Source organism: Myodes glareolus, chromosome 23 (genome assembly GCF_982192425.1).
Source record: "Myodes glareolus chromosome 23, mMyoGla1.1, whole genome shotgun sequence".
In the NCBI taxonomy this organism is placed as follows: Eukaryota; Metazoa; Chordata; class Mammalia; order Rodentia; family Cricetidae; genus Myodes; species Myodes glareolus.
In genome coordinates, this window is record NC_142048.1 from 50057460 (window position 1) to 50129548 (window position 72089).

Sequence of the window (72089 nt, forward strand, 5' to 3'; positions counted from 1 at the left end):
TGTGGAATGGGAGTGTTTGACTCTTAAATGAAACGGATTTAAGCAAAACCCTGGCTCCAGAGAGTGCCGGTTTCAAAGAAGAGCACAGATTTCAGATACAGTGTTATAAAAGAAGCCCAAGTGCTCCTGCTGGCCTAGTTATTATGCCTCATCTCTCTTACGTCTGCCTTAATATTTTTTTACAAAAATAATCAATAATCTAATAACCTGTATTGTAGAGGTTAAACAGATTTAATTTTAAAAAAACAAATAAAACAAAAATAACACCACATATTAATTTTTAATTATTACAAAGTCAGATTTGTGTGACTTCATAGGAAACATGATCATTTGAAAGTTAAGATGTTAGGTAGCATTCTCAAAATACATAACGTATGCAGTATATTTGTATTCGTTTATATTTATTGATTACTAAGTGCTTTTTATCTATTCCAATTAGAGGTTTGCACAACAACCCAATAAAGTCGCTGCTCTTATTGGCCAATACTCTGTGACTTTGTAAAGGAACTTCGAAGGGGTTAATTGCCTGACTCAGGTTAATTGTCTAAAGATTAGGCAACAGATCTGTGACCTGATCCCTTGTCCTTAACCACTACCCTATCTTCCACCTTAACGTCTGCATTTCAGAGTGCTAGCTGCTGTTACTTATTGAGATTATTTCCAAGCTGCTACAGCCCCTTTGGATGTCAGTGTGACAATTTCTCAGAAAATTGGGAAACAACCCTCCTTAAGACCCAGCAATACCACTTTTGGGTATATATCCAAAGAATGCTCAACCGTGCCACAAGGACATGTGCTCAACTATGTTCATAGCAGCTTTGTTTGTCATAGCCAGAACCTGGAAACAACCTAAATGCCCCTCAACTGAAAAATGGATAAGGAAAATGTGATATATTTACACAATGGAGTACTACACAGCAGGAAAAAAATGACGACATCTTGAATTTTGCAGGAAAATTAATGGAGCTAGAAAATACTATTTTGAGTAAGGTAACCCAGACCCAGAAAGACAATTATCACATGTACTCACTCATAAGTGGTTTTTAAACATAAAGCAAAGAAAATCAGCCTACAAATCACAATCCCAGAGAACTTAGATAACAATGAGGACATTAAAAGAGACTTACATAGATAGAATCTACATGGGAAGTGGAAAAAGAAAAGATCTCCTGAGTACATTGGGAGCATGGGGACCTTGAGGGAAGGGTTGCAGGGGGAGGGAGAGGCAAGGAGGGAAACAGAGAAAAATGTAGAACTCAGTAAAAATCAATAAAAAAGAGCATTTGGTGTTTTTGCATAGGACCCAGGTTCTGTTCCAGAACAACATGGCAGCTCATAGCTCTCTGTAACTCAAGTTCTAGAGTATTTGACTGTCTATTCAGGTTTCCACAGGCAACAGAAACACACGCACATGCACACACACACACAAACACACACACACACATGCCGGCAAGTTACTTATACTTCTAAAATAAAAATAAGCAGATATTTTTCTTTCAAAAAGTAAGATGAATGTGCCAACCCCTCCCTCAATGAGCATTTGCCCACATACACATGCACACACTACTTAGGTGTGTGCATTTCTGCCATCAATCCATGAGAAAATGTGAACAAGTATGATACTGAAATATCGATTTGGTCCTGATAGATAGGGACCAGGAAATATGAGGAAATCATCATAGTGCATGTACGAACCTGCAAAAAGACTGAAAAAAAAACTCCAGCAGTCTGTAAACTCATAAAATAAAGATCTGTTTTTCCTCCAGGACTCAACAAACCCAGAAGAAGCTAAGTGGCCACACTGACTTCACAGACGGAGGATTCCGCTCTCTACCTCTCTGGTGTCGAATTGAGCAGAAGTCTTCCTTCAAGTGAGAGAGCTGCTGCTGCCAGGACGTGGGAAGAGACAGAGGAGAGAATGTGAAATAACAGGAAAATGAAAACTATGGTGCACACCAAAACTGACTTTCTTACCCAACAAGGATATTCTTCCCAAGGTGACACTTTAACGGTTTGAAGACCTCTGGGACTTCAATGACCAGTTCTGTGCTGAACACTGGCAGGAAGAATGGAATGTAAAAACAAATATAAGTCATTCATATGAGTGTGGTGGTCTTTTGGGTATGCAAATTTAGTAAGGGCTACCGAGGCCAACTCTGTAAAGATCAGAAAGATCGTGAGGGAATGTCTGAAATATAAGATGTGCTTTTTGACCGATAAATTTTAGTCTATAAAGGTATTGAGAAGGTCGGTCCCATTAGGCAATATGACATATATATATATATATGTTTAAATATATGCATGTAAATAGTATTCTTTCCTCTTTTCTAGTTATTGTACATAGTTGTAATAAAGACATTTTAATAATTGAACAGTATTTATCATCATGTAAATATGAGCTAGCACTAATAACACTGGGACACCATATGCTGACTGAAATTAGTAGAATGTCCTGTATCATTTGGCATACACATAGTGAGGAGAAATGAGTAAAAACACTGTTCAGAACAGTGTTCATATATGATCTGCAGTGGCTTCATAACATAGAAGCCCTTCTTGGGATGGGGAAGAAGCACACCAACCTCTCTACATTTTGAACGTTGTTTCTTGGTAAGTTCACATTTTCTAAACGTTTAAAAAAAAATGCCAAATCTGAGACACGAGCCACAGCACATCATTTGATGACTCCCAAAACGTGAAGAGATTTTTTTTTTATCATAACACTTTTCCTTTAAAATACGCTTAGGAATTTCACCAGAATGTAGAGCAATATACTGAGTAGACACTTACAGAACAAAATGACTTAGGTATAAGGAGAAAATTTTGTCTGTCTATGTGAACTTCAACTCAGTGTAAGAATGCACTCAAATATGGGGATGGTTAGAATAGGGGCACTAAAGTTAAAGACACATCTGAATGCACCCCAAGTCCTGCAGATTATCAACGCTCCTCAAGTGCGTTATTTCATCCACAGTGTTGACCTTGCTGCTGGCTGTAATGTTGCCAACAAAGCATGCCCACGCTGTCTCAAACACCTTCACTGACTGTTTACTCTCCGTCCTGCCTCCAAATTCCACTCTTGATTCTCTCTGTGTGTCTCCAGCCTCAGGAAAGCCCAGGATATGCCACTGTAGAAGCTGATCCTGTATAATACAAGAACGCATCAGTGGGATATACACCAAGGGTGGCAAAAACTCTGTGTTCTGCTGCAGCTGAGCCTGGAGACCTGAAACCACATGAACAGGTCCAAACGAGGCCCCCGATTACCACTGCGTGTGTGTTTCTCCTTGACTTTCAATAAATTGCTTGCAATATTCTCCCTGTGTGTTTGCATTCTTTCAGAACTTCTTATAAGGTTCAGTCAGGACTCTGGATATCAAGTACCTGAATCTTCAAGGAAATTTTTGCAAATAAACAAATAGTTTAGTTTTCACTTACAAAATACTGCTTCCAAATGCTAACAATATTAACGACAACCCCATGGTGCAGACACAAAGTGCTCAAAATTGAAAGCTCGGAGTACTGATGGTCCTGCCACATTTCTCTCTTGACTTTTGACTCTGCCTTTAGGTAGATTCACAACTACCACCTTCAGCTTCAGGATTATACAGTTGTAATATCTTAACTTTCATATAGTCTCTGTTGCCTTAAAAAGTGTTGAAGTTTCAATAAGCAGGCCTGGATTATACCTCTACCTTCTAAGCCCTGAGTTGTTTACAGCTCCAGAGAGACAAATTTTACCAATATTAGAAAAGGTTAGTACAGAAGCCGAATGGGTAGGAAGTAAAGCAAGGCATCCCACGCTATGATGTGCACATTACCTGCAGCACCTGTGTTGTGGATGACAGGATGTATTTTGTATGCAGGAAACTGATCTTCACATACAGAAAGTGCGTGTGCCCGATGACACCAGTATGCTCTTCAATGTACCCTCAAGCGAATTGCCTGATAGCTTTGCTAGGCTTATTGCAGCCTGGAAGGGATCCCAAGGAAAGGGTTGCTACAGGATGCTAAGACTCAGACCCCAGAATACTGCACACTCCTTAAGGGAGCTATGTGTGATATCTTAGGAAAAGAGCAGTAGTGACCCTTTAGATTGCAGACTCCAGCAACACAGACAACGTGGGTCCGCAGCAGACATTCGATAAAGAAGGAGGCATGCTGGGAGAATAAAATACCCCATTGCTCTTTAACAATTAGCACATGTACTCATTCATAGGTGATTTTTAAACATAAAGCAAAGAAAACCAGCCCACAAATTACAATCCCAGAGAACCTAGACAACAATGAGGACCCTAAAAGAGACATACATGGATCTAATCTACATGGGTAGTAGAAAAAGACAAGATCTCCTGAGTAAATTGGGAGCATGGGGGACCTTGGGAGAGGGTTGAAAGGGAGGGAAGAAGCAGGGAGGGGAGCAGAGAAAAATATAGAACTCAATAAAAATAAATAAAAAAAGAAGAAGAAAAGATGCTAGAAGCATCTCACTTGGTAGTTGCCATAACAATCTATGTTGGGCCATGACAGATACCAACTGCACCAAATGAATTGATGGAGAAAGTGTAACTCTAGCCAGTACAGCTCTTTTTGCCTCAAATATCACAGCATATTGACTAGTGGTTGCAAACACAATATGCAGTTACCAAAGTCCCACAAGACATTTCTGTCTTACATAAGTCACTTGTGTCCTGGGCAAAATAAAATTAGTGTTTAATAAAATGTGTGTCATCCTTTTGAAATGTAATTATCTAAGGACATATGTGCTCTGTCTTCAGGTACAGATAGCATAACTCCAGTAAGAGTCAATCAGTAAACACGTTGCCTGCATATGGATAATAGTTTCTTATCAGGGGTATGCTTTGCCAACCTTTCCCAACATGTTCTAACTGACCATTTCACTCCCATACTCATTCCCTCTCCCATGTAGAAGCTGTGCAGTCTGGCACAATCTCGCTTGATCACCTTTGCTTTGTTCCTAGTAAATTTGGTGTCCTGTAAGAAATCACTGTCCAGATACAGCTCTGAATTTTTATCTAGCAGTTTTTTTGCTTTCAGGTCTTATGTCTATGTCTTTAATCCATTTTATAGAAGGTCAAGATCCAATTGAGCATCAGATCATTGGGTAGTATTCTTAATTCTTAATTGTCACTCATAATTTTATAGAGGTTGAAAGAATAAACATTCCTCTTTCTTGGACCTATACTTCACCTAGAATCACAAGAGCTCATTTCATCCATAGTTTGAAAATGTCAATGTGGTCAGCCCATGTGCTGTAACAGAACCAACCCTAACAAGTCTTGATAACAAACACTTGCAAGATCCAGGTCTGACCCCAGAGTGGACAGCTTCAGAGGACGCCAGAATCCATCTTCAGAGAGGTAGAGGCATTGCGTCCTTGAAGTTAAAGCATGAGAGTGCTGCTTCTTTTTTTCAATTTTAACATTAAAAAGTAAACACTCGTTCAAGGGGAAGTACGAAATCCAAGTAACAGGAAACAATAGCAGAGTCCTCATCCGCACCAGCTGAGACCTAAGGCAGTCACCAGACACACAGGTGGAGGCGTTTGTCATGGAAGCCGTGAGAGCAAGAACATCAGGAGAACCTTAAGGACAGATCTGTTTCCTTATCACTGCAGACCCTGTCCAACTGCAGGACTTATCTTAGACCCTTCTCTTCACATACTCCCCCCACCACATTTGGTTCTTGTTATTCTTCATCCGCTAGGAAATCCACGGTCATGAGGACGCTCACTCTACTTATGGTCTTCTTCCTATTGGCCATCCAGATCCAGGCAGAACCTCACCAAAGAAGAGCTGAGGCAGTTCTAGACCAGGTGCAGCTGGGAGAGGATGACCAGGATACATCCATATTGGAGGGAATGAAAGTACTGCTCTTCAAGATACAAATAAATGATATCAGCATGTTAGGGATTGGAGCAGAGAAGAAGTATGGAGATGAATTCTGATATCAGGTTAGCCAGGGAGCTTAATTACTTCTTTATTTTTCTCTTTCAACAGCAAAAGCTGACTAAATCAAATTCTTTGTGCAATTTTTTTCAAGATATATTTGCGACTATCACTGGGTTAGTGCATAGATAGATTAGTAGCTGCTTTTCTTTCTAGATCTAAATGACTAGAGTTCATCATAGGGAGAATATTTTATTGTGTCCAGTATATTTTAGTATCTGGAAGTATGTGCGTAGGTATTTAGGTGATGGAAGGATGTACTAAAATGTGTTATGATAGAAGCATAAAAATAAAAACAAACAAAATTAAGACTAGTTGTTACTGGCCTTTAGTTTTGTGCAAGTTCAATATTTGACATGTATATTTATTCATACTGGTTGTGATTTCTCAGGCTGTTGCCAGTAATGATGAATATGGGGAACCCATTTCACCTAGCACATGTCTTACCCAGGATCTCTTCCATCCTGCTGACTCGGGCATTGAGTGTTTTCTGTGATCTCTGTATCCCCAGATGTGAGGTCAGTCTTGACCTGCTTTGCAAAAAAAGGGGCTGTGGTTTTTGAGAATGCCTCATTGGGGCCTGCAGGTGCCATAGCATCATCGACGGACTCAGCTGTGACTGATCACTACGGACAAAAAGAATAGGTTGGTCCATATGAGATGAGAACCTGAAGGATACTATTTGTCCCATGCTGTGTCTTTGAGTTTCTTCCTCCTTTATATCTAAATAAAGCCCTTGTAGCCTGTTCTGTGTGTGTGTGTGTGTGTGTGTGTGTGTGTGTGTGTGTGTGTGTATATGTGTGCTTGTGGCTATCTGCTGTCTTCAAGAAAGGCTCTGAGAATCAAGTACCAGATTGCTATAAGGAAATTCCTGACTGCAGTTTGTAGGAACATCAATGTTATCACACAGGCTTCTGATGAGTAATAAGAATGTTCAATGTGTTTGTAATCATTCTCACCTCTTAACTCTGCCTCATTTAGATGAAAACCACATTCAAAGCCATTGGCAATGGGGGAGGCAGGAAACATCATGATTATCTTCAAGTGTCCATAGTCCCAATGACCTGACTTCTCAAAGACGCCAGCATCCTCATTCTGAATGTTAGGATTTGACTAAACAGGCCGAGATCTGTCCATAAAACCCTAGATTTGTATCAGCTCCACAGACACAATTTTAAGTAGCATTAAGAAAGGTTAGCACTTGCTACTATCCACAGCCCCTGAGAGGTGAGGTAATTAGGAGCTCATGGATTTCCCTGGGAGGGGGAATTAAAGAGATCTCCTGGGTAAACTGGGAGTGAGTAGGAATGGGAGCACACATGAGGCATCAGGGGCAGGAGAGAAGGAGAAAATATTGAGATAGATATCTTGATCGGAAGGGGGCATTTTTGGGACCGGGTAGAAACGTGGTGCAAGGGAAATACCCACATCTACAAGGATGGGCCTAGCTGACTCATAGCAATAGGAGATAGGTGGTCTGAACTGGTTATCTGTGTAATCAGATTGGTGACGACCCTAATGGTAATCAGAGAGCCTTCATGCAGTAGCTGATCAGAGCTGATGAAGAACTAATGTGTTAATGTTGAGTTCGGCAGACTTATGTTTGACGCCTACTGCTCTGAGAGGCCTCTAAAGACTTTCTGGGAAAACAAGAGCCTTTAGGACAGCTGTGCCACCTGCTGGCCATTGCCATACCATCCGTCCTCTTCTCTGTGGGAGCTGGTCCTCCTTCACCAGAAGAGTGTGGATCCTTGGTCAGTGTCTCATGTAAAAAGACATTTCAATATGGAAGCACCCTGGAGCAGCTGAGCATAGACAGGCAGACCTGGGATTCAATAGACTGCATGTCAGTGCACACTTCTAGATGAATGGCTATTGAACTGGCTTAGCTGTGGGTGTACGGGTGGGGCTGAAGAGTCAAGCACACATCAGAGATAAGACCTCAGATCAGAAACAAGTCATCCTAGAGGCTCCTCTTCAACCTGGTAACTTATGAAGGAAAAGGGAGTTGAGTTGCTTATCTTGTTTGTATTTGGTCACTAAAAGTTGGATCACAGAAAACGGGATTCTTCAAAAGGTTAGATTTTAGGGTCTGCATATGTGTAAGGGGAAGGCTTGGAAATGTGGATGGGAACCACACAAAGCTCCCTTGTTCCCATGAACCCTTTGATGATCCTCTGATCTGGGATTTCTGCTTACACAACATGTTGCATCTATTTGATGGCTGACAATGGTTATTTGATGAGCAATGAAAAAATAATGATAAACTTTACTGATCTCCAGCAGCTTAAATATTTATCAGTTGTCATGTTATTGCTCTCTGTTGCAACCTATTGTTTTTAGGACAGGCCAGAAACATTTTAATCCTCAAAATACATCCCACAGTTCCATTAATATATATCCATGCAATTTAAAGGTACTCATCCAAGAATGGCTAAAGGGTCCCTAAATATCTTGACTCTGCAGCAATGTCAGCGATGGCCTTTGAGGATAGCTTCTATACCCAGTGGAGAAGCTCCAGTCCTGACTCCTCGTGACCCAGGTATCTAGTGTTTTCTCAAAACAAGTCTCTTTCAAGCACAACCGAGGTCAGGCCTGGTGGCACAGGCTGTGACTCCAGCACCAGGGTGAAGCAGGCAGGAAGACAGCGATGCCCATGCCAGACTGGGCTGTCTGGTAAGACCCTGTCTCACATGAGCAAACATGCCCACCGCAGGGGCTGTGATCACTCTACTGACTTTCCTGAACGTGTCCTTCACAGCTAAACACACGGATTCTGATGAGGAACACGTGTTTCCTTTGTTCACTGCTAATCGTAAGACATGAGCACTCGCCCGTCTTCTCTGGGCTTCAATATTCAGGTGTCAACTCACTGACTCTGGCTCACTATGTGTTGAATTTAATATTTGGCATGAGGGAGAATTCTACTGCATTTTTTTTTTACTGATTTTGACTCTAGTTGCTCTGACAACTTTTGATTAATGCAGCTTCCCCAGGCCACACTTAAATGACAGTTGTGTGCTACAATCTGCAACCTTATACAGTTATTACAGTTCATCTTTTCATGAGGTCAACTCACCAGAGTCAGGGACTCTGTTTTGAAGGATTAGGCCAGGAAGCAAAGCATGCTAGCATTATTGTTTTATGAATAAAGTGACTGTTTTTTGCTGTAATATTTTTTGCTATATCTGACTCCCTTTCTATTACAAATTTGGGATTTATATTAAACAATTCAGCACTATTTGAGTTCTGTGTGAAGACGGTCACACAGTCAAAAAACCTGCTTCCCACTACTAGGTCTTTGCTGCTTTTTCCTATGTAAACGTAGAGTTCTGCCTTTTTCCAATTATCTTTTTTTGACAGACATTTGGTCAGCATTTAGGTTTCAGCCAAAAGCATTTCATTTGAGACATTCCTAGATATCCAAAAACATAAGATTACTACATGCTCAAAGCTGTTAATTCATAGCAGCTCACATAGATTTAAAAAAACAAGCACGCATTGGTCTTATCTCACTTAAAGATAAGAAAAATGATGACCTAAAACTAACCTTGTTTAAAAGATTTCTAACTCCTCGCCGCACCTTCACCCCAATTTACTGATGACTTTAGTCCAGGAGACATACTGCTTGTGCCTTACTCTCAGGAAAAAATAATTAACCATCGACTCTACACAGAGGAAGACAAACCTTCACTGGTGTCTCTGATAAGCAACAAACTTACCATCTTGCTTACAACCTCCGTTAATTAACTTTCCTGGGATTTAACTTTCTCATTGAATGTTAATTGAATTAAAAGTAAATTGAAAATTCAAACGCTGGAGGCCATTGCATTTAAGAGATGCTCTACCTCTAAAGACTTGGTTCTAAGATTTTCCTCCAACATACAAAGCTTAAGTTATAGACAGACATAAATAATTTCTGAATCAAAATAGGTCAGGGTTGCTAAATAGATCACATTTTACTATAGGGGATAATTTTGAATCTGAGGCTGGGATGATAATATATTCAATGTGTGCATGGAGGGCCAGGAGTACCCAGAAGTGAAGGCTGTTGAATAAAGTCTTGTGTATTGACTTCTGTTGACAGAGTTGTAAATACAGCTGGATCTAAGGAAGTCACGTGTCACAGCCATTTGATTCAACACAAAACTTCTCAATATTCTTTGCCATCCATGTCTGACCCAGCACTCAGTGCCTCATGTTCTCTGTTCACTAGGTCGAGGAACCAGAGCTGCTCCTGTCGAACCCGCTGTGCTCGTTCTGAACGTGTAAAAGGCACCTGTTCATGAACACCTAGAACATTCCTTCTCTGCTGCCGCTGAGCATCAGGGGCAGAGCTAAAACAAGGATACCATACTCTTTAAGAACCAGGAACCAAATATTAATGTCCTTGTACTTGTTCTTGATTTTCTTTATTTGAAATAAATTCACTGCAACCAGTTCTCTGTGTTAGTCTTCTTGGGTACCTGCTACTAGACTCAATAAGAGTTTTTTGGGAAATCAGTACTAGAATATTTAATGACATCCCTTTAAACAAAATCCTGCCAATCAATGCTAGAAATTCAGGATATAACACAAGTTTGAGAAGTAAAGTGTTGGGGAAATTTAAGAGCACTTCTAATAATTGTGTGTGTGTGTGTGTGTGTGTGAGAGAGAGAGAGAGAGAGAGAGAGAGAGAGTGAGAGAGAGAGAGAGAGATATTGTGAGTGTATGTGTTTGTGTTTCTTGTCTCCAAACTCTACCTTCCCTTACATTTTTGTCATTCACAAAGTCAGCCCACCACATTTAAGCAGTCGTAGCTTCTCATTTCTCAGGAACACCACCAAGTATTTCCCTAAAAGGATATCTTTTTTTTAAAACAAAGACCCCCATGAAAACATCTGTCTTTCAAAACTTGAGATTATATTTGGTCCATTTAAGACAGCATGAGCAATCATACTGTTAAAGATCCTCAAAAAGAAGGCAAACAAAAAATATAACACAAATAAATCTCTACATAAATGTGTGCATATAGGTTTGATGAATTTTTCTCTGTTGAGCTCACAATTCTTGCTCTAAGAGTCAAAAACCATCTAACAAAAACTCCAACACCAGGCATGGAAAGCCCTCTTTTGAGTTGGTGATCATTGTTGTCCAAGAGACTACTAAAACAGCGCCATCTACTGCTAAGTTCCAAGTTCCTTGGTTGCCCTCTAGAGGTGGAAGTGTTACTGAAGACACCCTATGCTTCAGACTCATGGTTCAGAAGTACCTGATCTAGATAGAACTGACCTGAAAGTCTCCTTCTTGGGACCAGCTTTCATGGTGCCTTCTGGTACCATGTAAACTTCTAGAGGAGGGAAACATCCAACAGTCCTACCCAGCTAGAATATCTATGAACCACAACAACAACCCTCAGGGTACTGCAGTGGCATGCATACCTTTGCAATAACCAACAGCTCTGTAATTAATTACACTTGAGGACTTCTCAACAAGACAGAAATAACGTCTGGTACTAGAAACCTAGTCAATTATCCAGGGATAGAGAAGCCATGGATCTTAGAGGAAAACCTATAACGAGTATTTTACTAAGCCAGTACAATCCCTAACTGCACATTAAATTTCTGTCTTTATACCCACAGATATTTGTAGGCCTTACCCCTCATCAAGGAAAGAACTTTTGCAACCAAGGGAGACTATTATAGAAAACCACAACTAATAAAAATGTCGAGTTCAGTCCCAATGGATACATCTATAAAACAACTGCCTCACCTAAGGCTCAAGTGCAGAAAGACTGGAAGAGACAGATGATCAGGAAGTTTGCTATATATATATTGTGTCTCCAAAGAATGTCAGAAGTTACACCATTACAGTCTCTTCAAAATGAGTTCCTAAGCATGAGATGAACAATAACAATAGATATGCTGAAGTGGATGGGGGAAAGACCAGGAGGCCTCAGTCCTGCACAAAAACTACAGGTAACTAAAAATACATAGTGGTAGAAATAGTCTTCACCAGGAGAGCACACCAATTACTTATCCAGTACTGAATGATCATCACTGAAAACATCATGCAAGTCACACACTCACAGAAAAAGGTATATTTATGTATTTATGAATAAATATGCATGAACATATGTGTATGTGATAACAATTAACAAAAATGGAGGCCATAAATTTGATAGAGAGAATGAAGGGTAATATTGGAATGTTTGGAGGGAGAAAAGGAAGGAAAGCATGATGTAATTGTATTTTAATCTCGAAAAAATAAAAGAAAGACATTTGAAGTGATTATTTAAGAGATGATAGTTGTGTGAATTGTGCTGGTTGTAGTGACCCATTCACAGTGTATACATGTACCAAGTCATCACATTGTATACATTGCATATCATTTTTATTAATTGTATGTCAAAAAAGCTGGGGGAAAAACAAATTAAGGAGTATGTTATATGATACGTGCATTGATATTTTTCCATGTAAAGTAAAAAATGTTCAACATAAGATATATCAAAATCAATTTGGCATTGAATAACCTAGGTGCTGATTAAATGTATAAATATTCAATTAGCAAAAATATGACATGACAATAAAGGAGAATGAAATGGATCATTAATAACAGTATAAAGAATATGACAAAAGTCAAAAGACTTCCTACCCTAAGGTATAAATATCATAGGCTATATTTATATGATATGTATTGTATATGTATATATGTATGCATACTTCATAAGCAACATCCTCTAAAACTCAGTTTCACATAGGTACAATTTGTTTTCAACAGCCTTGTGTGAGAAAGAAGCAGCGTAGGAATGTGCTATTTCTGAAGAGGTAACGGCTTATTTTGTTCCCGTATGTTCTTCTATCTGCACTTCCCCGACTGCATACTTTCTGGTAATGAATTAAGCAAATTTTATAAACATGGTGTAATGACTATGTAGGATCTTTGCATATAGTAGCTCTTAAGAGAAGCTCAGCACAAGACGTTCTGTGGGTCTCCCACCTCCCCTGGTGAAAATTCATGTTGTAGACTGGATCCTGCTCTAGCTTCACTCTGACCAAATCTGTCCCTCGTCTCTTCTTGAGCTCAATTCACCAGGACCATCTTACTCTCACCATAATGGTCCCAAGGAAGGGATTCACAAAGAATCTTCTTTCATGAAAGTGATAATACCCCATAATCACTCTAAGAACTGACTGCAATCCATAGATGTTCAGATCTGGTTCAGGGTTCATACTTTCTGAGAACAGCAGCCTCCAACTTCAGAACACAACCTCCACCCCCTGTTCTATGAGCTTACTAGCTTGGAAAATGTCTGCTTCTTTTCTTCCCTGACCATAGAAAGGTAAATACTCAAGCAGATGGGGAACAGAAGAAAATAGCAAGGCCCTTTCATCATTATCAGCTGGTAGGGAGGGCTATCACTGAGCACACAGACCAACATCATGACGGCAGATGTGAGAACAGAGGAACATCAAAGGGATCTTGAGGGCCACAGTCTCTGTCCTCTCTAACTACAGGGCCTGTCTCGGAACCTTCTCATGGCAGCCCTATAAATGCAGGCGGGCTCCTCATTCCCTACACACTGGTATCCTGCTCCCTCTTCCTCCAGGTGACTCTCAGTCATGAAGACATTTGCCCTCCTCTCTCTCCTTGCCCTGCTGGCCTTCCAGGCCTGGGCTGATCCTCTCCCAGAAGCAGATGAGGAGAGTGAAACTGACGAGCAGCCAGGGGTAGAGGACCAGGATGTGTCCATCTCCTTTGGCGACCCAGAAGGCTCTGCTCTTCAAGATGGAGGTGAGTGCTGGTGCCCAGTATGATAGTGAGTTGGAGTCTCTTGAGAGGGTTCAAGATGTGCCCTGGAATCCTGTCCACTGCTGTGTGATTCAGGTCGGGTTCTCTGTTGGTCTTCTAGGATCTTCACTGTCTTATTTTCAGAAGTAAAAGTGAGTCAAAAGAGTGTAACTCATTTTCTTTCTTTTATTTTTTTTATATAAACTTTATTTGTGGAATTGTTTTAAAAGTATAGAACATATTGAGTAGCATGTTGTCTATCCAATTGATAACTTTGTTATTTAAAGAAAAATCTGCTTTTCTTAAAAGAAAAGATTTAGGAACCAAATGCCAGTGTATGAATGTGTTGGGTTAGGAAGACATTAAAAGTTGAAGGCCTGAAAAATGGGTGTTGAGTCATGCATGTGATCAACACTTGCTAAATGTATTTTTTCCCAGTGTTTGGAGTTGATCATAGTGCTGGGTGTGATGTCACCAATACAAACAGACCTGCTCTGTACCGTGTATCATGCATCTTCATAGTGTTGTACACTATTGCACACTGCTGGCTACCGTATTTAATGCCTGGTGTTCTTTGTTTCCTCAGCCTCAAGAAAGTTCCCATTTTGCGCCTGTAGAAAGCTATGCAGACCACGTGAACGTGTCCGTGCAAACTGCAAAGGCAATAAACTACTCTGCTGCAGATGAGACGAGAGACAAGATCACCACGTGCTCTGAGACCTCATGATCTGTCATTGCCCTTGTACTCAGCCCCAATTGTTTTCTTCTCAAATAAAATTTCTTGCATACAAACAACCTGGTTTTATGTTTCTTTGATGCTTTCTATGTTATTTAGCCAGGACACTTCCAAGCTATGTAGCTTCTCTGAGAAGTTAATTTCCTATTTCCTTGCCTCCCATTGCACTTTCAGTTCAACAAATGGACGACCATCCATTTCCATTGTTATCGTAAGTATTTTCTATCCATTCTCCTAGAATTAGAAGGCCTGGAAGATATGCCTACATAGTTTTCAGTGTTGTTTTTGAAAATTGAAGTTGTTCCCTCCCTAATGTCTAATAAATACTTTATGTTTTTAATACACAGCTTATTTGTCATTTGAGACCTTTTAATTCTCCTTAAAGGGAATTTCTTGCTCAGCCTCTCTGTGAGTAGCAGGGACTGAGTGTCTGCGAGGGGGTAAAGAAATTGGTCTCAAGTAAGTGCATCAGTCAACTGTAGGCTCAGAGGTAATGGCTTGTTGGACAAGGATGGGCTTTTGAACTTCCACTGCATATGCAGTACTGAACCATGAAATGGGTCACAGTTTTGAGAGCTGTTTTTTCTTACAACTCTTGGCATCAGAGCCTTTGATGGACAATTGTTCCTGTCCTTGTTTGTGACATAGACCAGTGTGGAAAATGAATAGAACTCCATCCATCCATACACCATTTCCTAGACAGACCATGTCCATTTACTAAATAATGGTCGTATATGTAAATTATGACTTGCGATGCCTGGTAGTTAGCTTGTCTTCAATATTTATAGATAAAAGAGTAAGGCTTCTCATTGTACCAAAGGTAGGGATGTGGAAAGCACAAACCTATATGAGGTGATCAGTGAACTGTTGGGTTCTGGGCACAGAACACAAATGTTCCCAACATTGAGAATAGCTAGTTCTGTAACATGCTGAACTATTAATAGAGAATTTAGGGTAGTCGTTAAATACAGGGGCTATGCGACAGCCACGTTACTTAATCTTCAGTGACTTCCAGTGAGAGGTGTAAACTCTCCAACTTGCTGTCAAGACTCAGATATGAAACTGCTTAATGAAATCCTTTCCTTGGCAGGGTCACAACAGACCTATACATAGTAAGCCTTCACTCTGGACACACACTTAGCTTTTGCTCTCTAGTTCTTTAGGTAACTCTCACCGACTTCACTGCCATTCCCCTGATAGTCCCTTGGGGCCCAGAACGAACCTCTCTGAGAAAACCTGAGGAATCTCTATGCCAGGAACATCTTGGCTGGAGAACCATGACATAATCAAGGAGCAGGTGAATGGCCAAAACCGTATAGAACAGATAGGGATACTAGAGAGTAGGATCTAGATACAGACTGCATAAATAGTTCTGTAAAGGTTATATCTATATATCAATATCACCTACACATATATCTATAAATCTGTATCATCTATGTTTATATAGCTATATTATCTATGCCTATATCTGTATATCTTTGTATTTCTTTAGCTTATTTTACCTTATCCATATGTTCAAGCATGAGAACCAAATAAGTATACGAGAGTTTTCTTCTGCCATAAACTTCTGATAAGTTTGAAATTTGCTAAGTATAAGTTAGAAAAAGTAAGCTATGAGTAATTAATATTATATTTGAGTATCAAGTTTTATAACACAGTCTATTTCTCTCTACTTAAGAGAAAATATTATAAAAATTGGAAATGTGTGAGTATGAATAAGTATACGGGCTGGGAGGCTCCAGAAACATACAAGGAAAGGCAGTAAGAAAACCTCTCACATTCTGGAAGGAACAACAGCTCTTATGGATATCGATTCCTACCATCAGAGTTGTTCAAGAAGTTGTTCAAGAAGAATGGAATGTAAAAACACAATATAAGTCATTCATATGAGTGTGGTGGTCTTTTGGGTATGCAAATTTAGTAAGGGCTACTGAGGCCAACTCTGTAAAGATCAGAAAGATCGTGAGGGATATGTCTGAAATATAAGATGTGCTTTTTGACCGATAAATTTAAGTCTATAAAGGTATTGAGAAGGTTGGTCCCATTAGGCAATATGACATATATATGTTTAAATATATGCATGTAAATAGTATTCTTTCCCCTTTGCTAGTTATTGTACATAGCTGTAATAAAGACATTTTAATAATTGAACAGTATTTATCATCATGTAAATATGAGCTAGCACTAATAACACTGGGACGCCATATGCTGACTGAAATTAGTAGAATGTACTGTATCATTTGGCATACACATAGTGAGGAGAAATGAGTAAAAACACTGTTCAGAACAGTGTTCATATATGATCTGCAGTGGCTTCATAACATAGAAGCCCTTCTTGGGATGGGGAAGAAGCACACCAACCTCTCTACATTTTGAATGTTGTTTCTTGGTAAGTTCACATTTTCTAAACGTTTAAAAAAAAATGCCAAATCTGAGACACGAGCCACAGCACATCATTTGATGACTCCCAAAACGTGAAGAGATTTTTTTTTTATCATAACACTTTCCCTTTAAAATACGCTTAGGAATTTCACCAGAATATAGAGCAATATACTGAGTAGACACTTACAGAAAAAAATGACTTAGGTATAAGGATAAAATTTTGTTTGTCTATGTGAACTTCAACTCAGTGTAAGAATGCACTCAAATATGGGGATGGTTAGAATAGGGGCACTAAAGTTAAAGACACATCTGAATGTACCCCAAGTCCTGCAGATTATCAACGCTCCTCAAGTGCGTTATTTCATCCACAGTGTTGACCATGCTGCTGGCTGTAATGTTGCCAACAAAGCATGCCCACGCTGTCTCAAACACCTTCACTGACTGTTTATTCTCCGTTCTGCCTCCAAATTCCACTCTTGATTCTCTCTGTGTGTCTCCAGCCTCAGGAAAGCCCAGGATATGCCACTGTAGAACCTGATCCTGTATAATACAAGAGCGCATCAGTGGGATATACACCAAGGGTGGCAAAAACTCTGTGTTCTGCTGCAGCTGAGCCTGGAGACCTGAAACCACATGAACAGGTCCAAACGAGGCCCCCGATTACCACTGCATGTGTGTTTCTCCTTGACTTCCAATAAATTGCTTGCAATATTCTCCCTGTGTGTTTGCATTCTTTCAGAACTTCTTATAAGGTTCAGTCAGGACTCTGGATATCAAGTACCTGAATCTTCAAGGAAATTTTTGCAAATAAACAAATAGTTTAGTTTTCACTTACAAAATACTGCTTCCAAATACTAACAATATTAACGACAACCCCATGGTGCAGACACAAAGTGCTCAAAATTGAAAGCTCGGAGTACTGATGGTCCTGCCACATTTCTCTCTTGACTTTTGACTCTGCCTTTAGGTAGATTCACAGCTACCACCTTCAGCTTCAGGATTATACAGTTGTAATATCTTAACTTTCATATAGTCTCTGTTGCCTTAAAAAGTGTTGAAGTTTCAATAAGCAGGCCTGGATTATACCTCTACCTTCTAAGCCCTGAGTTGTTTACAGCTCCAGAGAGACAAATTTTACCAATATTAGAAAAGGTTAGTACAGAAGCCGAATGGGTAGGAAGTAAAGCAAGGCATCCCACACTATGATGTGCACATTATCTGCAGCACCTGTGTTGTGGATGACAGGATGTATTTTGTATGCAGGAAACTGATCTTCACATACAGAAAGTGCATTGCCCAATGACACTAGTATACTCTTCAATGTACCCTCAAGTGAATTGCCTGATAGCTTTGCTGGCTTATTGCAGCCTGGAAGTGATCACAAGGAAAGGGTTGCTACAGGATGCTAAGACTCAGACCCCAGAATACTGAACACTCCTTAAGGGAGCTATGTGTGATATCTTAGGAAGAGAGCGATGGTAACCCCTTAGATTGCAGACCCCAGCAACACATACAACGTGGGTCCGCAACAGACATTTGATAAAGAAGGAGGCATGCTGGGAGAATAGAATATCCCACCACTCTTTAAGAAGAAAGGATGCTAGAAGCATCTCACTTGATAGTTGTCATAACAATCTGTGTTGGGCCATGACAGATACCAACTGCACCAAATGAATTGATGGAGAAAGTGTAATTCTAGCCAGTACAGCTCTTTTTGCCCCAAATATCACAGCATATTGACTAGTGGTTGCAAACACAATATGCAGTTACCAAAGTCCCACAAGACATTTCTGTCTTACATAAGTCACTTGTGTCCTGGGCAAAATAAAATTAGTGTTTAATAAAATGTGTGTCATCCTTTTGAAATGTAATTATCTAAGGACATATGTGCTCTGTCTTCAGGTACAGATAGCATAACTCCAGTAAGAGTCAATCAGCAAACACGTTGCCTGCATATGGATAATAGTTTCTTATCAGGTGCATGCTTTGTCAACCTTTCCCAAGATGTTATAACTGGCCATTTCACTCCCATACTCATTCCCTCTCCCATGTAGAAGCTGTGCAGTCTGGCACAATCTCGCTTGATCACCTTTGCTTTGTTCCTAGTAAATTTGGTGTCCTGTAAGAAATCACTATCCAGATACAGCTCTGAATTTTTATCTAGCAGTTTTTTTTTGCTTTCAGGTCTTATGTCTATGTCTTTAATCCATTTTATCGAAGGTCAAGATCCAACTGAGCATCAGATCATTGGGTAGTATTCTTAATTCTTAATTGTCACTCATAATTTTATAGAGGTTGAAAGAATAAACATTCCTCTTTCTTGGACCTATACTTCACCTAGAATCACAAGAGCTCATTTCATCCATAGTTTGAAAATGTCAATGTGGTCAGCCCATGTGCTGTAACAGAACCAACCCTAACAAGTCTTGATAACAAACACTTGCAAGATCCAGGTCTGACCCCAGAGTGGACAGCTTCAGAGGACGCCGGAATCCATCTTCAGAGAGGTAGAGGCATTGCGTCCTTGAAGTTAAAGCATGAGAGTGCTGCTTCTTTCTTTCAATTTTAACATTAAAAAGTAAACACTCGTTCAAGGGGAAGTACGAAATCCAAGTAACAGGAAACAATAGCAGAGTCCTCATCCGCACCAGCTGAGACCTAAGGCAGTCACCAGACACACAGGTGGAGGCGTTTGTCATGGAAGCCGTGAGAGCAAGAACATCAGGAGAACCTTAAGGACAGATCTGTTTCCTTATCACTGCAGACCCTGTCCAACTGCAGGACTTATCTTAGACCCTTCTCTTCACATACTCCCCCCACCACATTTGGTTCTTGTTATTCTTCATCCACTAGGAAATCCACGGTCATGAGGACGCTCACTCTACTCATGGTCTTCTTCCTATTGGCCATCCAGATCCAGGCAGAACCTCACCAAAGAAGAGCTGAGGCAGTTCTAGACCAGGTGCAGCTGGGAGAGGATGACCAGGATACATCCATATTGGAGGGAATGAAAGTACTGCTCTTCAAGATACAAATAAATGATGTCAGCATGTTAGGGATTGGAGCAGAGAAGAAGTATGGAGATGAATTCTGATATCAGGTTAGCCAGGGAGCTTAATTACTTCTTTATTTTTCTCTTTCAACAGCAAAAGCTGACTAAATCAAATTCTTTGTGCAATTTTTTTCAAGATATATTTGCGACTATCACTGGGTTAGTACATAGATAGATTAGTAGCTGCTTTTCTTTCTAGACCTAAATGGCTAGAGTTCATCATAGGGAGAATATTTTATTGTGTCCAGTATATTTTAGTATCTGGAAGTATGTGCGTAGGTATTTAGGTGATGGAAGGATGTACTAAAATGTGTTATGATAGAAGCATAAAAATAAAAACAAACAAAATTAAGACTAGTTGTTACTGGCCTTTAGTTTTGTGCAAGTTCAATATTTGACATGTATATTTATTCATACTGGTTGTGATTTCTCAGGCTGTTGCCAGTAATGATGAATATGGGGAACCCACTTCACCTAGCACATGTCTTACCCAGGATCTCTTCCATCCTGCTGACTCGGGCATTGAGTGTTTTCTGTGATCTCTGTATCCCCAGATGTGAGGTCAGTCTTGACCTGCTTTGCAAAAAAAAGGGGCTGTGGTTTTTGAGAATGCCTCATTGGGGCCTGCAGGTGCCATAGCATCATCGACGGACTCAGCTGTGACTGATCACTACGGACAAAAAGAATAGGTTGGTCCATATGAGATGAGAACCTGAAGGATACTATTTGTCCCATGCTGTGTCTTTGAGTTTCTTCCTCCTTTATATCTAAATAAAGCCCTTGTAGCCTGTTCTGTGTGTGTGTGTGTGTGTGTGTGTGTGTGTGTGCATGTGTGTGCTTGTGGCTATCTGTTGTCTTCAAGAAAGGCTCTGAGAATCAAGTACCAGATTGCTATAAGGAAATTCCTGACTGCAGTTTGTAGGAACATCAGTGTTATCACACAGGCTTCTGATGAGTAATAAGAACGTTCAATGTGTTTGTAATCATTTTCACCTCTTAACTCTGCCTCATTTAGATGAAAACCACATTCAAAGCCATTGGCAATGGGGGAGGCAGGAAACATCATGATTATCTTCAAGTGTCCATAGTCCCAATGACCTGACTTCTCAAAGACGCCAGCATCCTCATTCTGAATGTTAGGATTTGACTAAACAGGCCGAGATCTGTCCATAAAACCCTAGATTTGTATCAGCTCCACAGACACAATTTTAAGTAGCATTAAGAAAGGTTAGCACTTGCTACTATCCACAGCCCCTGAGAGGTGAGGTAATTAGGAACTCATGGTTTTCCCTGGGAGGGGGAATTAAAGAGATCTCCTGGGTAAACTGGGAGTGAGTAGGAATGGGAGCACACATGAGGCATCAGGGGCAGGAGAGAAGGAGAAAATATTGAGATAGATATCTTGATGGGAAGGGGGCATTTTTGGGACCGGGTAGAAACGTGGTGCAAGGGAAATACCCACATCTACAAGGATGGGCCTAGCTGACTCGTAGCAATAGGGGATAGGTGGTCTGAACTGGTTGTCTGTGTAATCAGATTGGTGACGACCCTAATGGTAATCAGAGAGCCTTCATGCAGTAGCTGATCAGAGCTGATGAAGAACTAATGTGTTAATGTTGAGTTCGGCAGACTTATGTTTGACGCCTACTGCTCTGAGAGGCCTCTAAAGACTTTCTGGGAAAACAAGAGCCTTTAGGACAGCTGTGCCACCTGCTGGCCATTGCCATACTATCCATCCTCTTCTCTGTGGGAGCTGGTCCTCCTTCACTAGAAGAGTGTGGATCCTTGGTCCGTGTCTCATGTAGAAAGACATTTCAATATGGAAGCACCCTGGAGCAGCTGAGCGTAGACAGACAGACCTGGGATTCAATAGACTGCATGTCAGTGCACACTTCTAGATGAATGGCTATTGAACTGGCTTAGCTGTGGGTGTACGGGTGGGGCTGAAGAGTCAAGCACACATCAGAGATAAGACCTCAGATCAGAAACAAGTCATCCTAGAGGCTCCTCTTCAACCTGGTAACTTATGAAGGAAAAGGGAGTTGAGTTGCTTATCTTGTTTGTATTTGGTCACTAAAAGTTGGATCACAGAAAACGGGATTCTTCAAAAGGTTAGATTTTAGGGTCTGCATATGTGTAAGGGGAAGGCTTGGAAATGTGGATGGGAACCACACAAAGCTCCCTTGTTCCCATGAACCCTTTGATGATCCTCTGATCTGGGATTTCTGCTTACACAACATGTTGCATCTATTTGATGGCTGACAATGGTTATTTGATGAGCAATGAAAAAATAATGATAAACTTTACTGATCTCCAGCAGCTTAAATATTTATCAGTTGTCATGTTATTGCTCTCTGTTGCAGCCTATCGCTTTTAGGACAAGCCAGAAACATTTTAATCCTCAAAATACATCCCACAGTTCCATTAATATATATCCATGCAATTTAAAGGTACTCATCCAAGAATGGCTAAAGGGTCCCTAAATATCTTGACTCTGCAGCAATGTCAGCGATGGCCTTTGAGGATAGCTTCTATACCCAGTGGAGAAGCTCCAGTCCTGACTCCTCGTGACCCAGGTATCTAGTGTTTTCTCAAAACAAGTCTCTTTCAAGCACAACCGAGGTCAGGCCTGGTGGCACAGGCTGTGACTCCAGCACCAGGGTGAAGCAGGCAGGAAGACAGCGATGCCCATGCCAGACCGGGCTGTCTAGTAAGACCCTGTCTCACATGAGCAAACATGCCCACCGCAGGGGCTGTGATCACTCTACTGACTTTCCTGAACGTGTCCTTCACAGCTAAACACACGGATTCTGATGAGGAACACGTGTTTCCTTTGTTCACTGCTAATCGTAAGACATGAGCACTCGCCCGTCTTCTCTGGGCTTCAATATTCAGGTGTCAGCTCACTGACTCTGGTTCACTATGTGTTGAATTTAATATTTGGCATGAGGGAGAATTCTACTGATTTTTTTTTTACTGATTTTGACTCTAGTTGCTCTGACAACTTTTGATTAATGCAGCTTCCCCAGGCCGCACTTAAATGACAGTTGTGTGCTACAATCTGCAACCTTATACAGTTATTACAGTTCATCTTTTCATGAGGTCAACTCACCAGAGTCAAGGACTCTGTTTTGAAGGATTAGGCCAGGAAGAAAAGCATTCTAGCCTTATTGTTTTATGAATAAAGTAGCTGTTTCTTGCTGTAATATTTTTTGCTATATCTGACTCCCGTTCTATTACAAATATGGGATTTATCTTACACAATTCAGCACTATTTGAGCTCTGTGTGAACACGGTCACACAGTCAAAAAACCTGCTTCCCACTACTAGGTTTTTGCTGCTTTTTCCTATGTAAACGTAGAGTTCTGCCTTTTTCCAATTATCTTTTTTTTGACAGGCATTTGGTCAGCATTTAGGCTTCAGCCAAAAGCATTTCATTTGAGACATTCCTAGATATCCAAAAACATAAGATTACTACATGCTCAAAGCTGTTAATTCATAGCAGCTCACATAGATTAAAAAAAAAAAGCACGCATTGGTCTTACCTCACTTAAAGATAAGAAAAATGATGACCTAAAACTAACCTTGTTTAAAAGATTTCTAACTCCTTGCCACACCTTCACCTCAATTTACTGATGACTTTAGTCCAGGAGACATACTGCTTGTGCCTTACTCTCAGGAAAAAATAATTAACCATCGACTCTACACAGAGGAAGACAAACCTTCACTGGTGTCTCTGATAAGCAACAAACTTACCAGCTTGCTACCATTGAAGCTTATTAACATTTGACAAAAATGCTAATAGATCCAGGGCCATAGGCTTCACCTGTCTGTTTATGTAGGCTGCCTGATTACCTATGGCTGCAATTTCATGGGTCCTTATAGCTGGGCAAGAACAAAGAGAAGTGGCAACAGGCAGAAGTGAAAACAGAAGCAAAAGTGTCCCAGAAATTAGGAGAGATAGGAAAATGACAAAGAAGGAAAGAAATATAGCAAAGAACTAAAACTGAAATTTGGATTGAGAGAGAGAATTAGAGCCGAGACAGTTAGGACAGAAGAATTAGAATAGAGGACAAGGAAGAGAGAACAATAAAGAGACATGGATAGAAAGAACATGTTATGAGTAGACTTCTAAACTGTCAGATTTTAGTTCCTTTTGCTTGCTGTATCTTTATTTTGAATCCTGAGAGAAAATCTTAAACACTGGACCTTTAAGGTTCTCATTAGTGGTGTCCTTGAAGAATGTCAGTTATTGGTGTGTAAAAGAAAATGCCGTAATAAGACCCATCACTTTGTATGCTTACTAATATAAAACAGAGCACCATAAGTCCATTCCCTTCAAAGGCCTGGACTTGTTAAGCTGCAGTATCCACAGCATACACTAGTGCTTTAGAAGGGCTTTGAAAACAGGCCCCTGTGTCTAGATCAAGTCTATGTTTTCCATTCTGGGTTTCTAACAACCATATGTAACTTTGAGAATGCATAGGGAGCTCCACAAGGAGAGTCCCAGGAAAGGATGGTTTCACTTGCCAAATTCTTTCAGAAGTTTGTAAAAGAATCAATACCATTTTCCCCCAAATTGTTCGAAAATATTGAAAAGACAGGATAATTTTGTGGCTTTCTTTCCCCTTTCCCAATATTAGTGAGAAAATATTGACTCAAACATTAGGAAATGATAACGATATCCTTCCCATCATGCTGTTCTGCAAGCAGACACTAAACACAGAACCATTGCTGGAAGCTGTGAGAACAGAGAAACATCAATGGGATTTGAGGGGGAAGCTCCCTCTTTCCTATCAGTGCTACCTTTCCCTATCAGCAAACCCTATCACTGCGCTTTCTCCTAACAGAACTATAAACACAGGACGAATCCTCATGCCACACACACTTGGTTCTGGTTCATCCATCCTCCAGGTGACTCTCAGCCATGAAGACGCTAGTGGTTTTACTAAGCCAGCACATACCTAACTGCACTCTAAATATCTGTCTTTATACCCACAGATATTTGTAGGCCTTACCCCTCATCAAGGAAAGAACTTTTGCAAGGGAGACTATTATAGAAAACCACAACTAATAAAAATGTCGAGTTCAGTCCCAATGGATACATCTGTAAAACAACTGCCTCACCTAAGGCTCAAGTGCAGGAAGACTGGGAGAGACAGATGATCAGGAAGTTTGCTATATATATCGTGCCTCCAAAGAATGTCAGAAGTTACACCCTTAAAGTCTCTCCAAAATGATTTCCTAAGCATGAGATGAAGAAGAACAATAACAATAGATATACTGAAGTGGATGGGGAAAATCCAGGAGGCCTCAGCCCTGCACAAAAGCTACAGGCAACTAAAAATACATAGTGGTAGAAATAGTCTTCACCAGGAAAGCACACCAATTACTTATCCAGTACTGAATGATCATCACTGAAAACATCATACAAGTCACACACTCACAGAAAAAGTGTATTTATGTATTTATGAATATATATGCTTGAACATATGTGTATGTGATAATGATGAACAAAAAAATGGAGGCCATAAATTTGATAGAGAGATGAGGGGTCTTATTGGAAGGTTTGGAGGGAGAAAAAGAAGGAAAACATGATGTAATTATATTTTATTCTCAAAAAAATAAAAGAAAGACATTTGAAGTGATTATTTAAGAGTTGATAGTTGTGTAAATTGTGCTGGTTGTAGTGACCTGTTCACAGTGTAAACATGTACCAAGTCATCACACTGTATATATTATATATCACTTTTATCAATTATATATCAAAAAAGCTAGGGGAAAAATAAATTAAGGAGTATGTTATATGATACATGCATTGATATTTTTCCATGTAAAATATAAAATATTCAGCATAAGATATATCAAAATCAATTTGGCATTGAGTAATCTATGGTGCTGATTAAATGTATAAATATTCAATTGTCAAAAAATCACATGACAATAAAGGAGAATGAAATGGGTCATTAATAATAGTATAATGAATATGACAAAAGTCATAAGACTTCCTGCCCTATGGTATAAATATCATAGGCTATATTTATATGTTAGGTATCATATATGTATATATACATGAATTCTTCATAAGCAACATCCTCTAAAACTCAATTTCACATAGGTACAATTTGTTTTCAACAGCCTTGTGTGAGAAAGAAGCAGCATAGGAATGTGCTATTTCTGAAGAGGTAATGGCTTGTTTTGTTCCCATATGTTCTTCAATCTGCACTTCCTCGACTGCATACTTTCTGGTAATGAATTAAGCAAATTTTATAAACATGGTGTAATGACTATGTAGGATCTTTGCATATAGTAGCTCTTAAGAGAAGCTCAGCACAAGACGTTCTGTGGGTCTCCCACCTCCCCTGGTGAAAATTCATGTTGTAGACTGGATCCTGCTCTAGCTTCACTCTGACCAAATCTGTCCCTCGTCTCTTCTTGAGCTCAATTCACCAGGACCATCTTACTCTCACCATAATGGTCCCAAGGAAGGGATTCACAAAGAATCTTCTTTCATGAAAGTGATAATACCCCATAATCACTCAAAGAACTGACTGCAATCTTATGTGGTCAGGTCTGGTCCAGAGTTCATACTTTCTGAGAACAGCAGGCTCCAACTTCAGAACACAACCCCCATCCCCCTGTTCTATGAGCCTACTAGCTTGGAAAATGTCTGCTTCTTTTCTTCCCTGACCATGGAAAGGTAAATACTCAAGCAGATGGGGAACAGTAGAAAATAGCAAGGCCCTTTCATCATTATCAGCTGGTTGGGAGGGCTATCACTGAGCACACAGACCAACATCATGACGGCAGATGTGAGAACAGAGGAACATCAAAGGGATCTTGAGGGCCACAGTCTCTGTCCTCTCTAACTACAGGGCTTGTCTCGGAACCTTCTATGACAGCCCTATAAATGCAGGTGGGCTCCTCACTCCCCACACACTGGTATCCTGCTCCCCCTTCCTCCAGGTGACTCTCAGTCATGAAGACACTTGCCCTCCTCTCTCTCCTTGCCCTACTGGCCTTCCAGGCCCAGGCTGATCCTCTCCCAGAAGCAGCTGAGGAGACTAAAACTGATGAGCAGCCAGGGGTAGAGGACGAGGATGTGTCCATCTCCCTAGGGGATCCAGAAGACTCTGCTCTTCAAGATGGAGGTGAGTGCTGGTGACCAGGATGATAGTGGATTGGAGTCTCTTGAGAGGGTTCAAGATGTGCCCTGGAATCCTGTCCACTGCTGTGTGATTCAGGTCGGGTTCTCTGTTGGTCCTCTAGGATCTTCACTGTCTTATTTTCAGAAGTAAAAGTGAGTCAAAAGAGTGTAACTCATTTTCTTTCTTTTATGTTTTTTATATAAACTTTATTTGTGGAATTGTTTTAAAAGTATAGAACATATTGAGTAGCGTGTTGTCTATCCAATTGATAACTTTGTTATTTAAAGAAAAATCTGTTTTTCTTAAAAGGAAAGATTTAGGAACCAAATGCCAGTGTATGAATGTGTTGGGTTAGGAAGACATTAAAAGTTGAAGGCCTGAAAAATGGGTGTTGAGTCATGCATGTGATCAACACTTGCTAAATGTATTTTTTCCCAGTGTTTGGAGTTGATCATAGTGCTGGGTGTGATGTCACCAATACAAACAAACCTGCTCTGTACCATGTATCATGCATCTTCATAGTGTTGTACACTATTGCACACTGCTGGCTACCATACTTAATGCCTGGTGTTCTTTGTTTCCTCAGCCTCAAGAAAGTCCCCATTTTGCGCCTGTAGAAGGCTATGCAGACCACATGAACGTGTCCATGCAAAGTGCCTAGGCAATAAACTACTCTGCTGCAGATGAGATGAGAAACAAGATCACCACGTGCTCTGAGACCTCATGATCTGTCATTGCCCTTGTACTCAGCCCCAATTGTTTTCTTCTCAAATAAAATTTCTTGCATACAAACAACCTGGTTTTATGTTTCTTTGATGCTTTCTATGTTATTTAGCCAGGACACTTCCAAGCTATGTAGCTTCTCTGAGAAGTTAATTTCCTATTTCCTTGCCTCCCATTGAACTTTCAGTTCAACAAATGGACGACCATCCATTTCCATTGTTATTGTAAGTATTTTCTATCCATTCTCCTAGAATTAGAAGGCCTGGAAGATATGCATACATAGTTTTCAGTGTTGTTTTTGAAAATTGAAGTTGTTCCCTCCCTAATGTCTAATAAATACTTTATGTTTTTAATACACAGCTTATTTGTCATTTGAGACCTTTTAATTCTCCTTAAAGGGAATTTCTTGCTCAGCCTCTCTGTGAGTAGCAGGGACTGAGTGTCTGCGAGGGGGTAAAGAAATTGGTCTCAAGTAAGTGCATCAGTCAACTGTAGGCTCAGAGGTAATGGCTTGTTGGACAAGGATGGGCTTTTGAACTTCCACTGCATATGCAGTACTGAACCATGAAATGGGTCACAGTTTTGAGAGCTGTTTTTTCTTACAACTCTTGGCATCAGAGCCTTTGATGGACAATTGTTCCTGTCCTTGTTTGTGACATAGACCAGTGTGGAAAATGAATAGAACTCCATCCATCCATACACCATTTCCTAGACAGACCATGTCCATTTACTAAATAATGGTCGTATATGTAAATTATGACTTGCGATGCCTGGTAGTTAGCTTGTCTTCAATATTTATAGATAAAAGAGTAAGGCTTCTCATTGTACCAAAGGTAGGGATGTGGAAAGCACAAACCTATATGAGGTGATCAGTGAACTGTTGGGTTCTGGGCACAGAACACAAATGTTCCCAACATTGAGAATAGCTAGTTCTGTAACATGCTGAACTATTAATAGAGAATTTAGGGTAGTCGTTAAATACAGGGGCTATGCGACAGCCACGTTACTTAATCTTCAGTGACTTCCAGTGAGAGGTGTAAACTCTCCAACTTGCTGTCAAGACTCAGATATGAAACTGCTTAATGAAATCCTTTCCTTGGCGGGGTCACAACAGACCTATACATAGTCAGCCTTCACTCTGGACACACACTTAACTTTTGCTCTCTAGTTCTTTAGGTAACTCTCACCGACTTCACTGCCATTCCCCTGATAGTCCCTTGGGGCCCAGAACGGACCTCTCTGAGAAAACCTGAGGAATCTCTATGCCAGGAACATCTTGGCTGGAGAACCATGACATAATCAAGGAGCAGGTGAATGGCCAAAACCGTATAGAACAGATAGGGATACTAGAGAGTAGGGTCTAGATACAGACTGCATAAATAATTCTGTAAAGGTTATATCTATATATCAATATCACCTACACATATATCTATAAATCTGTATCATCTATGTCTATATAGCTATATTATCTATGCCTATATCTGTATATCTTTGTATTTCTTTAGCTTATTTTACCTTATCCATATGTTCAAGCATGAGAACCAAATAAGTATATGAGAGTTTTCTTCTGCCATAAACTTCTGATATGTTTGAAATTTGCTAAGTATAAGTTAGAAAAAGTAAACTATGAGTAATTAATATTATATTTGAGTATCAAGTTTTATTACACAGTCTATTTCTCTCTACTTATTAGAAAAGATTATAAAAATTGGAAATGTGTGACTGTGGATAAGTATATATGGGCCGGGAAGCTCCAGAAACACATACAAGGAAAGGCAGTAAGAAAACCTCTCACATTCTGGAAGGAACAACAGCTTGTATGGATGTCGATTCCTGCCATCAGAGTTGTTCAAGTTACTTGCATAACAAACCCATCCAACTCAGCATGGGACTTCTCTAAGATTCCTCACTATTGTATAGTAGACCTGTCTAATGTTCTCCATGTCTTAGGTCCTACACTGAAATATCTTTCCTCTACTTTTTATTCAAAACTGGGTGTTTTGGTGTATCCTGGAATTAGTTCTGTAGAATGGACTGGCCTCAAACTCAGAGATCCACCTGCCTCTGACTCACAAATGCTCGGATTAAAAGCATGTGCCACCACTCCCTGCCTAAGGAACATTGCTTCACAAAGAGAAACCCACCAGAAGAAAACAGACCTGTATGGGTCACAGGATGATACTCGTCTTTATATTGTGTAATGAAAGCAGAAAAATAGCAAATTACTAATTTGTTTTGTTATATTACAGGGGAATTGTTAACAGTGTCTTCTATTTACTTTCATCTCCAATTCCTCTCTAGAAAATTCTTACTATTTCATTGATATTTACTTCCTACTTCTTTATTGATATTTACTTCTTTCTATTTCATTGGTATTTATTTCTTGTTATTTCATTGATGTTTGGTTTGTGTCTTTGTAAAGACTCTTGGGTTCAAGCATCAGAATCTTATTTCAAAGTCTTTTTAGAAAAAAATCCTGGCTCCAAGTGTTATAGACTCAGAAAACACTGATAGACCATAGATGCAGTTTAAATTGAAATTGCTAAATTTTTCTTTGAAGCTGCAGCTGCCCTCAGTTCTCAAGATTAAATTTGGAACTGAGACTCAGATAATGAGGGAGGGCTGCTTTTAAAGGCAAAGACCACAATGTTCTTGTGGAGTGAGTTTTCTCAGGTGTGAGAGAACTTCTTGGGTCTCTTCATTCCTAGGAGTCCTGGTATTGTCTTTGCAGCCTCAGAATGGAGTTTCTCTACCCATCACATTCCCCACTGGCTCTCAATCATATGAATAAAATCATTGATTCATGTTGAGGAACAGACTAAGGACAAATACTGAACCTATAGAGCTAATATTCTATCAGATTTGATTTTATTATGAGATGACAATAATAAGAGAGAGAAGATAAACATCTGCTTTACCCAGGTTAAATCTGGCAACCATGGAGGAAACCATTCACTCAGATCCTAGCCTCCATCTTGAGAAGTCCCATTCCAAGGACTTTTTTTTTTCAATATGTACTTGTGAAACTGTAAGCATCTGGAGGCCAGCATGGGTCCTGGTGTGTCAACAGGCACCACAGGTAGCCATCTGTCATTTTGTCAGAGAAAAGGAAAGTGGCTACTCTTAACAGAAATGAACTAGTTTACTTTGAACCTAACATTTCAGCCTTTTGTTGATAATTGGGTGTGATGCCATCTCTTTAGTAGACTTATTTTCTGCTGAAAGGAGGATATCATTGTCAGGGACAAAGAAGATTGGAATGCTGATCAAGGCTAGGAAGGGCTTTAGGCAATGGGGGGGCTGGACATACAAATAGAATATAAGGCATTGATCTATGAAATTAGCAATGAATGGCTCACTATCTTGGAAAGACACTTGAGGTATCCATAATGTTCGCCATATTGGCTTCGTGATGGTCAGCAGCAAGATCAACTCTCACAAGTGTACTAGGGATGGTACCAGTGGAACCTATATGATTTTGTGTGTATCACTAGGAGAGTGTAGCAAAATACCCAGTATTTCTGCTTCTAGATATGCAGTCAAAACAATTGTTTCTTTTAGGCTACATGGTATATTTATATTTATTTTTATTATAAGTATATCAATATACTGATACACATAGATGTTTTCCAACTTATTAGAAAAACACAGAAATAACTAATACTTTTTTATTTAAAAGTTTTTTTTCATTTTACATATCAACAACAGTTGTTTCTTGCCCCTTTCTTCTGTCTCCCCCCACATCACCTCCATCCCACCCTCCATCCACACCTTACAAAGGGTAAGGCCTCCCATGAGGCATTAATAAAGTCTACCATACAGGTTGAGGCACCAGTGGGACCACAGACTGCCCAAGTCACACAACTGTCATCCACATTTAGAGGTCTTAGTTTGGTCCTATGCAGTTTCCCCAGCTGTCAGTTGAGAGTCAATGAGCTCCCACTAACTTGGGTCTGCTGTCTCTGTGAGTTTGCCCATCTTAATCCTGACCCCTTTGCTCATATAATCCCTCCTACCTCTCTTCAGCTAGACTGGAGTGTGGCCCAGTGCTTCGCTATGGATTTCTGCATCTGTTTCCATTAGGTGCTGGATGAAGGTTCTATGATGACAATTAGGGTAGTCATCAATCTATTACAGAGAAAGGCCAGTTCAGGAACCCTCTCCACTTTTGCTTGGAGTCTTAGCTGGGGTCATCCTTGCAGATTCATGGGAATTTCCCTATAAGGTTTCTCCATAATGGCTCCCTCTATCAAGAGATCCCTTTCCTTGCTCTCTATCTCTGTCCCTTTCCCAACTTGACCTTCCTGCCCCCTCATGTTCTCCTTCCACACCCCCTCCCACTACACTCACTATTTCCTCAGAAGATCTTATCGATTTCCCCTTCCTAGGGAGATCCATGCATGTCCCTGCTAGGTTCCTCCTTGTTACCTAGCTTCTCTGGGGTTGTGGACTATAGCCTGGTCCCTTGCTATTTATCTAATATCCTCTTACGAGTGAGTACATATCGAGTTTATCTTCTGGGTCTGGGATTCCTCACTTGGGATGGTTTTTCCAAGTTCCATCTATTTACTTGCTAATTTAAAAATGTCACCTTTTCGCCATTGAATAAAACTCCACTTTGTAAATATACCACATTTTCTTCATCCACTTTTTGGTTGAGGGGCATCTCAGTTGTTTCCAGGTTGTGGCTACTCTGAATAATGCTGCTATGAAGATAGCTGAGCACATGTCCTTGTGGTGTGACTCTGCATCCTTTGGGTATATACTCAAGAATGGTATTGCTGGGTCTTGAGGTTGGATGATTCCCAAATTTCTGAGAAACCACCATACTCATTTCCAAAGTGATGATACAAGTTTGCACTCCCACAAGCAATGGAGGAGTATTCCCCTTACTCCACATCCTCTCCAGCATAAGCTGTCATCAGTGTTTTGCTCTTATTCATTCTGACAGGTGCAAGGAGATATATCAGATTCATTTGGATTTGCATTTCCCTGATGATTAAGAATAATGAGCAATTCCTTAAATGTCTTTCAGTCAGTCATTCGAGATTTGTCTCTTGAGAGTTCTCTGTTTTGATCTGTACCTAGAGGAAGAATTGAGGGAGAAAGTAAGAGGTATTCAAAATGCTTGGTCACTGTCTCCATCCCATTCTAGATGGTTCTAGTAGGTGGCTCTGGGGAAGCCATTGTCACAGTCATTGCCTGTGGAAGCAGTGTTTTCCAGAGATGACTGCTCTTGTATCAGGTGAGGAGAAGCCTCAACTTGAGGCTATCTGACTATGAGACCATTGTTCTTCAAATCCAAGGTGACATTGATTTATAGCAATGACTAGAAGCTTCCATGGGCTTTGCTGGCTGTAAAATCTGAGAGTAAAACCCTTTTCTTACCCTTGGTTAAAGAGTTGTAAATAGGGAAGTTTGCCCACTTTAGATGAATATTCCTTAAATGATGGATGTGCCTGTGTACTGAGTTGAGTGGGAATCTGGCTCAAAGTAAGAAAGATAAATGCAAAAGGAAGACAGAGATCCCCGGTGTCATCTTGCTTTTAGCACCCCATCAAGTATCTGCAGGCCCAAGTGAAGAATGCGTGTCTTTCAGCCAAAGTTTTTCATCTCAGTCATGCAACCCTTTCCTGGGTCTCCAGCCTGCCAGCCTCCTGCTGTAGATCTTACACTTTTCATGTTCCCACAGTCTTATGACCTAATTCCCCCAATAAAGGAATTGGTTCTGTTTCTCTGGCTAATACTCATCTAGCCCTAAGCAAATAACGTGAGGACCCAGTATGGGGCTCGCCCACAGACTGTCTGACTCTGTAGAGCAAAATCCCAAGCTTCCCACATCTTTTCCTTTTCCAGAGATTTAATCAGTCTGTAGTTGAGGTTAGTGAAAAACAACACTGTAGTGTGAATTCTAATTAGTCTTAACAATAAAGACCTGAAGTCAGATGTAGGCATAAATGCTGAAAGACCAGCGAGTCAAAGGAGCAAACCACACTCACTTCTTACCTCTCCAACTCTTCAGCCTGAAAAGAGGTGGAGCTCCTGTCTCCTCCTGCCTTATATTCCTATCTCTGCCTGGCCATATCACTTCCTGTCTCAACCTCCCTACCCCTGGAATTAAAGGCATGAGATCCCACATGTTGGAAACAAAGGTGTAAACTCTGTTTATCTTTTAGACTGGTGACATCTCACTTAGACCAGTGTGGTTTGAACTCCTGACCTTCCTGCTTCCTCCTCCCAAGCGCTGGGATTAAAAGTTCTGCCTGGCCTCTAGGTTAACCTGTGCTGTCTCTGTACTGTGATCTTCAGGCAAGCTATATTTGTTAGAGCACAAACAAAGTATCACCACACAATACGGATCACACAGGCCTGTATTTCACTTACATAGTGACAAGCCGGGCCAAAGAATGGGCAAAAGTTGATGTGCACATGATAAATATTCAAGTCCACGTCCCGGGTATCAAGAAGGTGGGCTGTAGTTGGGAGCAGAGAGATGGAAGATTCTTGGGAGGCATTTAATTGTGATAATTGAAGACTGACTTGGGACGAGACCCTGCTAACATTTCTGAAGAATCCTAGAATGAAGGGGTGAGTGTCAGAATGTCCCTGAAGCCTTGACTGCCTGTGACTGGGTGGCCATCCCAAGATGCCCTCCATTACAACAATTTTCCCATGTGGAGTGGACACACATCTCTTTCTATAGCACTTACCTCCCATTCGAGATTGGAGGATGAAATCAATACAACGATGGATGAAACTTAGACGGGGCGTGGCTCTACCATGCTCAGTGTTGCTTCATCGTTATTCTTACTGGAAGGAGATGAGGCACCAGCAAGAAATAGAGAGGTGAGCAAGGAAAGGTTGAGAATTGAGAAGTAAAGGATGTTAGTGAAATGGATACCCGTTTCCCAGAAGCCCAGGTCACTGCCTTGATTAATTGGGCTTCTACTTTAAAATAATGAGAAAATGCAAGTCCCTGTGGTCTTCAAGATGGAATAAAATGATGAGTCATAACCAGGAATGTGAGCACAACTCTAGGTGAGTTAAAAGGGTAAAGGTAATGTTTATTTAAGCATAGTGAAGTCAAATATATGTCAAATGGATGTAGGTGGGAGGGTATTAGCTGTATTACACAAGCTTCAAGAAAAGCTTGGCCGAATTTTACCTGATCAAATTGTGCATCAAATTCAATGATTCCCGGACAGGAATCTCAAAGGGTATCTAGGTATTAGAGAGAAGCATAAAAGAGGAGCACCTTTTGTGTTAATCAAAAGGGATGGGGTGAGTTTGAAGAATAAAGAGGAAGAAGACCTTAGAGGCTATGCTTTGTTCTACCAGTAGGAGGCAGCACAATACATCAGTGTGTTCATTGGGGGAGCCAGGACTGACTCTTGAAATGGCTTTTCTATTTATTATCCAAGTCTTTTATCCAAATGCCACAGATTTCACTGAAGACCAGATACTTTTAGAGAAAACAGTGGGATTCAAGTCTCAAGAGAACCACTTGGCCTTGGGAGTACCCTCTAGTCCTTGATGCTATCAGCCCCCACCTGCATCCCACCTCTGCTCTACTGCTGTATTCTGTGAACAGTGCTGCTCACTTCTTCCAGGCAGATGGCTTATTTTCCTTTACTTTTTTATTCCCCTCCGTTTATTTGCTAAGACATACATTTTATCTAAATACACACAAATACTCTGTTTTATTGTTCCATTCAATAAACATAAGATTATAGTTCAATAAATATGGTCAAAAATATAGCAGAAAGACAAAATAATATCTGTGCATATTTCTATTTTTTTCCTTTTTGAACTTTTATTCATTATTAGTGCTGGAGGGGGGAAAACATGGAGGTCAAGGGACAACTTTGTGGAGTCAGCTTTCACCTTCCATTTTGTGTACTTTTGGGAACTCCAACCTGAATCACTAGGATTGCTTGGTAAGGACCTCTTCCTACTCTAAACAGAGAATCACAATACTGTCTTCTTCCTGGCTTAATTGCAACTAAACAGTTCCCATCACTGCTCAAACACTTCTGACAAGATTTATCTCTTGACAAATCACTCAGTAGAGTTATCTTACTATCTTTGTATTGGGTTAAAAATAAATATACAAATCTTACTTCACTGACTCATTGTTAAATTATTCAGTGTTTGGGAGCTGTTTGATAAACCTTAAAATTATAAACTGGTTCTTTCAAAAATAGATTCTTACATTGTAAATGCCGTTTGACAAACTAGCTCCAGTACCATACCACCTATGGCCTATAAACAGCTTGTGCTGTGTGTGACTCACAAGGTGAATTCAACAGCTCTGCAATTAGTCATGATAAACTCACACATTACACAGACAAGAGGCAAAGAGTTCACAAGTCAGCTGTGGCCCACATCCCAACGCTAGGTGTCATTGCTTCCAAGGATGACCCCTGAGGGTCTAGTCATTGAACAGGCTCTCCTGTGATACCCCATGTGAACCACTTTCTCCTTCAACTTGGGTTTATAACAGTAAGCCTGAGCGGCTATAACAAAACACACTTTTACAATGAGTGTCTTAACAGGATCTATTCCTCACAGTTCTGGAGGCGGAGGACGTCTAAGATCCAAGGAACTTTCCAGGTTGATTCCCCCAAAAGGGCTGACTCCTGACTTGAAATTGGAATCTACATCTTATATTCTCATTTGGTAAAAGAGGGAGTCAGATCTTTTGTGTCTTTTCCTTCATTATGGTGCTCTACCATCAGGACCCCCTCTAGTCCTAATCACCTCCTGAAGATCCCACTTCCAATACCATCACATTTGTAGTGAGAGCTTCAACATTTGAAGTGAAGAAAAGACAACCCATCCACAGCAGCATCCCTCAAGATCTCTTCACAGGAACCTAGAGGGATCGGGAAAAGCACCGTCTGCAGACAGACATTGAAAGCATCTGGAGAAGAGGCAGCCAATGAAGTTCATCTTGCGGGCAATGCTGTTGTTCTATCAAAAGGATAGGAACTCCCCCAGAATTCACAGCACAGAGAAGAGCGCCTCCTCTGCCTATTATCGCTTTTGACTCAGGAGGTATCCTGGGATGGAGTCTTTTCTCTCCTCCCATCTGAGCCAAAGTTGTATTGCAAACACATGGAGGCTCCATTTTAGAAGTTGAAGCTTCTCTCGGAATTTCCAATAATTGCTATTTCCTGTCACACCTCATTTAGAAAATAAAGATTAGTGGTCCTCAAACATTCTTAGTTTATTTATTGATATGCCCTAGATATCCAGAGTCCTTGTCGCCCAGCTTTGTGGTCCCTCAGAAAGGGAAATGAGAGAAAAGGATTTTACTCATAGATTTATCAGAATCTCCACACCAGGAAAGAACCTACCAAGCTTTTTGGCAACTCTGTGGCTGCAGACAGTGAGTTTCCTTCTTGATCATGTTCCATTCCAGAGTAGAACCCAGGTTAACCTCCTCCTGAGCAGTCAGCACTCTCAGTGGGTGACTTCTATGTTGCCCTGACATCACTCAGACAGCAGGCAGAGATGGAGGCACTGATCCCAAAGAATGCATTCACTGTAACAAGACTTGTAGTGGAAGAAATGTCCCATTGTCACTCACATGTCACCCATGAGAACTAACTGCACAGACAATGTGGAAACTGTGTGGCAAAGAAAACATGCTTGGTGCTAAAGAAGAGGAAGCCTGGCTGTAGGACCAGGATCTATCCCTGGTGCTTGAGCCCTTTCCCTATGGTGGGATGCCATGCTCAGCCTCAATGCAGGGGGAGAGGCTTGCTCCTGCCCCAACATCATGTGCCAGACTTTATGGGAACCCTTACCTGTTGGGAGAAGTGGACGGTGGAGTAGATGGGGGAAGGGGTTGGGAGGAAGGGCTAGGGGGCAAAACTGTGGAAGGAATGCAAAATGAAACTTAAAAATTAAAATTAAAAAAGGAAGTAGGTTACTGAGCAACCAGTTTCCTCTAACTTTTTGATCACCAATTATCTTTCTTTTGACAAAGGTTATGCTCGCCCCTTTTCCTAGGGAGAAAATCTAAGTCTCATCTACCTCTGTGTCTTGGGGATGCCCACTTACCTTCATTACATCTGCAGGCATCTGATTGTGGTCCCAGGATGTAGAACTGAAAGACAATAGATGCGGGAGAATGGACTAGCTGGATTTATAGATTGTCCTGCAAGCACAGCTCCTGATGGGATGTCCTTACTCTGATAGGTCTGACTGCCATTCCATCCTCTAACTTAATAATGAGGGATGCAATAATCACTAACACTTAGGTCACGCTTGGGTGTGCCAGGTTTCAGTTGGCACATTATTGATCTATTCCCCAGGTACAATGCAGGCTCTGGGAGTATTTCGTCTTATAGATTAAAAAAAAAAAAAAAAGAGCCAGACCCATACAATCAGTGGGTAAATTGTCCGTACTTTCCTCTTGAAAGTAGGACTGGGGCTTGGAATTCACCCCATATGCTTCCAAGGCCAGTTTGCCATGAAATGCAGCCTTGTTAGGGATAATCTGCTCTGGATTTTAAGGACCCCCAGAACTGAATGAAGGATGAAGTATGTTTCTCAGACACACGTCCCTCCCCCACAAACAGAAAACACATGCATGAAGTCACCTTTCCGGGTCATATTTTAATAGCAGCCAGCAGGTCTTGACAAGCTGGTTAGGGAGTGTGCTGAACTGACTCTCTTCACTCCTGAGCCCTGCCATGCCTCTCTCTCCAGTCTGTGTCAGATACAGGACAAGACTCTGCATCTCTAGCCGCTGGAAAGTGAGCTCCAAGGGGAGGGGGGGCATTTGACCAGCTATTTGATGCCACACTAGCATGGGCCTGCATCTCATTTTTTAATAAAGTCAAAAACTGAAATAGTAAGCTCTCAACCCTCTGTGAGAACAAAACAGTTCAAAGAAACTCTGTAAACACACCCAGCAGCTGTGCAATGTGCCCCTTATCTTTCCTATCCCTTCCCTAAACCACTTCCTGCACATTTGTTAAAGCAAAACGTTGGGTCATATCCTTCTCAGATCCCCAGTCAGGATCCCATTGTCCTTAGGAAACATTTCAAACTTCTTCAAAGGTTTGACATGGCTCCTACACTAGAGGGCTAATGTGTGGTACGCTCCTAGACTATTCTGAATCAGATGAACCTCTTTTTATTTTTCCCCAGGTGCTGGGGAAAAGCCAGATGTTGCTCAGCCAGGTTTCTGTAGGCCCAATACACCTCCACGGACACTTTCTTCAATGTTTGAAGAAAGACAGTGTAACTACATATCTTTGGATGCCATTACCTACCTCCTCATGAAGCTCAGTGAGGTCTGCTGCCAGCCCCTGCATCAGCTGGGCTAAGAGCATGGTAAATCCATTGTAGGCATTTTAGGTGGTCCGTCTGCAAAAGGTGCGATGTCTCTCTGAGTACAGTCACATAAATGCTACTTGTCTCTCAATTCCAAGGCTAAAATATGTGATGGATGGGTAGGACACTCTCTCTCTCTCTCTCTCTCTCCCTCTCTCTCTCTCTCTGTGTGTGTGTGTGTGTGTGTGTGTGTGTGTGTGTGTGTGTGTGTGTCTGCTCCTCTCCCTCTCTCTGGATTCTTAGCCACTGTCGTTGAAGACCCTCTATAGAGCTCAAATGTCCTCAACCATGACTTCTCTATCAACAACCCTGCTTTATTTCTGACCATATGGAAAACATGGCAAGGACGTACCTCTTCGCTCTACAATGCTGCCATGGACTTGCTTAAATCTTCCCGTGATTCTGAACTCCATCAGCATCAGGGGCATCTCTGACTTGCTTGTTATGTTCCCCAGGCTTAGCCCAGAGATTGACATTAACGAGGAAACAGTGTTTCTGACTCAACGCTCTTATGTAATAACTTATGAAATTGTCTAGAACAACACGTTCTATCATGATTGGGTATTTTTCCTTTTCCTTTTTTGCATCTTTTCTGGCACCCGGACTTCTAAAATTGCAACAGCAGTGTCTCATTTTTTTTTAGCTCCATGTTATCCAAAGTATATTTGCTCAGCAATCATGGAGGAGTACATAAAGAAATGAATTGATTCAAAATCCTGCTCCCTCCTAGACCTCCTCTGTGAAATGAAGTAAAGGAGATGACCTCTGCTATGGCTTCCACCTAGGTCACACTCTGTAGTGTCTTCGTACCAGGCACACAGACAACCATGTTTCCAAGTCTTTGGGAAACAAAGTCCAGGCTTCAGAGTTAACTTGCATAACAATTTCTCAGACAGAAGAACAGGCAGAATGGGACACGGTGGTGAGGGTTTGAAGCATCACAGTTAGTAGATGTCTAGAATTTTCTGAATCTCTGAATCTTCAAAGAGAATCCAGTACCTTTAAGTTGTTAGTAAACATTACAGAACAAGCCACCTGGCCAAAGCAATAGAAAGAGCTTTTTTGTCTTTATGTTCTAGAGCCAAGACACTGGTCTCAGATGCAGCAGGTGAGAAAATGTGACCAGGGCTCTCATTGCACACCTAAAGTCGCATGGTTGATATGTCCAGACAGTACCTGTAAATCATTGTACTAGCCCTGGAAGCTGGGTTTTCTATACTGCCATGAACATGTGCCTGGCCAAAGGAAAGCCTACCCCAGACACAGCTGGCCTTAGCTTATCACATCTGTACCACAACACACCGGTGACCTGATGTCATTGTCATCTCTCCAAGAGGAATCAGAGACTCAGGAAGCAATGTTCTTCTTTCTTTAGTCTCTTTCTTCAGCCACCTGTCCTAGGCTGATTGTTATGGATCATTGACCAGAGGCAACTGGTAGGCAATAGCAATGACGGAATGCTTGAATAAAGCTGAAGATAAGAGGAAATACCATCCTCATTGTGTGCATGTGCACACACATACACATGCGTGAATGCCTGCGAACCCACACATCACTCCCATGTAGACAGACACTGCAGATATGTGCACGTGTGTTCATATGTGTGTCAGTACATGTATATGTATATTTCTGTATTTATAATGGTTAATAGCTGATCAGTAATTAACCCTGGTCATTCCTATACAAGAACCCTCCTCCCTGCTAAATTCTCTGTTCAAATATTTTTTTTTAGGTTCATCCTTTCAGAACACCTCCATTTCAGACTGATTTCCTGTGCTTTCCTCTGTAACTTTTACACAAATCTTTTCCTTCTGATACTACATTTCTACACACACATACACACACACACACACACACACACACACACACACACACACGGAGGGGAGAGAGAGAGATTTATGCACACCCACACTAGTGCACTAGGGCACACATGTAGTTTTTTGGTTTGCAGTCCTTCCTGTTAGTTTAATATCTTCCAATAAAATAGCAAAAGGGCAGCAAGAGAGCTCAGATAGGAGAGGCTTAATAAACTTAGGTAAATTCCTAGTTCTCATACGATGTTAGGAGAGAAGCTACTCCTTAGAGTTGTCCGCTGACCTCCATATGCACATACATGTGTACACAGGCACCCAGTCCCTCACACAGAGAAATGAATATATATTTTAAACACATATTAATAAAACCACTTGGGAGATAGGAAAAACTGCATCAGAGAAGGTGAGCTTATTCTGAAAGGGAGTTGTGGGGAGAGCAAACCTCAAGCCATTCCCTTGATTGGTCCAATAAAGTATCCTGCACAGCCCAGGCCTGGAGTCCTGTAAGGCAACACACCAAACTCACACAAGGGTGGAGAAGCTTCATCTCCTTTGGCTAACTCTTTCCAAATTCCTCAAGTGCTCCCTGTATAAACCTATGGTGTGACCACTCCATGGTATGGTTAAGGGAAAAGTTTATACTATAGATATGAGAGCGAGAGACAGAGGCATCTGGAAGAGTCCAGAGCAGGGTCAGCCAACTAGCCAGGAGACAAGCAGAGTGGAGAGGGGAGAGGGGGAGCGAAGGAGGGAGAGAGAGAAAGAGAGAGAATACAGGAGAACAGAGGGAGGGGGAGGGAGGCAGAGAGAGGAAGACAAAAAGAATGAGCAAAAGAGAAAGAAAAGAGTGGCTGTAGTAGGGTATTAAGGAGAGCAAGGAGCTGAGGGGAGGGGAGCCCATGAGCTGGAGAAGTGTAGAGCAGGAAAAGAGGTGAGAAGCCCTCAGATGCTAGCAAGGACTCTGAAATGTGTAAGTGTACTTATGATACTGAATGAGCCTGGTGGCCAGCATGTAGTTTGATATGATAATAGGCACCATAGATAGCCATTTGTCCCTTCTGCCAGTGATAAGGTCACTGACCTCTTTGGTAGAGGGGAACTGGCTTCACAAGTTCCTGAGGATAGCTGGCTTTTGTCTAACAGTCAGAATTTGGGAAAATGGAGCTTCCTTTGGACCTGACACTCCCCACATTGGCAACACAGGAAGAGTAACTATACGGCGGCAGGAAGTAGTGCTGGATGGGACTTATGGAATGGATAGGCACAGAAGTGTTTAGACTGATGGAATGTAACAGAAACATTAAAATCTGTGATGTTCAACACCTAGTCACTTTGGCTATGTAAAAGCACGTACAATATCGCCTTCATTGCTCATTGTTAAGTTTGCACAGGTTCTCAGTAGGACATTTGAAGGCACAAACTTTGCCATCCATTTTTTTTTAATTGGAGGTTGTTATTCTCTCCAAAAGAAAGACAACAGCCTTGCGCAATGACCTGCAACCTGCTCTTATCTCACTGTGTGGTGGGTAGGCTTCTGTTTTTGTTCTCAGGAACCTGTGGGTTTCAGCTTCTTATCTTGGAAATCCTGAAGCTGAGGCCCCGTGTGACTAATAAGACTGCAGGCTGTGCACAGCTGGCTGCACTATTAATCCTCTTTGATAAGATAAGACTGCCGCAGACTCCATTGTTTCCAACCAAGACTCACTGGAATAGGCTTTTCTAGAATCCAGTCATGTCACCCCACAGGCGGCTGCCATGATGATGTGGCTGGCACACCCGTTGAAACCTTACAACACGCATGCCCAAAGGGACAACCTATCTTCTCAGCTGAGGTTCCCAAACCTCAACTCCAGTGACTGTCAGGTCAGATAATCCTTCATGGTGGGAAGCTGCCCTGGTCTCGTGGAATGCTTGCCAGCACTCCTGACCGCAGGCTACCAGGCCATTGGCAAGGCCTTACCAGATGGCATACAGAAAATACCTGCAGACATGGCAAGATGGTCCCTGGGAGAGAGGATTATCACTAGATGGGGGGAGGGGAGAGGAAAAAACACTGTTCTATCGCTATGAAAGAATTTGAGGAAAATTTGGGGAAGGGTATAACTCTCACCCCTCAACAAGGAAACAGTTTTTTAATTTTTTTCTTTTTCTTTTTTTTTTTTTTGTGGAAGAGATAGAGACCATTACTGAAAACCAGCACTGATCAATATGCAGAGAACAAGTGACTGTATGAGGCTGAGGAGAGAGAGAGAGAGAGAGAGAGAGAGAGAGAGAGAGAGAGAGGGAGAGAGAGAAAGAGAGAGAGGGAGAGAGAGAGAGAGAGGGCTGAAGAGTGTGCCTCCAGCTTTTTAAGGGCTGCCTAGTGCATGCGCCCAAGGGGATGGCTTGGTTACATCATACGCAGATGACGGAGCTCACGCATGCGTGCAAGGGCTCACACAGCTGCGTCATACGTAGATGATGCAACCATGCTGCTCGTGGGTCACATGGGGTCCTTTAAGATTCCGAGGGCCATTAGGCTCTTCTGCCTGAGGCCCTAGCACCCAGAAGTGTCAGCCATGTTGTGTGGCAGCATCATTACAGCTAGGACAATGGTTCCATCCACAGCACAACTCCTGAACCTGAGGCTCAGAGAGAGCATAAAGGAAGAGAGGGCTGCAAGAGGTCAGGGGAACAGGGAGTTTACTGTAGAACTGTTTCCTACAATGTCGGAAAAGCTGTCCCCATGAAGCCTCATCAGTGTGGCTGCCTAAACCAGACCTGAACAAGGACGACACCTACAGGCCTGCTGACATGGAAGGAGGAAATCTCACGGGGCTCTCAATCCTAAACAAAAACTGTAGTCAACTATAGAATACGGAGAGTGGGAAGAGTAGTCTTCTCCAGGGAAGGGGGAAATAATTTAATTACGTTTTAATTGTTAAAAAAGAAAATAGAGTGGTTTTTTTTTTTAAATAAATTTTGAAGGCTGACTGAGAAGCCAAGGAAAATAGGGTGATTTTTATGTGTTTTCATGACAAAAGGAGGGAGGAACTGAGAGGATGGGCACGTTAGGTTGAGGAGGCTGCTCCTCAAGGTATGCTGACTCTAGAGCACTGCCAGGCAGTGTGAAGAGATGGAGGAAGGCAAAGAGGCAGGAGTCTGGCGGCCACAGATGGGACGGTGCTTCTTGGCACACACAGTGAGGGGCAGCCTCTTTCCTGAGGGAAGTTGAGAGGTCTGCCAAGGGAAGAAGCCGGCTGTGCCCCTTTACGGGGTGGAGTGAGAGGCTTGCAGCTATTGCAGCCATGAGGGAGGGTAACGCGCAGGTCTGCAGTTGGGTCTCTCCTGGAATGATGTCCTTCAAGCAAGAGTATCGGGGGAGATAGGCCGTCTCTGTAAACATTCCTTTCCAGGCTGAAAAACAAGACTGACTATCTTGGGAGATAAGTTGTCTGGACAAACATTCCTTTCTGGGGTGGCCCAGGAAGGTCATCTGCCATTCTGTAGGAATCTGGTTTGACACTGGTCCTCTATGAGCTGCCTTAAACAAGTACCATTTTCACTTGTCCATTTAAGAAAGCATTTCTTCTGGAAAGAAGTTAGGTGAAATGTATTGATGGCAAATTTTCTGTATGACTGTTCTCTGGTCCGATTTGGTAGCAACTTGCCCGAGAACAAATTAATGGAGCTCTTAGACCTCCCCTACACTGAGCTAGAGGCTTCCCAGCAGCAACTCATTGAGTGGAGTAGGGTCACCACTTATCATGCGAGGCAAGAGAGGAGGAACCAATCAATGCCAGTGGTTCAGTGAACTGAGAAGCAAGGCTCCCCTGACTGGCACGCCCGCTCTCCTCCCCAGTCTGTAAGTGTTCCTGCTCTGTTTTCACACCTGTGTTTCCGCAGTGGGAACAAAGAGTCAGACTCAGGCATCACTCACTCTTCTGAAAACAAGGATCTTCCTGTTGAAATGAGGGATGTTTTCTGTCTCTGGGAGAATCCTTTGCCTTTGGGCTGTTTTGTAGTGATGATAGTTTCTCTGTGCTCAAAACTGTGAAACTGATCTTTATCTCTGTGTATACTTCTTATTGACTGACTTATTGTCTGGCCAAGAGATTGCTTCTACATTGACTAAGACACTCAATTAAATGAGGTACCTGGATTAGGTAGCCATAATTCACAGAACATTTGTATCTACATTAGAGACTATTGGAGGTATGGCGTGGTAGGATAGAAAGGGTATGCATTTGAGGCTAAAAGCCTAACTTTCAAGACTGGCTCTTCTCTCAGGTGGTTCTGAAGGCTTGGGCTACCTTTAAAAGTGGGCAATATAACTTGTGTTGCTTGGCTGTTGGGATGAAATGAGGTGTGTATAAAGCTACATGGTCAGCTAAGTTGAAATTTGAAACTTATGCCCTGGCAATGCTGAAGCATGCATGGGCAGCCCGTATATAGCGGTTCTGTTGAACTTGTCCATATTGGGTTTCATAGTCTAAGTTGATGAGGACGATTGACCAGGTCTCTTCCTCATATGGTCAGCAAGGATGTAAGGAAATTAGAATTCTTGTGTGTTTTTGGTGAACACATGAAATAGAATAGCTACTGTTGTTCTTTTTTAAAGATATGGTCTGGGGGGACTGGTTTCACAAGGAGTAGCAGTCCCACGAAGGACAACCGGTCCCATGAGGGGCCACAGCAGGGCCACCCAAGGCCTCAGTGGAACAGTGGCGGGTCACCCGAGCGGTCCGCAGAGGCCTCAGCAGATCTCCTTAGGCCTTGGTAGGTCACCTTGGTGGGTGGGAGACCATGGTGGATGAGAGACAGATATATTCAGAGAGAGTTTGGGTATAGAGTTTGTTTAGTGGGCTATGGAGGGAAAAGAAAAAGAGGGAAGGGGAGAAGGGAGCAGAGAGAGGGAGAGAGGGGGAGGAGAGAGTAGAAGTTACCTCTTCAGGGGAGAGAAGGAAAGAGAGTGAAAACTGGAGGAGGCAGGATAGTCACTTCCCTCTGCAGAAGGGGGATTGGGAGTGGGCGGGGTTTGTCTCTTAAAGGGACAGGGTACCCAGGTGACAGACCAGGCCAGAAGATTATAACACACTGTGCAGTTCTTTAAAAACAAAATTAGACATATAGTTACCACATAGTTCAGCAATTCCAATTCTGAGTATATACCCCAAAGAAATGAAATCAGGGAAACACAGATATTCATACATTCATGCTTCTGGCACAATTGTTCACAATAGTCAAAGAGTAGAAACAATTTGACTATCAGTTTGATAGAGAGACAAAACAGGGTCCACATGTGCAGTGGAATATTATTAAATTCTGAAAAGGAAGGAATTCCTGTTACATGTGACAACATGGACAAAGCTTAAAGGCATGGTGCTAAGTGAAGTGAGCCTGTCAGGAAAGAGCAGGGGTGGATGAGTTCATCTATATGAGGTACCCAGAGTTGGTCATATTCATAGAGACTTAAAATAGAATGGAGGACAGTGGAAACAGGGTTGTCTCCAATTCTTTCACTGGGTTTTGAGACCCTATTTTTCATATTGGGTTGCCTTGTCCCTCCTTAATACATGGGCAGGTGCTTACTCTTACTGCAACTTGAAATGCCATGTCTTGTTTATATGCATAGGACACCTGCCCTGTCCTAAGCAGAAATAGAAAGAGAGTAGACTTGGGGTGGGAACAGGGAAAGAGGGGGGGACTGGATGGAGAGCTGGGAGGAGAAACTGCACCCAGAATGCATAATAAATAAGTAAAATAAATAAATAAATTTATTTTAAAAATCTAATGGAGGCTGCTGTAGGCTGAGGGAAAGGGAATGGAGAAATAGCTTTTAGTGGGTGCTGCATTTCAACTACGTAAGAGGAAAAATATCTGAGGTTGGATGGATGTAGTGGTCTAACAGAGTTAAGTACTAACTACACATTTAAAAATGCTCAGGATAGGAAAATTTCTATTACACATCTATCCATAATTTAAAACCAAACCAGTACATGCATCTTAAGCACTGGATACGTTAGCGCCTGCTTTTATTCGCCTTCCTGTTGAGGGAAATGAAGCATGATCACTGAACCCCAGAGACAGATACTGGGGTTCAACCTAAAGACCAGAAAAGTAAAGCAGCCAGCCACTGGCTCTTACCTCTGCCTCAGTCCAAAAGTGGCCATCCTGCCTCCAGGAATCCTCGGAATGAGACTGAGAATGAAACTCATCTCCTCCTATTTTATATCCCTCTCTAGTGCTGGGATTATAGGTGTGCACCACTACCGTCCAGTTTCTATGGCAAACTAGTGTGTCTACTGGGATTAAAGGTGTGTGCCACCACTGCCTGGTCTGTAAGACTTATCAGTGCAGTTGTTTTACTCTCTGATCTTCAGGCAAGCTTTATTTATTAAAATACAAATGAAATAGCACTACAGGGGAGAGCTTGACAGAACTTTCATGTACAAGTCAAATGCAGATGTGTCTGAGAAAGACTTGTGTGGAGGCACGGCCCTGAAGGAAGAAAGTTTGTTTTCCCATGTGAGTGAGTTTGTGCTCCAAGTCTGTGTCCCCAGCTTTTGTTCAAAGGCTGTCATTCCCCACAAGGCCCTTAGGTGACCATTACAGATTGAGAGGTGTTTGGGTATGCTGCTCAGTCACAGCTGGGAAACACAGGAGAGATGCCTCTTTTCTTCCACCCCAGTACACTCTCCCAGAGATTCCCTGAGAACTTTCAAAGATCTGGAAGCACTGGGTATTTTTCTTTCACGAGACCCACAAAGCCCTGGCATCCCTCGCCTGGGTTTTGTGATGGAGGATGCTACTGGCACCTGGTGGTTAGAGGCCAGGAAAGGTGGTTATTACCCTGCCCTATGATGTGCAGGCAGCCTCCACGTCAAGTAATTACACAGTCCAGAACGTAAGTGGTACTGACCACTAAGTCTTCTTGGAAACAAATGCTTTGAAGTCTCCTTAGTAGGTCAATAACCCTCCATTGACTCTCTTCTCGCCTGTCAAAATTCCCTTCAGTGGTGGTGCCCACAGAGTCTGGCCAAAGAAGCATGGTCTTTGCTTGCTTGGAAATGTGGAGGTGAAGGGACAGAAGAAGCATGTCTAGGGAGACTGGAGGTGCAGCCAGTCTACCCAGCATTTTCCTAGGAGCATAAACTCTAAGACAGACAGACAGACAAAGAAAACCTCAGGATGCATGGAGAAAGAGGTTGAAGTCAGCCAACTCTAATTTCAAAAGAGGTGCCAAGCTTGGGGCAGGGTGGGTGATTTCATGAGTAAAGAGCTTGCCTTGAAAGCCTAAGAACTGAGTTCAGATCTCCAGCACTCATATAGAAAGCTAACTGGCAGGGTAGCCCTATCATCCCAGTATTGGAGGCCCAGAGACAGGATTCCTGAAGCTCATTGGCACTAGTCTACCCAAATCGAGGAGATTCTGGGGTAGTGAGAGATGACCTAAGGTGGATGGGCTGGTGGTGTGGCTCCGTGGGTAAAGCACTTGTTGCCCAGCCTGACAATCTTAGAGCCCTGGAACCCACACAGGGGAAGGGGAGAATCAACTCTCCAAAGCTTGTTCTGTGATCACCACATGAGTATCATGTGTACACACAAAATAAATGAATAAAATGTAATTTTAAGAGTTTCTCATAAAATAATAGAATGAAATAATAGTGGGGACAATTGAGGAAAGAGATCTAACAAAGAGAGTGTTACACATACACATGTAGGTGAAGTCCAGATCTCTCTCTCTCTCTCTCTCTCTCTCTCTCTCTCTCTCTCTCTCTCTCTCTCATACACACACACCTACAAACACCCACACAGTAATAAGAAGAAACCATGCTAAATTCTCCCAAGGGAAGAGTTCAAAACAGGTTCTCCTAACAAGACAGAGTTTTTTGCTTGATTTTCTTGCATAGAAAATGGTAATTACAATAGCATTTATTTTCAAGTGTGGGCTGTAGTCTGGGAAAGCCCTTTGAACATATCACCATAGTCTACAAAACATTTCTGCCTGTTAACTTTCTGGTCCTTTCTCCTAACCCTCACATATCCAAGGTCCCTCTGTGTTGTGGGGTAATACTTTTGTACAGTGTAAAGATTTGTCACTCATATTGGTTTAATAAAATACTGATTGGCCAGGTAGGAGTATAGGTGGTGCAACTTATAAAACCAAGAGATTTCTGGGAAGAGGAAAGGCAGAGACACATTCACCAGGCAGACACCAAAGGAAACAAGAAGAGAATGCCTCACTGATAAAAGATACCAAGCCATGTGGATAAACATAGATAAGAATTGTGGACTAATTTAAGTTGTAAGAGCTAGTCAATAATAAGTCTGAACTAATAGGTTAAACAGTTTTTATAATTAATATAAGCCTCTGTGTGTTTCCTTGGGACTGAACAGCTGTGGAACCTAGCAGAATAGAAATGTCTGTCCACACCTACGGAAACCCCAGCTTTTTCTGAGCCATCCTGGGTGACTGTCTAGGTTAGGAGTCAGGAGAAGCAGTGAGGGAATTCACTAGTTCCTTTCCTCAGACATCATCAGGGGAGCTTGGTGAGAATGGGTTAACAGAAGCTGTCCACATAACAGGTCAAGTAATAACTGTGGTTCATCAATTCAGCTGTGGCCCAGCATAGTTACAAACAAACAAAACAAAACAAGGTAACAGTCCAAGTCAGTGTGCTCATCCCTACAGATAAATGTGGAGCAAACAGCCTGGTGCCTGAGAAAGCAAAGCAGTCAGTTTCACTATCAACACTCTACCCCACCTCTCCCCAGAGAGAAGTGGGCCATTCGGGAATAGAGAAGGAATCAAAGCCTACCTGGGTGTTGGGGAATATTCCTTGACAGTGTGTGAAGATAGTTCACTGTGATTAGTTTAATAAAAACCTAAATGGTCAATAGCTAGGCAGGATTTTCAGGGCAGAGAAAACACTGGGAAGAAGGGCAGAGTTGAGCAGAGTCACCAGCCAGACACAGAGAAAGCAGGTGGACAGAGTAAAGGTGATAAAGTCACGCGTGTGTGTCTGTGTGTGTAAAATTAAGAGGAATGAGTTTATCTAAGTTATAAGCACTAGTTAGAAACAAGCCTAAGCTATCAACTGAGCTTTCATAATTAATTAGAAGTCTCCATGTGGTTATTTGGGAGCTGACAAGAGGGACAGAAAAATCTGCCCACACCTGGGTTTCCTCAGCACTGATTCTTTTCCTTAATTATCATATGAGCACAATGACATGCGTTACTCCAAAAGTTTTAGTGCTAAATATGCTTTATAAGTTTAGCTCTCCTCTGTCCATTATTCCTAGTCATGCTAGAAACTTTCTTGGCCATATACTGTTGAAAAAAACTACACATAGCACAGTTATATATAACATATCAATGCAACTATTTGTCCAATGATAATAAAAAACACTCGCCCAAACCCAAAAGCCAGTGATGTGTTCAGGAACCTGACACCTGCATCAACCCCAATGCTCTTGTCAGCTTCTGAGCACAAGGCTGGGGAACTCAGAGTTCTGGAGTAGAATGGAGGAACAGGGACCTCAGGTCAGAGAACATCACAGGAAGCTTAGTGTGGAGCGCACAATGTGCAGGTGAGAGGCATATCATGTGTATTCACATGAAGCTCCTGTCTCAAGGTGGACATGGAATCAGACACCTGCAGGAAGGAAAGAAACAGCCTATAAACATGTGCTGTGCCCAGCACGGTTGCAACTCCATAATATATGCAATCCCCACAATGATCTGACTCAGAAAGGACACTTAACACTCAAGTAGACTGAGTCACAGAGAGACCAAGTCACAGAGAGACCAAGGGAGTTAAACACGTCTCCTGAAGCCGCCGAGCTCCTCGGGAAGGATGTTCAGGTTTTAACCACCTGCGTCAGCAGGTCCAGTCACAGGGCCCTGCCTCACCCTGTAACCCAAGTCAGAACGGAAAAGGTGTCGTGAGGACACTCTCTGAAAGGAGGTCATCCACCCTGGATCCCAGTTTCAAGTGTAGGAGGGTATGTAGGGTCTCAGGAATCGTGGTGTAAACAAAGCACTCGAGAGCATGACTGACCGTACCAGGTGTGGCTGTGGCTGTGGTTGTACACTCCGGTGTCCCAGCACTGGGGGACTGAGGTAGAGGTTCTGGTTCAAGATCAGTCTGGGATGCAGAGTGAGACCTTGATGTAGGAAATACACACACACACACACACACACACACACACACACACATACATACACACAGCGATACACACACTCACATAGACACACATGTGCAGACATACATACATAGAGACAGACATAGACACACATACAGACACACACTCACAGAAACACACAAATACATACTCACATACACAGACACACATACACTCACACACAAAGACACACACAGAGATGCACACACACAACACATAGACATATACACAAAGACATACACAGACACACACACATATACCCACTCACACACACAGACACATGTACACTCACACACAGACACATACACTTATACACATTGATACACACAGAAAAAATACACACACCCTCACACAGAAACATACACTCACACAGACACAGAGGATCGGGGGAAGACTGAGCCCTAGAAAATGACATGTTGAAGATTCAGTCTGGGCCCTTGTTGGAGAAAACCAGTTCATCTTTGAGAACGGCCCTCGTATCTGGAAGCACACGGCTTGCAGAGACAGCACTAGCAGTCTGCCCTGACTAGAAGATTGGCTGGGTACCAGAGTGGGTGCAGTCAGCATCTGTCTGATCACCTGCCAAGCTCCCCAGGGCCCAGGATTCCAGCCCCTAGCCTAGCCTGCTGCGGCTTAACTGGGGGGCAGCTGAGAGCTTGGTTAAGGGAGGGGGGCAGTGAACTGCCTTCCCTCTCCTGTACCCCCCCATGCTGGGCTGCTACTCTATTGCCATTTGGAAATTAGATACTTCCAAAACTAAAACTAGATATTCAAAACTTTGATTCTGAACATCTTTGGTGGAATTTGGCAGCAATCTGGAAGAAGACTTGCCTCTTGCCTGTGTTCCATGAGAAGGCCTGTCTCTCCAAGTGTCACTTGTAGTACGTGAAGCCCTGTTTGCCTTCAGACAGGTGGTAAGGCTAGAATTAGTCACTTTTTCTTCCTTTTCCTTCTAGACTATGTAAACACCGTAATAGCGTCAGAAACTAAGACTGGCAGCATTTGTAGATCTAGGAACTGCCGGACCAGAAATGTCCAGCCACATTCCTAAGCCCCGGTTTCCTTAAGCAGTTAGTGGGGAAGTGTTGAGGCTAAGTCTACTGCACTAACCGGACAGAGGCCCTAGGCGGGCACGAGGCCAACAGGCTTCAGACACACTGTGCAGTCACACCGGACTGGGAGCCGCAACAGAGACAGTCGCTGTCTGGCGTTCCAGATGTCTTCCCTTAGATGGAGTCAGTAGGGCTTCTTACACACTATGACATCACATCTAACAGAGGACCTAGCACAGACACCAACGGTCAGCTGCTCACTCAGTGAGCACGTGAATAAACCCAAGAGCAATGCAGGGGGACAAGCTTGGCATCCGCAAGAAGCTGAGCTGTTGCACTGTGCCAACAGCCTTGGTGGGCTTACTCTGTAGGAATCTAAACACTAGCCTACATTTTTAAGTATCATAGGAGGTGGGTGCCCACGATTCAAAGCAGAGACAGAGAAGACTGAGAAAATGTGTGCAAGATGCAACATTTAAAAGGGATGCGGGGGGATTGTTGGTGATTTAGGAGACAGGTCTGATGTGGTCAGATTTCCAAGATAGTGGTGAGGGAAGTCTATCCAGGCTAGGGAAGCAGCCTCACCAGGCTAGGTGGAAAGCAGGAATGGAAACCTAGAGAAGAGCCTGGGGACCAGGGCTGGTCACAGATGGAGGCTGGTAAAAACTGGAAGCCGGGTTAGACCTAGAGAATGCACCCCCATCTACCAGCTGGAGGTCGGGGGGGGGTGCATTCACTCTCAGGTGGGAAACATAATGGAGTTCCTTCCAGACACAAGCCAGCCCAGTCTATTCGTTTTCCAGGAAGAGAAGGTGATGGTTACGGTTTGCAAATGAATGATTCCTACCCAACCCAGCTGACTGCTACCTAGTGCAAAGCCCTTCGCTCTCCCAAGCAATGCTCAGCCTCTCAAACCAGGTGTCATCGGGAATTAAACTGGATTAACAGTACCCAGCACACAGGGCTGCATTGGGAACTGATTCCGACAGTAGCCCTGCCAAGAATCTGACTCGGAGAAGGGTGTCTCTTCGTCTGAGGAGTGGCAGCAGCCGTCTCTGCCAAGGATTATTTTTCTTCAGTACAGATGCTGATATATGATCTATCACACGGGGCCAGCAGTCAGAACCATGGAGACAGAAAAGGAGATGGGTGGTGTTGGCAGTTGGCCTGGGAGAATAGAGAGCACTTCGTGGTTCAGGGTTTTGGTTTGGAACAGCACCGTTGATCTGAGGCTGGTTAATGGAGATGGTTGCACAGTAACATGAATGTACTCTGTACCACGGAACTAACACAGTTGGCTAAACGGTAGCTTTCACGTTACGCGTATCCTTCAACAACATAAACAACAAAAGCCATTTTAATGCTTTCCTATTGTCCCTGGAAGAAAGTCTCAGACCTTGGACAAAGTGTCAGAGGCACGACAGGGACTCCTCCTAACATGCTGTTATCTCCCTCCATCCACCCTGTGCTGCCTGGTTTTCACCCCACCGGCCCCTGAAATGCAGTCACTAGCAGTTCTTCTGGTCCACTGAGAACATCCAACTCCTTCGCTCTGCGTCTTTACTCCTTCTCCTGCACGGGTTGGCTCATTGTTTCAATTCTATTCTCTAAAACATCCACCTCTGCTGCAGGAAAGATGGCTCAGCACGTGAGGGCACTTGATGACACACCTGATGACCTGAGTTTGATCCCAGCTGGAAGGATGGCACAAACTCCTGAAAGCTGCCTTCTGACGCACAAGTACCTCCACATGTGCACTGTGGCACATACAGCCACAGACGGCATTAAATAATGTAAAAACAAAATTTAGAAATTCTAAACTCTGAAGGAACTTCCCTCTAACCCAAGTGAGGTTAACTCGTCCTGTATAAATGCTGCCTGTGCTCCTTCACTGTGGAATTTAGCACTTGAGACTCAACTAGTTATGCTAAGAATGGGAGCGCACATCTGTCCTGCCCACTCTCCAGCCACTCTGAGTTTCTGCTACACAAGCGTTATACCCTAAGATGACTGTACAGCATTGGGATATAGATCAAGAGCAAGCTCAGGGACAGGGGGCAGAATCTACAAGGGGATGTGACCCGAAGAAAGATCACAAAATAGCTCTCACTCGAGCTTTTCCTCCACCTGTGCGGAACCTGGTCAGCACCTCTCCCTTTCTCTAGATAATTTAGATCCTAGGCTTGGAATCACCTCCCCATACACTCAGTCAGCCTGAACTAGCTCTTGTCCAGCTTCCCGTTATCTATTGCTCACAGCTCACACTCTTCACAGAAAGAAACACCAGAAGCTTAGCAAGTCCCTCAAGGTAACAGTGGTGGTACAGGATCTCAGAGTTGAGCTGTGTCTACACTGGTGGTACAGGATCTCAGAGTCGAGCTGTGTCTACACTGGTGGTATGGGAGCTCGGGGTCGAGCTGTGTCTACACTGGTGGTACGGGAGCTCAGAGTCGAGCTGTGTCTACACTGGTGGTACGGGAGCTCGGGGTCGAGCTGTGTCTACACTGGTGGTACGGGAGCTCAGAGTCGAGCTGTGTCTACACTGGTGGTATGGGAGCTCAGAGTCGAGCTGTGTCTACACTGGTGGTACGGGAGCTCGGGGTCGAGCTGTGTCTACACTGGTGGTACGGGAGCTCAGAGTTGAGCTGTGTCTACACTGGTGGTACGGGAGCTCAGAGTCGTGCTGTGTCTACCTGGTGGTACAGGATCACAGAGTCGAGCTGTGTCTACACTGGTGGTACAGGAGCTCAGAGTCGAACTGTGTCTACACTGGTGGTACGGGAGCTCAGAGTCGAGCTGTGTCTACACTGGTGGTACAGGATCTCAGAGTCGAGCTGTGTCTACACTGGTGGTACAGGAGCTCAGAGTCGAGCTGTGTCTACACTGGTGGTACGGGAGCTCAGAGTCGAGCTGTGTCTACACTGGTGGTACAGGAGTTCAGAGTCGTGCTGTGTCTACACTAGTGGTACAGGAGTTCAGAGTCATGCTGTGTCTACACTGGTGGTACAGGAGCTCAGAGTCGTGCTGTGTCTATACTGGTGGTACAGGAGCTCAGGGTCGTGCTGTGTCTACACTGGTGGTACAGGAGCTCAGAGTCGTGCTGTGTCTACACTGGTGGTACAGGATCTCAGAGTCGTGCTGTGTCTACACTGGTGGTACAGGAGTTCAGAGTCATGCTGTGTCTACACTGGTGGTACAGGAGTTCAGAGTCGTGCTGTGTCTACACTGGGGGTACGGGAGCTCAGAGTCGAGCTGTGTCTACACTGGTGGTACGGGAGCTCAGAGTCGTGCTGTGTCTACACTGGTGGTACGGGAGCTCAGAGTCGAGCTGTGTCTACACTGGTGGTACAGGATCTCAGGGTCGAGCTGTGTCTTCACTGGTGGTACAGGATCTCAGGGTCGAGCTGTGTCTACACTGGTGGTACAGGATCTCAGAGTCGTGCTGTGTCTACACTGGTGGTACGGGAGCTCAGAGTCGTGCTGTGTCTACACTGGTGGTATGGGATCTCAGAGTCGAGCTGTGTCTACACTGGTGGTATGGGATCTCAGAGTCGTGCTGTGTCTACACTGGTGGTATGGGAGCTCAGAGTCGAGCTGTGTCTACACTGATGGTATGGGAGCTCAGGGTCGAGCTGTGTCTACAGTGTGCTCCATTGTCTTCTCAGGCTCTGAAGACATGCATGGCACTCAGGTGCCTCACATGCGGGGACCGTCTGCTCTCTTATGAATTGAGACCTCTTCCACAGTGCTCTGCTCAGTTTCCACAGGAACAAACTGTTCTCCTCCAGGTCTCTCATATAAAGCCAACACTTGGCCCAACCCCTGACTTGACTAGCTACTCACTAACTGATGCCTCAAACCTCTGACCTCCTGAGGACAGGGACGAGGACCATCTTCCTCTTCACATCCCTTAGATCCAGACCAGGCTTTCATATAGAAGGTGCCCTCTGGTGATATCAGTTAGAAAAAGAAATCAAGGGAAAATACATAAACTTTGCCTAGTGGAGCCTGCCTCGCCCGTGAAGACACACCTGCTTCCTAAATTGCTATAAAGTGGAAAACAAGATGAAGTCTTTCAGTTAAAAAGGAAACAATGGAAGGGCCTGGATCACAGTGGTTAGAAGATTGTCAGATCTACTTTAGCTTTAAAAATGGAAAAATTGAAAAAAAAATGTTTCCCTTCAGAACACATTATAAGATATAAACCTCAAAGTAATGATGTGGTAATTTTGGGAATGGGTCAAAAAGGCAGGTGCTGCCAGCAACTCTCTAGAGGCTACTTCAGGAAGGGCTGCTGGCCTGAACACTGGCTCTGAAAATATTGTAGAAGTCCTGAAATTGAACCCAAGGATGACAGGTGACCAGTGACTTGTCTAAGATCCTGTTCATCCAGTTCTGTCTAAGCCCTGCCTCTGAGGTGGCCTTCTAGTCTTCAACCTGGGCTTCTTAGCAGGCCACTGCCTCTCTCCCCACTTCCTCCTTCCTCTCCCCTCCCCTCTCCCGCTCTGATTCCCCCTCCCTCTCCCTGCTTCATTTTCACTGGAAAATTAATCACAGGATAGTTGATGTTCAGTCAACACAGCCTTAAAAACAGAATGTCTTCAGGGTTTGGAGTAGAAAATATCACTTCTGAAAAATAGAGTTATTCAGTTCACTACCGGAATTCCTAGTTAAACTGAGATTACATGACACTTAGCAATAGAATGTTGCGATGTCTTGTTTGAAACTCACAATCTTATTTTACCTATGGAGTGACATGAGCCCATGGTGTTATATCCACTTCTCTGAAGTCACTCAGCAGTCCATAAAGACACGTGGTATTGTCACTCAGAGAGTGGAGTCTCTTAGACAACTTCTTCCTGGTGGCATTAGGATTCCCACAATGAGTAAGAACAAGAAGGAGCCGGAAGCTGTGTTTCCTTTCTACTGTATGGTAACACCCTGTTCTCCAACCCTCAAAGTTCCTGTAGGGGCACCCCTGGAACTAGCCAGCAGAGACCCTACTTACAAAGCAAATGTGAGGCAAACTTTGGACTCGACCTCCTGGGCCTTCATTTCCAACTGGATGACACCGTTAGAACCATCCTCAGTCATCTTGCGCATCTATACCCTTAGCAAAACTTTAAAAAGAAACTCTTCTCTCACCATACTTGAAAACACTGAAGACTTCTTGCTTCACACAAGAATCAAGTAAATGTATCTGTGTATGTGAATGAGACTTCGATCCCACTAGAACATGTACTTAGTAGTTTTGTTTGTTTGTTTGGCTTTTTTGTTTGTTGAGTTTTTTGGCTTGCTTTTTTGCATTTCCCTTTCTTCTATAAGAAAATTCCTTTTCTTTTCCCATTCTCTCTCTCTCTCTCTCTCTCTCTCTCTCTCTCTCTCTCTCTCTCTCTTTCTCTCTCTCCATACCAATCTCAGTTCCCCTTCCACTCCCTTAACCTTTCCCCCACTTCACCCCCATCCACTCTGCTCCTCAGAGAGAGTAAGGCCTCTCCTGGGAAGTCAACTAAGTCTGTCCTATCGCGTCCTTGAAGTAGGACCAAGACCCTCCCACCTGCTATGCCTAGGCTAAGCAAGGTATCTCTTCATAGACACTGTGGTGTTTGTATGTGTGCTTGTTTCTGGAAGGTACATGTCTTAGTATAGAAAGGTGTTCTGCTGGTGGTAGCTATAGTTTCTGTAGAGTCTGTGCTAGGGTCTCCTGCAAGGTTACTCTAGTCTAGGATCCTTATCAGGTCAAGTGGCACAGACTGGACCTTGTTTGTAAGTGTAGGCTTATTCAATAGATATGCTAAAATAACCAGACCAGCTCAAAATAACAGATATAGTTTAATAATTGTAATGGGGAAACTCATACGACTGGAGTAAAAGTTCCGATGTCCAAACGGGTCAGGTGAGCACCACACAGAGGGTGCACACACCTATCTACCCTCGTCTATCTTCCTGGCTCCAGGTGGCCACACCCAAGCCAGGTGTGATTGACTGAGCTTCCCCATCATCTTCCCCTTTTGTCTAAACAAGATCGAACCAAACCCAATACAACTATATACAATAGGAACAGATACCAAATATAAAATTACAGTCAATATAATATTAAGCAAGAAACACATAACAAAAGTTTTACTAAGCATTCTATTTCAAGGAGTCTAAATAATGTATTGGAATTAAGTTTAGCTAAATCATAAGGAGGGTAACTACAATTATCTAATCTTCAACTCCATCGAAGGAAAGTAATATTACTTGAGTAAACAGGAAGTACAATCAAGAAACTTCCAAAATGTGCAACAAAGGACAGAGACAACTGACTACCTGGGCAATCACCCAAAGTTTCATTTGCAATGTCGAGGCAACCAACTTTGGCTAAAGCCTAATGTAACTGACAGACCATTTTCAAAGGCAAGAAACTTTTCAGAACTATCTTACCCTGTCTTGGTAGGATATGGCAGTCCTGTTTTATCCATTTATGGATACTCTGTAACTCTGTCAGTAGTTGAGTTATGGACTTTTCTTTGCCCAAAGGCCAGTATGCCAAGAAGAAAGGCTCCAGGTAGAGTGTCTTTGGTGCTCAACATTTTCTTGGGAGTAGAGCGGTGTTGCCAGGAGTGATTGTGTCACTCCATGTCTCACCATGGAACTCTAGGTTAGATTAAAGGCCATTTTCTACAGCTCTTTGAAGAGGTTGAAGGTTATATATCTATACTGAATATAATCTCTACGTATCTAAAGAACCTGATTAGCCTAAATATAAATAAGACAAACATAGATGACTATTGATCTATAATTTTCAATACCTATCTAGCTTAAAGACTAAAAGAATAAACAACTGTACAATAAATGAGGACAATGACCTCCAAATGTAAACAATGTATATCATTACATAAACAATAGATAAGTATCTTCATCGGGGTAGAAATGCACACTGCAATATGGTATATATATATATATATATATCTCAATACAATATATATCAATACATAAAAACTGTTTTAAACAGAGGTAGAAGCATACTCGCATACAATATTCAATATGATTTAGCTTTGTATCAATATACAAGAATCGATACCAATACAATTGTCTAAAAACAATAACTCACAACTACCAGTTTGTTATCCCATCACCAATTATCCCTCTTTTTTTTTAGGACACCCCTGAGCCTATAAAATTATTCCCTCATCCCTCAACCATATACCAATCATAACCAACCCCTAAATGATGTCCCTCAACCTGAGGACAAACTCTGCTGGAAGAGGGGACGTTGTCCTCTAAAATTGCTTATAGCTGTCATGGGGGCGACGTTCTTCCTAGGGGATCCTGTGAAAACAAATGATGGTTAAATTCCAAGATTAATATTTGGTCTGGTAAAATTGCAAATAGTCTCTGAGTGTTTGTGGAGGTCTGGCCAGAATGTTGTAAAATATGTGCACCATTTCAGTTAACCAAGTTGGAACTGTCTTGTATAGCTGGTACCAAAAACAGGTCTTGTAGCAGTGCTATCAGCAACATGATGTCATATTAAACAGGTGGAGTTGTTGTGGGGCCACATCTTCTTTCTGGAAACTTTAAAGGTTACTGCAGGAAAATTTATTGTTTCTTATGAGAAACTTAAGCATTATGTATAAAGACATATACAGATATGTATATTCAATAAAAGGCATGAGAAAGACAGAAACAGATATGAGGAAAGAAAAAGAAAGTTATATATATTATTATTATTATTATTATGGCCCCAGTTAGTCTTTGCAAAAAGTCAGTAAAGGGTTCTCTCTGACCCTGTTTAACTCTGAGATATGATTTTGTTTCTTTTTAAATTCAAAATAAATCTTACCTGTGATTTCATCAAATCAGCAAGAGTAGGTGCAATAACCATTACCTGCTAGTAGGTGGCAGGGTGCACCTGAATCCACATGCTTGATATTAGATGGCGGAATGAAAGCAAAAAAAAAAAAAAAATCTGAAAAATATACTCAAATCAAGAAGTTAAAATCACAGAGCATATGCTCTGTTTATGTGTTCGGCTGCTCAAAAGTTTCTCACTCTGGCAAGTGGCGGATGTGACTGGACCCAAAGCCTGCAGCGCAGCATGGGCACAAGGCGCACGCGCCTGGAAGTGCTCAGGTCCTGAGCCGCAGGCTGCCAAGAGTGAGCAAGGAGAAGCAAAGGGGGGGGGGCAGCCCACATCTGCAGTGGCCGTGCCAGTAGCACGTGGAGACATGGCTAAGCCCCACGTACCAGGATGGGGAGGTGCACAGCAGCTGTGAGGTGCACAAATGTCACAGCTCACAGTGGCCCCACATTGGGTGCCAAGTGTAAGTGAAGGCATATTCGATAGGTATGCTAAAATAACCAGACCAGCTCAAAACAACAGATATAGTTTAATAATTGAAAACAGGGAAACTCACGTGACCGGAGAAAGAGTTCCGATGTCCAAACGGGTCAGGCGAGCACTGCACAGAGGACGCTGCGCACCTATCTACCCCCGTTTATCTACCTGGCTCCAGGTGGCCACACCCAAGCAAGATGTGATTGGCTGAGCTTCCCCCATCACTTGTTCCTGGTAGCTCATTCACAGAGCAGTCCTGCATCCCCAGCAATGGCTCTATGAGCTTCTCAATGTCCCTTTAAGAAACTCTGTTCTTACATGTTGGGCAGAACCATGTACTGCTGCTCCTAAATAAGATCCTTCATAATGTTCTAGGAAATCTGCTCATAGATTTGCACCGGAAATTCTATGCAAAATAAGATATTTTAAAATGGTACAATAACTGACTACTTAGAGCCTATCTAAGGCAATATACCAGGGGGACAGTTGCACCTCCCTGGACTTAGCTCAGATGCTGTCTGGAGAGCCAGAGTTGGAAACTCTCAGGAAGAGGTGCCCAATTGGAAACACTAGCTGGCTAGAGACAAAAGATGCATGTTTCTATTATCCAGGCTGAAAAATAAAATTTAACTAGAGCTGGGGAGAGGTAATGTGCCCACAGGACTTGGACTCTTCTCAGGGAGAATAACATGAGATGTCATTAGACCTTCACTGTGGTTTGCAACGCCTCCCTGCAGCTCATTTATGAGGTTATGCAACCAGTGTTCCTATAAAAAACAAGCTCATTCAGGCTTCCGGAAGTATCTGTCAGCTCAGCTACCTGGGAGTCTCTCGTCCTCTCTGCCCTCTGAACGCTGGCTGCCGCTGCCATGAAAGCTCATTACTTTCTCTTGGTGATGTTATTTTTCCTCTTCTCCCAGATGGAGCCAGGTAAGCTTTGGAAACTTGCTGATGGCTCTGGCTGGGACTGGAGACACAGGGGCTAAGGGGGAACAAGTCATGGCTACCTCCTGGTTTTGCAAGTCTAGCAACAGGAGAGCATCCTGAATGGCCTGTGGTTAACTGCTGGGCTACAGCAAAATGAACCTGGTAGGGGTTAGGAGTGAGTAGTGAGGGGTCTCCAAGTCATGATGTTTGTCCCTAGAATCTGGGATAGGTCTTGTGTGGGAGTCTGTTTTGCCTGTGGGAAGATCCTTCACAGCCTTTTGATCCAGGGAGACACACTAGCCTCAACTGGGTCCCTGGGCGGAGCATCCCTGAGTATCCTGCTGCAGGCAAAGTGCCACTGCCCCTTTGCCAGGCCAGCTCAGCCAGTTGTAAATGCCTGGAAACACCAGGTGAGGAGTCAAGAGATGGCCTTTCACATTCTTTGGTAGCCACATTGTTCTGGCAAGGAAATTTTACCAGTCAAATTGTAGGGCTTCACATGTGTCTAGAGGATGCCCACACTATCCGGGCCACCTGCCCCTGGCATTGGAGACAGGAGGACCCAGAAATAACGATGAAGGACATATTTTCCCCAAGGTCACCTCTCAGTATAACAATTGACAAAGTCATGTATTTCTGATCTTTATGTCCATATTTGTATCAGGAGGGTCCTGGGGAAGGAATCTTAGTTGTGAGATTCTCTGGAAAATCCTGTTTTGTTTTTCTTGGGGCTACCATGCTAGCTTCTGGGGGTGTGTGTTTCAAAAGAGATATGTCCCAGTTTTCCCATGTGAAATCTGGATCCCGACGCCTTCTCAACATACTGTTTTTCATAGTGAGGTCATGGCCCAGTAGAGAGGTAAAGAAATGTATTTAATAAGTTACACATTTTTAGGGTCTAGAAAATGCCAGCACATGCCGACTGCACAGGACATGCTATTTGATACACCTGTCTCGGCATGCATCGGGGGTGGAGTGGGAATGCTTTCACTGAGTGAGGAGAAACTTCCTTCTTGTGACCCAAATTCAAGAAAATTTAAGAGCATGTTTTTCAGAATGAAGACTTTTTTATTATGGTCTAGTATGCTAACTGTGACGCTAGGCAATTCATTCAAACCACAAAAAAATGACCACCTCACTAGGGTGGACAGGCTCAGTCATACTTCCTGATCCTCCATTATAAGAATGGATCCAGGAATACTTACCAGGTCTTGCTTAGAAACTCCTAGGTAGAGCCACTCTTCTGCATTCTTTTAGGATACAAATATCCTCGCTGTATAATCTGCCGGTACAAGAATTTTCCAGCCACTTCTCTGGAAATAACAAAGAGCAGAGCCTCTCTCACCCTCAAAGCCAATATGATGGTGCTCAGATCACTCCAAGGGTCCCCAGGGCCAAGGGGGACTATTGAGGAATACCTGCTCTACTGCAAGGTTCTATTTGACCACAAAAAAGATGCTGTTTAGTAAAAGTATTTTCCTCTGGGATTGATATGGTGATCTGGCCTTTATGCTATGGATGGGGAATGAAACTCGCCAGGTGTCTTTGCATTAACATGCAGGCTCCCGAGAGTCTCTAGAGCCAGGCTGCAGGTGGGTCTTGCATGTGTTTGGCTTAGAATTTGGGGTGTGAATTCTGAGAGTTCTTGTTTTGCTTTGTTTGGATACAGTCGTACTGTAGACTCTAGATAAAAATTATAGGTTTGTAGCATGCCAAATGCTGTTTGAGGGAATGCATATACTATGAACCAGTTAGGTCTAGCTAGATACTGTACCCTGTCTTATGACAATTGTCATTGTCAATGCTGTTGCTTTGTTCCTCCCATCCACACTGTCTCTAGACCTACACTGCCTGCTGTATTCAGTTTAGTGTGGGGGGTACTGGGTTCTGTTTCTGAAAGGCTGTATGGTCCTGGTCTGATTTCATGTCCTATCTGAGCCCTCCCAGACACCATTCCCACCACTCATTTCTGGTCCACAGGACCCCACAAGACAGGACCTTCTAGTTGACCAGCTTGTTTTCCTGAGAGATAAAGAAATGGGCTCCCCATCATCTCCCTGTACAAATAGTCTGTGAAAACAGAATGAAGTCAACATAAAAAGACCTCAGTCTCGGTCTTTGGAAACCAAGGGTAACTGAGGCTGCCACTGAGCAAATTCTTAGTGAGAAACAAACAGGTATGGATATTGCCAGGGGAAGAAGGAAGAGACAGAGACAGAGAGGTTTCCAACTGTCTGGAAAGCTTCAACTCGAGAAGAAAACACAGCACAAGCCGGGTATGCAAGGGAGTAACTCTACCTGCCCCGAGAAATGCTGCTGGGTTCAGCTGTCAAGAGACCTTGTAAGGAGACAACCTTTTCTGGGACATTAAGAAAGGCTTCTCTAAAGAGGTTGAGAGAGGAGAAGAAACAGATGTCATTTGATGGGCATGGTGTTTACAAACATTACTTCTTTCTCAAAGTTAACAATGGTGATACACCACATAAAATTTAGACTCCTGTCTTGTTACAAACACAGAAGACATAGTCTCCTTATCACAGTGGAATACCACTGATTAGGGACTGTTAACTCTACACAGAGGTCTCTATCCCAAGTCTCTGCAGACTCTATCACAACCTATCACTTTCCTTCAAACCCTTGGATGCAGAACTCTGAGATGCCTGGGTGCTGGGGCCATTGCACATGACAGGCAAGTGGATAGATGGCATACGTAAAAAGATGGAGAGAAATAAATCAATAGACATTTACACCAAGTCCTCATAATATTCCCAAGAGGAATCAATATCTACATTTTATGGATAAACAACAGTAGGTCAGGGAGTCAGTCCCAGACCTCAGCTCTTGTATGACTTCACAACAACTCTCAAAGCTTGGAGGTATACAGGGTTATGTGAGGAAGCACAGAGAAAGGGGATAGAAATCATATGAGCAAATCCATGGATGGTCAGGCTGTATCAAGATGTTTCATGAGGCAGGACACATCTGGGATGGGTTGGGACAAGGACAAAATGAAAAATGGCTTTTGAGATGCTGACTTGCCTAGAGACTGACTACAGACCAATCCACGGAGGTGGGACAATCACTAGGAACTCCCACCGTCAAAGTTATGTGTCCTCCTAGTGCACCTGTGACAATTAACAAAAGGTCAAAGAATCAATTCAGCCTACTGTTGCAAGCATTCACAGCTCCACAAGCTCCTCCCTTCCTTCCCTGAAAAGTCTATACACAACCCTGCTAGGTTGGGCTCATTCGCTGTATTAAATCAGGAAAATTACTCCAGGTGTTAGCACTGTGTAACCCCAGTTACCACCCTTTCCTCTCAAGTGTCTCATCCAGAAATTTTCACCCTGACCTGATAGTCCTAATTCGTTCTGCTTCTTCCACTTCCCATAAAAGCTTTTGGTAATAGAAATCCACCCGCTACGGTTTCCAGTATTCCATGTAGTTGGTGAGGGCCGCTAATTAGCAGGAGGTGGGACTCAACAGACGTACTCCAAAGCAGCATCAAAACAACACCATAGGTTTTGCTTTACAGCTATAGGGACAGCTTTGTGCCTGTCATCTGAGTGCCCCAGGTTGTCCTCCACTAGGGACCATGCCAGGCCTGCTCTACAGATCTTTTGATGACTCAGTCATGTTGATGACAAAAACACACATCCATTCAGATCCCCAACCCTGTATTCTTTCACTCACTTCCCAAGATTCCCGAAGAGATCAGAAGTCACACATTCCCTCTCAAGAAGAACCTGGACAGGCAGTGCATTCAAACTCCATGAAGTTGGAGAGAGTGCCGCTGAGGACTGAAGCCGGCCTTAGTTTCCCACTACACCGTGCTATTGAGATCTCCTTGAATTCAGAAGGAAGACTGACTTCCGTCTCAGTTGGCTTCCGCTTTTGTTGCTTTTTCTGGGAGTGGCAAATATGGCTGATTTCCCTCCTCCTCTCCTGACTACACAAACACCCCACCTCCAAGTCAACATTGACTTCTCTTTTAACATCTCCAGTTGGAGGAACCTGCTTCTTCCCGGCCCCTCCCCGGCATGCTGGCAGCAAATTCCCTTGCCTTGTCCTGGAGGAAGACTTTCTCCCAATAGCAGGATAGCAAGGATTCTGACAGGCTCTTTCGTTGTCTGTGATTTACATTCAGTCTCTGCTTATGATCAGGCCCACTGTGTGGATACACAGTCACAATTAGGAAGATCCAGAAGGTTCCCCTGCATCTGAGTTTCTCTTTCATGTTTCCCTTCTACTCTCTATTCCATGCCCCCCCGACTTCCCTGCGCATGCGTGTTTCAATGCTAAGTCCACCTGTAGACATGAGAGACGTGTGAACCAGGGTCTCAACTTTTCCCGAACCGTTATCCTTTTGCAATCCATTCCGCTTCAGCCTGAAAGTAGTCTACTCTAAAAATGTTTATCTTCTCATCAGAAATCCTTCAAAATTCCTTTGTATTGCTTTTGAACTTCACATTTGCCTATAATTAGACTATCACACTATCTCAGAGTCCCACCCGTGGAGTTCAGGGGGTTTTTGCAGCAGAGAAACTGAGGACCCAAAATCTCACATCTGCAGCCTGATCTGTGCATGTTCATCTTCAGATTTCCACTCTCCCTGTATCTTAGTTCCCAAAAGTCTCCCTAAGAAAATTTATTTTCACATCCTCTTCTGTAAAGATCAAAGATGGCACTCAATCTTTTAATATATCTTTTTCATTAGTGTGATTTGTTATTCTTCCTTGAATTCTTAAGCCTCTGCCCTATGCTAGGTCATGTTTGGCCTCAGTGGCATGAAAGGACCTTGTTGCTTCTGTTTTGGACGGATTTACTTTCTAATGATTGCAGGAGAGCCAACTCTGCCCTGCTCATTACCTCTAAACATTTTTCTTCCCTCCCCCACTCTTCACTATGACCCCCTGAAAGTATTTTCTTCCCCCCAGTTCTCCAACACAGCTCTTAGGATGTATTTCCTTCCATTCCCACCCCTCATTCTCCACCACAGTCCACGGGATGTATTTTTTTCTTCATCTCCTAGTAGAGAATCGCTTTTGCTCTTCCATCTGCCAACTTGTAGTACTTGACAATAAAAAAAAAGGGCTGCTGTAATACTAGCGCCCTGAGATAGGATGACTGCAATGCCACGATCTTAGCCATGGGGCAGAACAGAAAGTAGCTCGATCCTGATGCCCAGGAAATGAAACATTGGTATCCCATGTAGGAATGATTAACTTGACCTAAGTTCCAGGACAAATGGGAGTGGAGAGATGGATGTCATTAAGATGTATTATATGAAAATATAAAATTATCAAAGAATGTATTAATAATTACAGAATAATTATTGGGTGGAGATTTAGGATGCCAGGCATAAAAGGCAAGATTGTACATCATATTTATACAAAATTACATTTTTGTGGGTTTATGATAATAAACTTGAAAAATTGCTAGAAAAACCAAACTCATTGACACAAATGCCTTTTGTGAGTCTCAGTACAGTTAAGTTGGCAGTGGAAACGAACCACACTACCTGCTCAGATGAGCCTGAGAACATTGTCTCCAGAGTTAATCACGGTCCATTTGTAGCAGAGACCCCCCAGATCTGGACCTTGGCCATGTGATGGATAGCATAGAGGACATTCTGAGACTCTTTAATGCAGAAATGTGAACTTTCTCCCTCAAACTGATAACTAAGCAGATTACAAACCAGAATGTGTCTCCCCAGTCACTTTGCTTTGCATAGATATTTTAGTTGATACAGTTGAGTTTTGTACAGCCAGATGAAGGTCATTTGAAGGAAAACTCATTTTCATGAGAGCAGATCTGGCAGAAACATAACTTTCGTGATTTGACTGAGTTTGATTTGGTTGTGATGGAACAATGGTCAGTTCATTCACTCTCTCTGAGCCTCAGTTTCCCTGTCCGCAAGTTAGGTAAACAGTGTATTCCTTGGATGGCTAGAACAGAACAACTCAAATTTATTAGTCAACATGAAGGGAAAATGAACAGCCTTGGGGTATGAAAACTGGGGAGATCTGATGACCTGGGTTCCCCTGATGTCAATCTGAGAGGTGTGGTGGTCTATGATGGGTCACACGGGAGACTTGTTCTAGGGCAGAGTATAACTAGAAAACTGACGTCACACTAACTATACAAAGTAACTGGTTCTGTTGTGTCATTTTCGTAAATGCATGCAATGTTCTGTGATTGTACTCAAAACCCATGACTCTCCCAATCCTGCCTCACCTTCTCCCCTTCTACAGCCTCAGCAGCACCACTCTTACTACCATGGCACCCTCTTTCCACATATAAGAGACAACATTCAATACATAACCTTTGTAGGTCTGGCTTTACTCATTAACATGACAATCTCTGACTCCAAATCCCTGAGTTTGATTCCAGCACTTCAAAAATACATATTTCTATAAAGTTGGGTTGTTTTCTAGTTTATAGTTCCTGGAATAAACTATAAATGTGCAGCCAAATCTGATCTAGATACACATTGTTCATAAATGTTTTACATGACAGTGTTTGGGTCCACACTCCCTGGGTTTGAGTCCAACACCTCAAAAATATATTCCTATAAAGTTGGGTTATTTTGTAGTTTAAAGTTCCTAGAATAAATTATAATTGAGCAGCCAAATCTGAATACACACTGTTCATAAATGTTTACCATATAAAGATGAAAGATTTCTAACCCAGGGTTGGATCACACAACTAAGACACACGTTGAGTATTAGGTAAATACTCTGTCAGTCATCAGGAGAAATCACAGATAAAATACTCTTCAGAGATTGGAAATATCTCTGTCCTGAAAACACATATAGAAAGTATAATTTCAGAAATGCAACAAATTACTATGTGGTTCAATGATTATAATGATGTAAAATGAACTGAAATTAAGTTTTTTTTGAGAAAATTTAAAAAAACCGATACTAAGTTCATAGCTCTTTGTACCCTTAATATAAGAGATGATTAGAACTAATGATATAATTACTGCCTGTCTTTTCAAACTAACACATATTAAATATACAATACAGTAGGATTCATATGACATTTTTGCATGAATATTATGGACTTTGGTCAAATTTACCCATGTATCACTCCATTCCTACCCCACTTTCCTATATAATATTCCTAATCCCCTTTCTTCTTCATGCCCTCATTTATGTTCCCAGGTTCCATATAGCAGAGCTCACCCATGATGCTTGACTCTGAGTTGGTTTATTCCTCTCACTCTCCTTTCTGGTGCTTTCTTTCTTTCTTTCTTTTTTTTTTTTTTTGGTCTATATGTTTATTTATTTATTTACTTATTTATTTATTTATAAAAATTTCCACTTTCTCCCCTCCTCCCAATACCCTCCCATTCCCCCCACTCCCTCTCCTCCTCCCTCTCCAGTCCTAAGAGCAGTCAGAGTTTCCTGCCCTGTGGGAAGTTCAAGTTCCTCCCCCTTCCTTCCAGGTCTAGGAAGGTGAGCTTCCAAACAGACTAGGATCCCAAAAAGCCAGTACATGCAGACAAAACAAGACCCAGTGCCATTGTCAATGGCTTCTCAGTCAGCCCCCATGTCAGCCACATTCAGAGAATCCTGTTTGATCACATGCTCGTTCAGTCCCAGTCCAGCTGACCTTGGTGAGCTCCCATTAGATCAGTCCCCATGTATCAGTGAGTGAACGCACCCCTCGTGGTCCTGACTTCCTTTCTCATGTTCTCCCTCCTTCTGCTCCTCATTTGGACCTTGGGGGCTCAGTCCAGTTCCCCAATGTGGGTCTCCGTCTCTATCTCCATCCATCATCGGATGAGGGTTCCCTCTGATCCTACCTTCTTTGAGAGGCAGGAATCAAATCTTATACATGTGAGTATGCAGTGTCCTCAGTATCAGTTACACAACCCTGGTCTCTGTGGCTTGTCACAGTGATAGAAAATTAACCAAGACATCAGCCCTTCCTCACCATGATGGAGTCTATCCCTATGAAACAGTAAGACAAAACAAACCCTCTTCTCTTCTTAAATTGTTTTTGCTTTTGCCATGGTATCCTATCACAGCAAAAGATAAGTAACTTAAGTGAAGTTGATACCACAAAAGTGGAGTTGATACCATAAAGAACAAGACCATGTCATATTTCTGAAGAGTGTGGGAGAACTTTTGAACTTTAGACTAGAGAAGTCACTGAATTCTGTATACAGAGATAACTGAGCTGTTCAGAATGCCGGAGGCCTGGATCTTGAGGTTTCAGACTAGAAAATGATACAGATTGTACCTGAGCTAGAGGTCATTCATAAAATTTTTACCAAAATGTCTGACTGCGTTCTGCCCATGGCCTGAGAATTTGTGTGAGGCTAAATTAAAAAGCAATGGACTGTTGTGGTTTGTTGTTGTTGCTATTGCTGTTGTTGTTGTTGTTGTTGAGGACATTTTAACATAGTGCAGGGTTGAGTCTGCAGCATGGTTGTTAGTGATGACAGCTATGAAGTCTACAATTAAAAGGGGCAACAAACATGGTAGGGAGAAATAAAAATGTGCAGTTTGGGAAGCAAAGGACACTGGGAAAACTAAGACTTCGGTCGTGTGCTGAAAAAGGGTTCGTAATTGTTACAGAAAAGCTACATGATCTGCACAAGAACAACAGGAAAGGTTCTGTGAGGGCTTGGCCACACTCAGATGGGCCGCCATGTTCTGAGGGCTTGGCCACACTCAGGTGGACCGCCATGTTCTGAGGGCTTGCCCACACTTGGGTGGGCCTCCACGTTATGAGAGAGCTGCATTCCGAGGCTTCTGCAGCTGATGTCCAAGTGGTTAGGAGCCATCTCCAGCTGGAAACAGAACTTGAAAGTGTTGTTCAGGTGTTTCTTGTTTTGAAGACAAAAACTTTGCAAGATGAAAGGGGCCATGGCTTTTTCCTCTGCACTTTCAGAGAACTAAGGAGATCAGGCAATGTGCGGCAGGTCTAGAGTTCCTTCAAGGGATCCCCGAAAAGCCGTTGCATGAGGCTGTCATAGTGAAGCCTGGGTTGTGGCTGAGATCCCATGATATTTGAGATACCAAAGTCAGGAAATATCTGAAGGAGAATTGCATACAGGAAATGGAATAAGAAATCAGCCTAAAGGGAAAAGTGTATGTGTAGGCAGCAAAGCTGTATGATCAGTTCCATCTAAACCCATTGAAGCTGAGGCTTCGGTTGCTGTACGTGGACCTACAGAATTTGGTTCATCCATGATGGCTTTAAGTTTGGCTTTGGTCTAATATTTCCTTGCTATGCCCATATTCCTCCATTTTGAATAGCAATATGTACTCTATTCAGTGTTCAAAGTGTGTGCTTTGTCATTTCTACAGCTGTCATAGTTAAGAGATGGCATTGGGTCTCGGAAGAGACTCTGGATATTGGAAGAGCGCCTGGACTGGTAAAGACTATGAGGGCCTTTGAAGTTGGATTAAATGCATTCTCATCATGAGATGACCATGAGCTCAAGGAGGCCATAGGGAGAATGTTGTGGTTTGAATATCCCCCAGAGGCTCACAAATCTGAACATGGCGTCACAAGTAGATGGCTTTGGTGGGGGTGGACTCTGGAAGCATTGGGAGGGACAGCCTTGATGGGGGAAGAAGTCACTGACTTCTGAGGGTTTTTAAGCTCACTCCATTTCCTGTTCTCTCCCACTACTTCCTGTGAAATGTGATCAGCTGGCTCCCTGCTCCAGGCGTCATGCTTTTCTTGACTGTTGTCAGGTTTTCCTCACTGTGATAGGCTTTATCTCCAATCCCAGAACTAGAAACCAGAATAAATCCCTTTCTCCTTTAAGTTGATTTTGGTCATGATATTTTATCACAGCAACAGAAAAGAAATTAGTAGAAATATTACATTAAATTAAAAAAAAGGGAGAATACATACAGTCATCCCCTTCCTGATATTAAAGGAAATATTCTCAACTTTTCCCCATCCAGTATAATGTTGGTGTGAGTTTGCCACATATAATCCTTGTTACGTGGAAGCCGGATCCTTCTATTCCTGCTTTCTTCAGGGTTTTAGCATAGTGGATATTAAGTTTTCTCAAAGTCATTTTCTGCATCTATTGTCATGACCATGAAAAGCTTTTCTCTTCATTATATTTATGGACTGCACTGCACAGATGCTGAGCCACTCTTGCACACATGGAATGAAATAAACTTGGTCATCACATATTGACTTTTGAATGTGTTATTGAATTCAGTTTGCAAGGATTTTATTCAGAATTTTTGTTTATGTTCATCAAGGAAATTGGTATATAGTTTTCTTTTATTGCTAAATTTTTTCTAATTTTGCATTGGTCTAATAACTACTTTGGATAATTAATTTGGAAATGTTCTTTTTCTTATTTTATGAAATAGTGTGAGGATCTCTAAATACCTGGAAGAAAGTTTTGGTAAATTTCGCCCATATTGGGTTTTTCTTTGTTGATTATTCCTTCAGTCTCGTTGCTCACTGTAGATCTACATCATCTCAATCCAGTATTTAGAGGTCAAATGTGTCTAAGAATATATCCATTCCTACTACAATACATGGTTTATGTCAGTATCATTTCCCAGGTATTCTGCAGTGGCTCTTCTGGATCTCAGAAGTTTCTAATGTAATATTCCCTCGTTCATCTCCAATATTATTGCCTTTGTTTTACTTTCTTTTACTTCATTTTTTGGCTAATGTGACTAT

At 42.5% G+C, this 72089-nt stretch overlaps 3 protein-coding genes and 1 long non-coding RNA gene across 7 annotated transcripts in view; 3 read left to right on the top strand and 1 right to left on the bottom strand.

Annotated features, from left to right (window-relative positions):
- Window positions 1-13510: 13510 nt before the first annotated feature.
- LOC146890549 (alpha-defensin 20-like) lies at window positions 13511-14534 on the top strand. The gene is made up of 2 exons (XM_087900703.1): window positions 13511-13742; window positions 14326-14534. The coding sequence occupies exons 1-2, from the start codon at window positions 13571-13573 to the stop codon at window positions 14424-14426; spliced, it is 273 nt and encodes a 90-aa protein (XP_087756829.1). The 5' UTR covers window positions 13511-13570; the 3' UTR covers window positions 14427-14534.
- A 12300-nt stretch (window positions 14535-26834) lies between these two features.
- LOC148118360 (alpha-defensin 20-like) lies at window positions 26835-27852 on the top strand. Its single transcript, XM_087900759.1, has 2 exons — window positions 26835-27060; window positions 27644-27852. Exons 1-2 carry the CDS (start codon window positions 26889-26891, stop codon window positions 27742-27744), a joined length of 273 nt encoding a protein of 90 aa, XP_087756885.1. The 5' UTR covers window positions 26835-26888; the 3' UTR covers window positions 27745-27852.
- Window positions 27853-31541: 3689 nt separating this feature from the next.
- LOC148118361 (uncharacterized) lies at window positions 31542-39604 on the bottom strand. 4 transcript variants are annotated; one of them, XR_015736176.1, is made up of 7 exons: window positions 39482-39586; window positions 39069-39162; window positions 37849-37894; window positions 37140-37305; window positions 34491-34590; window positions 34165-34355; window positions 31542-32864 (listed from the first exon to the last, which is right to left on the bottom strand). It is a non-coding gene; the product is annotated as an uncharacterized LOC148118361 (long non-coding RNA). The 4 variants fall into 4 exon arrangements; XR_015736173.1 differs by having other exon boundaries at window positions 37140-37338; XR_015736175.1 differs by lacking the exon at window positions 39069-39162 and having other exon boundaries at window positions 37140-37338; window positions 39482-39604.
- Window positions 39605-61255: 21651 nt separating this feature from the next.
- Window positions 61256-72089, top strand: part of Defb1 (defensin beta 1) — a 14122-nt gene continuing 3288 nt past the window's right edge. The window contains exon 1 of the mRNA XM_048456279.3: window positions 61256-61415. Coding sequence (XP_048312236.1) covers window positions 61355-61415 — 61 coding nt within the window. The 5' untranslated portion in view covers window positions 61256-61354. The remainder of the gene's footprint in view (window positions 61416-72089) is intronic.

Excerpts from the sequence above, each read along its gene's own strand:
- LOC146890549 (XM_087900703.1), top strand. The coding sequence starts at position 13,571 with ATGAAGACATTTGCCCTCCTCTCTCTCCTTGCCCTGCTGGCCTTCCAG. Across the intron at positions 13,743-14,325 it reads CTCTGCTCTTCAAGATGGAG|CCTCAAGAAAGTTCCCATTT; the intron begins GTGAGTGCTGGT and ends TTGTTTCCTCAG.
- LOC148118360 (XM_087900759.1), top strand. The coding sequence starts at position 26,889 with ATGAAGACACTTGCCCTCCTCTCTCTCCTTGCCCTACTGGCCTTCCAG. Across the intron at positions 27,061-27,643 it reads CTCTGCTCTTCAAGATGGAG|CCTCAAGAAAGTCCCCATTT; the intron begins GTGAGTGCTGGT and ends TTGTTTCCTCAG.